General features: G+C 34.2%; 1 non-coding gene and 1 pseudogene across 1 annotated transcript; one reads left to right on the forward strand and one right to left on the reverse strand.

Moving 5' to 3' along the window:
- The first annotated feature begins 5049 nt into the window (after positions 1–5049).
- LOC125339935 lies at positions 5050–26617 on the forward strand (annotated as a pseudogene).
- A 41803-nt stretch (positions 26618–68420) lies between these two features.
- LOC125340218 lies at positions 68421–68568 on the reverse strand. Its single transcript, XR_007208702.1, has one exon. It is a non-coding gene; the product is annotated as a U4 spliceosomal RNA (small nuclear RNA).
- Between the last annotated feature and the right edge of the window lie 3521 nt (positions 68569–72089).

Raw genomic sequence — 72089 nt, forward strand, 5'->3', positions numbered from 1 at the left:
GCTGCATACTTTTGATTTTGCTCTACATTATCTTCACATCAGACTCAAATAAAAATTGATTCCGGGTCTTGACAGTTCCATCTGCATGGATTGGGTTGCTTACATAAAATTACAGTTATGCTCAATATCATAATCTTTTTCTGTTTATAAAATATTTACATATGAAAAAATAGCAATTTTATTCTGTAATAGTCCATCCCACTGGAAATGATAAAGTTTGCACAGACTTTATGATAGACTACTTATAGACTCATAGAGTAGAAAAGCAATCAAAAGCTGCTTTCCACACAGAAAACATAGAGATGTACTTACTAACAGGAAGATTTAATGTTTCCTTTAACCTAATTTACTATTAGAACAATCTATTTGAATAAATGTTTTGGCATCAGTTTCCCATTCAAAATAAGGACTATTTCCACAAAGTGCTCTTACTCAAGTAACCCCTGCCCCCAGCACAGCTCCAGGACAAACATTGATTTATTTTGTTTCTATAAACAAAGAAGATTTTTTTTTCAGTCTGGGGCTTGAAATCAGGGATTGGGTGTTCCTGAGTTTCTTTTGTTCAAATCCAGCACCCTACCACTTGAGCCACAGTATAACTTCTGCCTCTATTTCTGGGAGTGGTATTAGTGAAGATAGTGTCTCACCTATTTTCCTCCCTGAGCTGGCTTTGAGCTGTGATCCTTAGATCTCAGCGTCCTCAGCAGGTAGGAATACAGGCATGACTAACTAGTATCCAGCTAGAACAGTTTTCTTATTCTAGAAATGTATGGATATTAAACCATAATTTATGTGTATTTATGGGCACAGTTTGGTCAATCTAGTGATTTTCCTAATCATTCATGTATTTGCATGAGCCATTGTTCATTATTTGTATTGTTATGTGGTATTTGGATTTATAACAAAACTACAAATTGACAGTTAATCTATTAATACTGAATATTTGGGCTGCTTCATGCCATGGCAATTGAAAAGCTCCAAGAACATTTCTATGAACACTTTTCATTTGTTATTGATAAATAATAGCAATAGAGTTGTTGGGTCATTATTGTCTTTATATTCCTTCGAAACAGAATTCTTTTAGAAAGTATTTCTTCACAGTAGTTTTCATTTCTATTTTCTTCATTAATAATATTGAGAATATGTCTTGGACATTCATTTATATATTTTTGACATACTTTTAGTTTTATGTTTGTGTTTATTGAGTTGTTGATTTTTTTGTTAATTGCTTGTGTTTTTATATACACTGGTATAATTTACACATTGTTCAATCTATACTACAATTTTTTTATGTAGTTAGGATTTTTATTTACCTAATACTGTCTTCTGATGAATAGCACTTTTGTTACCAAGTACAAAAATTATTTTGCCTTCTATATGCTGTGAGGTAGGAAAGAAATCTCATTCTTTTGATATATGCAGGTTTAAAATGTTAATAAAAATTTCTTAATCTTTTTTTCTTCTTATTTATTGTCAAAGTGAAGTACAGAGTGCTTACGCTTCCATATGTAAGGCAAGAATGTTTCTTATCCAACTTGTTACCTCCTACCTCATTTTCCCCATCTCCCCCAGCCCCATGAGTTGTAAAGTTGGTTTCCACCTATTGGTTCTGTAAGTATCACTATTGCAATGGTTTATGTTTTTGTCCTTTGTCTCTTCATTTTGGTATTCCCTTCCCCTTCCCGGGTTCCAATACACATATATACAGTCTCCGGGGTACTAAGATCAGTTACACTGATAGCAAGGGTAAAACCACATAGGAGAGAGAAAATAAAGGTACGGTTTCACATGGCATGTTGAAAACAACAACAACAATGATATAATACTGGTTTCCATAACTTGAAATTCATTTCCCTTAGCATCATCTTATGTGTTCATATGGGCATAACTATTGAGCTAATACGATCTTCTGTTAGGGTTATCCTAAACATGTACTAATTATTCCCTATGATGGAAATCATAGAGTCCATGTCTTTTGGTGTCTGGCTCACTTGACTTAGTATGATTGTTTCCAAGTCTGTCCATGTCATTACAAATGGGGCAGTATCATTCTTTCCAATAGAAGCATGGAATTCCATTGTGTATATGTACCACATTTTCTTGATCCACTCATCATCTGAGAGGCATCTAAGTTGGTTTCATATTTTAGCAATGGCATATTGTGCTGTCATGAACATAGTTGTGCTGGTGGCTTTAATCTTGTGCTTACAATCTTTTGGGCAGATGCCCAAAAGTAGGACTGCTGGGTTGTATGAGAGTTCTCCATTTAGCCATCTGAGGAACCTCCACACTGCTTTCCAGAGTGGTTGAACAAGTATACATTCCCACCAACAATGTACAAAGGCCTCATATCTAAAATACACATAGACCTCAAAAATTAAATTCCTTCAAAACAAATCCTCAAAGAACCAACGGTCCTCTCAAAAAATGGGCCAAAGACTTAAAAAGAGACGTTTCTGATGAGGAAACGAGAATGGCCAAGAGACACATGAAGTGCTCTACCTTACTGGCCATAAAAGAAATGCAAATCCAAAAAAATTGAGATTCTTAATCTTTAATTGACAATTTCATTGAAAATTTGTTTCTTGAGTCCATATATTTCTCTGCAATATAGTTTTTACTTGAATGCTATTGTCTATTCTTACAGTAAATTCAGTCTTTGCTTTTTTAGCTTTACAAAGTCTTAAAATCAGATACTGTGTCTTTCAAGTAATACATATACTTCCCTCAGTCACCTGGCTCTAATTCAATTGCCAAGATAGCACAGGTTATAACATCTCTCCTCATATCATTTAGACAATTATTCTTGAGAAATTAATGATATGAAATAAGCAAGATTCAACAGTGTAAAATATCGCCAGTGATACAGATTTATATTACACTGTATAGATAAATTTCTGCCTAAATTACAGACTAGTGTTGTAGTGTTCATAATCAACTCAGGATGAAGCTTTTTAAGAATGAACAGTGTAATAATAACAATAGTATTAGTTTAATAGTAAGATTTCCTATGTCTTACTTTTTTTCTAATCTCCTGTATAAGAGCATTTCCTTCTTCCATGTTCAAAATGACTTATTGTCCTACTGCAAATATCTTCAGAAACATACAAATTTCATTCTTTCAAAAGCTTGTACCACCAATTTTTATTTCTGGCAAGTTCACCTAGTTTCTCACACCAATATGTTTTTCTTATTTTTATATGGAAATATAATCAAGTCATGAATGCCTAAAAGCAAAATGAAATTGAAAAGCATTAACCTTTCTTAGCATTCATCAGAGACTTATGCTTGCTCCTAACTCACTATATTATTGTTTACTTTTCCATAATTATGTTTCTTCAGGTATAAATTCATATTTATTTGAATTTTCGCCATAATCCCCTATTCAATTCTATTCTGAAATATTTTGTCACATCCCTCTAGATGTCTTCCTTCTTTTGGGTGGAATATTCCTATTTCTCTCTTTGATCTTTCTGTTCTTGTTCTTTTTCTTTTCTCCTCTGTATTCTGTCCACATGATGCTTCATTCATCATCGAGTGTTTGGAAATAAACTAGATATGTATATTTGCCCTGAAACAAATTTGGAAAAATGCACATCTAGATTTAAATGAAAAATGGAAACTTTCAACAAATGCCAGAAGTCTTTAAAAGTTGACAAATAAAACAAAACTAATGTGAACTAAAAACCAATTGGGCAGGCGCAGGGGCTCTATAATCTTAGCTTCAGTCTATAATCTTACCTTCTCTGATGGCAAAATTTGGTCCAGCCTGACCAAAAGTTATATAATTCATTTCAAACAATATGATATATGTGTTTTTTGACTATCATCCAAGTTTTGTAGAAGCTATAATTAGGAGAATTGAGATCTGAAACCAACTTTGATACCTCCTCAAGAAACTGAGGTTCTATATTAACAAACAAACAAAATAAATGTTTCAGTGCCAGGGTCTTATGACTGTAATCCTACCTATGCTGGCGGCTAAAGTCTGATGATATGTTTGACAACAGCATAAGCAGGAAAGTCCACAAGACTCTTGTCTTTAATTACCTACTAATGAGCTGAAAGTGGACATGTGACTCAAGGTGTAGAGTACCACCTTCAAGCATAAAACTTGAGTTGAATTCAAGTCCCAGAACCTGCACAAAGAAAAAGAAAAAGAAAAAAAAGTACCGGACAGTGTGGTTCAAGTGATCATGAATCTGCCTAGAAAGCACAAGGCTCTTATTCAAATCCTAGTGCTGCCAAAATACAACAGTGGGAACACAGCAAACAAACACCCCAGTATAATAAAGTGAATAGACAATAAGTATTTAATATTTCTGTACATAGAAGTGCAATAGGGTTTTCATAAAGTTCAGTTACAAAATTAGAACTTTAAAATTACTATGAAGTGTGCATCATCATTTTTAGCTAACATATATATTCAAATAGAAAAATGGCATCCAAAAAGTTGGTTACCTCAAAGTTGGTTACTTCAAAAGTCATTCACTTATTTAGCAAAAATTGCATGCTTTTATAGCTGTAGAGGAATTGTGCTGATAATTGTAAATAAAAAAATAATGAAATAAACCTTACTTTCAAGAAGTTCATACTTTAATGATAAATGGAATTCTTTACATGTTTAATATTTCATATTACATATTTAATTTGTATAATTTAAAGTATAACATTGACATAATTTTACAACCTCTGCGAAGCACAGTGAATGTTAATTTTTAAATAGCTGAGGGTATAAGAGAAAGTCTAAGTAAAATAAAAAGGGAAAATATTTTGACCTGCTTCTTGGAGGATAATTGGTTTTCTCTAAGCTAATTAAAAGGTCATCTACTGTCAAATTAGAGCATGGAGATATAAGAATATAAGAATATATGTGCATATATTATTCATAACATATGCAGACAAATACAAAAAAGACATAGACATAGGGCATAGAAATATGACATATTTTCTCAGGCTACTATAATTTATGAATGAAGTGTGTGTGTGTGTCTATGTGTGTGTGTGTGTGTGTGTGTGTGTGTGTGTATCCACAAGAATCATTGGGTAATGCTAACGATAAAGGTAAAATTGCAAAGGCTTAGTGAATTCATAAGTTGAAATAGTGACCTTAGTGAATATAAGAAATGTCTGTAAGCTCTATAACTGATTTGTTTTCATGTTGTTGTTGTTATTTATATTGGTGTTTAGAGAAGGGTATAATAGTTCTGTTGGAATGTAAAAAATCATTAGCTCTAAGAAATAGAACACAGGTGATATTCTGCTTCAATACGATTTCCATTTTTGGGGAGATCTCTGATCACAAGATTCAGCCAATTCATTTGTTTACCCTGTGATTTCTTAGCATAGGGTCTTTACATGCATGCTTCATTGGTTGTCATATGGTCCCTAGAGTTTAAATTTTCCTCCTCATCATAAGTTTTGAAACATTGATGAACATGGTATTTTTATAGCTAAATGAGAAAATTAATGGATAAAAAAGCTAATGCAGACTTTCAGAAGTGGGGTTAAATGCTAATTTTGAGATACAATTTACAAGATTGACTAGATTGTAGGCAGTGAAAAAATTGACGGACTTTCTGAAAGTCCTCCTAAGCTTCTGACTCTCTGATCTTATATTTTTATTTCATGATGCACAGGTTACACTGATCTCTTTAGTGTAAAGGCTTCAGCACTTGCTGCCAAGAACTCTTTGTTTAGGTTATCTGTGTACTTCACTCCTGGTAGCTCCCAATGCTTACTCAAATGCAATTTCCTTTGAGACCAGCATGTAGATCCTACATAGAGTAGTACATTCATGCTTCTCTCCCTGTTCCCCACCTTGATCACTTAAACTTTTTTCTTGTTTTGTTTTTCAGTACCAGAATACACGCTTTGTGAGATCCAGAGATGTGGTGAAACTTGACATGGATAATTTAGTTACCTGTCAAAAGGAATCTAAGTAAAACATAAAAATGAAAGTAGTAGTATCATTAAGACACAAGAGAGTGCATCTCAGTGTAGTATTTCAGTCATCTTTGTGCATTGCAAAGTGGGTAATTTTTACTAGGAAGCATTTTCTGTTTTTGATAAAAACACTTCATTCTAAAAAACCAACCATGTAAAATTTCAGTCAAATAACTGTTATGCATTTTATTTCAGAAGAATAGGGCCTGTAAGTATTAAACTTCTTCCAAAAATTGCGAATGTTTATGAAAGCAAATTTCATTGTTTACTATTCATATAATTTCTAAGATAACACTGATATTTAAAATGGCTGTTCTTCATATTGAGAACAGCTTAAAGATTCATTTTCATTCTGATCTCTATCTTTGTTATTATTTAAAAGAAAGTTTTAAATTAAAATGACTCCTAGAAATTTTATGTGAGATATAGATAGATTGCTATCACTTTTAAGGAGCACTAAGATTTTATTCAGTAAATATGTATATGTGGATATATATATCTACATATATATTTAATATATGCAGATAAACACACACCTCCAGAATAGAAATGCCAAATGGTGTTTGAAATAAAAAAGACAATGTGATGATTTATTCTAAAGGACAATAAACTAGTTCTCTGCAATTTTACCTTAGAAAGCAGTCTACAACAATAAACTTCTTTTAAGAAGTGAAGTAAATAGAAGGGAATGAAAAAAATGAAAAGGGAATCACTACCAACAAATAGAGACACTACCTGGATAATTTGTGCTCTTTATTTAAATATAACATAATTTATCTGGTAGCTGTTTTCTAAAAGACAGCAGAGTAAGAATTAATTTGAAAGTGTAGGTACTCTACATAGATGCAACTTAACATACAGCATGGATAAATTTAACCTAATTTTCTATGTACATTGGAATAAACATACAAAGTTTAATTTCTAGAAACCCTCCAAATATGCAAATGATGTTTTATAGCACCAACACAAATGTCAGTTTATGATATAAAGTTTTCAGAGCAAAATATAGCTGTAAGAATATAAATTGAGAGATTCTGTTGGAAAATAGTGTGTGTAGAAAATCCCTAGTCATTAAGACAGTTCCAGAAGTGCATTTTTTTTTTTCTTTTTGGCCAGTCAGGGTCTGAACACTGAACTCAGGGTCTGAACACTGTCTCTGGCTTCATTTGCTCAAGGCTAGCACTCTACCACTTGAGCTACAGTGCCACTTCTAGCTGGTGCTGAGGAATTGAACCCAGACTTCCTGCATATGAAGCAAGCACTCTACATCTAGGCCATATTTCCAGCCCCCAGGAGTGCATTTTGATCAGCACAATATATTTGTTTTCTTTGCAGAGCCAAATCAGATGATGTTGATAAAAAAACAACTTCTAAACTTCTCACTGAAAAAGAGTTTGGAACAGAGTGTTGTATTTTTCTGTATACTTTTTATTTGTTTAAAGTGTTATAAAGGTAATCATATAATGTTATAAAGGTAAACATATAATGTTGAATTGAAATATCTGTACACAATAGTGACAGAGTCAAGGTTGAAGGGCTAGAATTTCAGTGAAAGAGGTAGCACATACTGAGGTTCCATATGACCCTAAGTTTCATGCCCAGAAATGGAAGAGAAAAAGAAAATGAAGGAACAAATAAAAACAACAGAGAGATTTCAAGATAGTGGGTATCCTGGATCCCATAGCAAAGAATTTGTCTCCTAGGAGCTGAAAAGGCAAGAAAATGAATTGGCTGCTGGAGGTTCCAAAGGGAACCAACTTTGTCCAAACATTACTTTGAAACTCTTAAGACTCACTTCAGAATTATGAATTCTATCAGTTAATGAACTTGGTTTTGTGATGCTCCTAAGTACAGTTATGTGTTACAGTTACAATCAGTAAACTACATGACAAAGTCATTGGAATTAGGATGTGTAAAACTTTAACATCTCACTCAAGTGTATAATAAGAACTGCTTATTTAATTGCATTTAAAATTTCAAGATTATTTCTAAATATACCAAAAGAATTCTACATGGGAAACATGTTCTCCATGGACAATATCCTCTTATTCTGTAATGTCTAAAGCTGCATGAAGTAGCCATATATGGCAATTGAGCACTTGAAACTTCTCAAAAAATATTTTGTTCTGTGTATACACACTGGATTTAAAGTATCTCCTAATTAATATTCATGATAATCTCCTGTTGACATTATAAATTATGGATATTGGATTATGTAACATTTATTATTAAATAAACATATACAGAGCCTCAAAATTCACATTTGATTTTCTTTTTCAGGATAGAAAGGAAGAAAATAATAGGATGTTCCAGGCAAGCAAGACCTCCTAAGTCAGAAATGAGAAGGCGAGAAAGCTTGCTGAGTGCTGCAAGAATAACACATGATGAAGATTAGTTATGCACACTGGGAGTGATGATAAGTAATCAAATGTCATCAAGTTGTTTAAAGCAGCAGGAATTCCCAGAACTTTAGAAAAACCCAAATTCAAATGTAAGCATAAGTACTTCACCATGCCAAATTTAAAGGGCAATGTCATTACTATGGCTTATATTTTATGTCATTTGAGACACTGTTCCATTTGTACTGATAGATTACAAAGCTAATGTCTTCCATTAGCACAGATAGGGTATCAATTGTCTATGGAATTGATTTTTTTTTGCAGTTTCCTGTCTAGTCCTTTCATTGGGGGTGTGAATATCCTACCAAATCCCTTTCTTTTGTAAATAAGCAAGATTGAATTCTTAGCTTTACAAAGGTTACTTTTGATTTCTAAAATTACACTTATTTTTATATATGTCTATAGCTACATATATAAAATTTATTTTAAAATATTAACTTTGAGATTGTCATTTACTGTTGTTAACCAATTAGCAATGTACAAACAATGCTTGAAATTCAAAAGATGCAGGTTGCTATTTGGTAAAAATGAAAACAAAAATCCCTTTTTCAACTTGTCTCTAGCTGAATCTCTCTCTCTCCTTAAAAGAAATGACTGCTGCGATTGGTCTAGTTGTGTGTCCAGAGTTATAGTAATATATGTGCAAGTATGTGCATGTTCTGTTTTTATACAAGTGGACTCAAATTTATTCATGGGATTCTAAATTTTATTTTATTTCACAGCAGGTTAACTACCAAGACTTGATGAACTACAGCCCAAGTATCAAATTGCAATCTCTTTTTGTTTTAATGGAATCAAGTCACTGTGGGGTTTTTTGTCATTTTGTAAATTAATAATTATTTATTTATTATCAAAGTGATGTACAGAGAGGTTACAGTCACATACGTTAGACCATGGGTACATTTCTTGTACTGTTTATTACCTCTTCCCTCATTCTCTCCTCCCTCCTCCCTGTTTCCCTCTCCCCGCCATGAGTTGTTCAGTTGGTTTAAACCAAATGGCTTTGCAAGTATTGCTTTTGGAGTCATTTGTCTTTTTTATCCTTTGCCTCTCAATTTTGATATTTCCTTTCACTTCCCTAGTTCTAATACCAGTATTTAAAGTATCCAGGTTACTCAGATGTGATGCAGTGAAAGCGCAGGTACAATCACAGGAAGGGGATACAAGAGGGTCATCAACAAAAGAAGCTACAGTTCCACATGGCATATTAAAAGTAATTACAGCAGTGATGTAACAGTCGTTTCCATAACATGGAGTGCATTTCACTTAGCATCATCTTATGCATTCATAAGGGCATAGCTATTAGGCTCTTGTGATCCTCTGCTGTGATTAGCCTAAATCTGTGCTAATTATTCCCTAGGAGGGAGACCATAGAGTCCATGTTTCTTTGGGTCTGGTTCACTTCACTTGTATAATTTTTTTCCAAGTCCCTCCATTTTCTTACAAACGGGGCAATGGCATCCTTTCTGATAGAGGCATAAAATTCCATTGTGTATATGTACCACATTTTCCTGATCCATTCATCTACTGAGGGGCATCTGGATTGGTTCCATATTTTAGCTATGACAAATTGTGCTGCAACGAACATTGTGGTGCTAGTGGCTTTAGTGTGTTCTTGTTTGTGGTCTTTTGGGTAGATGCCCCAAAGTGGGGCTGCTGGGTCATAGGGGAGCTTTATGTTTAGCCTTCTGAAGAATCTCCATTCTACTTTCCAGAGGAACCACTGTGTTTTTTATGTCTGTTTTCATGTTGTAGTAGCAAAGTTGCATAGTTATACAAACACCTTATGGCCCCAGAAGTCTAAAATATTTACTCTCTGGCCCTCTGAAAATAAACAATAATCAGGCTATTCCTTTACTTTGGAGGAACTTTTTACCTAAGTGTGTGCAGAAACTCACAAACACATACATGGAGAAAGAGACAGAAAGTGAGGAAAGGAAAAGGAGAAGGATAAGGAAGTGTGTGTGTGTGTGTGTGTGTGTGTGTGTGTGTGTGTGTGCCTGTACATGCACTCACACACATGTGTAGATTTTAAAGTTTCTCTCCATTTCTTACTTAAATACTTGAGATAATGTTTAGGTTTATGACACTCATTTATTTGTTTAATCTATTCATTGTAGTCACGATCTCACAATATATTTGTTCATAAGTTAATTATCATTCTTTCTCCATCTAGATCTTTTCAAAGAAATTACATAAGAACTACATTATCTGAAAAGCTGGATCTTTATTTCCAAAAGCCAAATGAATTCATATATCATTGGTATCACTGAAATAATTTTCTTTCCTTATATTCTGCTAATGCAATGTATTGCATTGAATAAGTCGTGTATATTCAGCTGCTGAAATTCATGAGTCAAATCTCACTTGTTTGTGGTATATTATCATCTCCATTTGATGAGGCCTTCAGATTGCTATTACCACTGACTATTTTTTTGCATTTTCACATAAACAGCAGATAGTTTGCTTCTCATATTTTTGATGGTTTTGTTATTTTCTTAATCACAAGAGGTGAAAAGTGCCTACTTCTCTTTTGGAAGAGTTTGAGAAGAATTGGTTTCATTTTGTGTTCACATTGTCTCACAATGACTATATATATGGCTAAACCTATAATCCCAATCCTGAGATTTGAATTCCGGGCATAGGTGCTGTTCCTGAGCTTTTGTACTCATGGCTAGCTCTCTACAACTTTAGCTACTTGAGTGAATTGAAAGTAAGAATCTCATGGACTTTTCTGCCCAGACTGGCTTTAACCCAAGATCTTCAGATCTCCTAAGTAGCTAAATTTATAGGCATGAGTCATCACACCTGGCACAAGTGCCAATTTTGTATTAGCATGTATTATTTATAGAAAGAGATTTCATTGTTATGTTTACCTACCTGAATATAATACAGTTTTATCAAAATTATCCACTCTGTAAGTCTTTAGTTGCTTTCATTTTAACCCTTGTTAATTCTATTGTTATTTTCATGTATATACACAATTTGCGTCTATATTTTTCACCTTTCCATCATGGCCCTCCCATTAGCTTATTTATTCTGTATCCATAATCATGCATTACTACTTCTACTACTACTACTACTTCTACTATCATTATTATTAATGTCTAGATTCCAAACTTCTCTGCGGAGTGCCATTTTCCCTACAAATTCCATTATCTTATCTAATTTGACTTTCCTCCTATTCCATTTTCTTGAGTTTACTATCTTTATACCTAGCAAAGTACGCACAAAGTAAAAAACTCTCAGTTAACAATGTGTGATTTGGAATAATGTATCATCTTTTAAGAAAATATATGTTTATAATGTGTAACACTTGGGAATGATGCTGTGTATTACACAGGTGAAAAAGGACTTGTTATTTTATGATCGTTTATTTCTTGTTCTCCCTAATGTTATAATATTTTAATAATTTCTGAATATCTATGAATATTTAAATATATCTTTAAGCAAATATACAATTCAAATCATGTAAATGTGATCTTTAAAACCAAAGTAAAACCTAAAATAGTTTTCAATAATTAGATGCAAATGTGATATAATAATTTATTTCCTAGAAATTTAGAAGAAACTATTTATATGTTTATGTTTTACTCTTGACTGCCAATGATAAATGAATGTAAACTCAATACTATTTATGTATGAGTAGACATTTGAAGAAAAAAAACACACTTGAATGTCTTTCCAATATATTCTGTTTTGCTCCATGTTTAGTAAAGTATTGATTCTAGGAAGTGACATTTACTACTTGACATTTTCCTAAGATACTAAATGATCTTCCAAAATAGTTTCAATTAAGTCTTTATGTATTTTATGAACTACACTATGCAAATAAAAAAATGCCAATTTACTGGATTAATTTATTTTCCAGTTCACCCTAATTTTCTGAAAATAGACCAAGCAACAGTACCAGCAGCAATGTAATTTTACATCCCGTTCTTGCTAGCTGGAATCATCTCTGAGTGATTCTATAATATATACTAAGAATATAGTCTTTATTACAAAAGATCCTCTCCTTACTTACCTGGAATTTTCTCAAAATATTCTGTAAGCAACAAATCGTGGCTGTTACTCACAGTGTGGTCAATATATACTTAGGATACAAACATTCAACTATTAATCACATAGTTCATGTTATGTTCATCAACAGCACAATACTTGCCACCTCTATGTTGTAGTTCCCTTTCCTGTGTAAGTCACTTCTTCCACATGAATATATAACATTTTAATTTATACAAAGCTGACTATTAGATTACTTTTTATTCTTAGAATCCTGTTTGGCAACAACAGTGAAGGATAGATAACCCCTTAACCCTTTCAGTGGCTAATGAGTTTGAACCAACCTAAACCAGTGATGCTTTGGTACTGGGCTCTGCCATATTATTCCCATATAGTTCACTAAATATGTTCATTGCATATTCAGATCATAGTCTGGAACTATTCACCAGCTTGATAAATGGCCTGGTTTAATTTTTTTGAAGAAAGTTTCATATTATTTGAGCAAGAATAAAAGGTTCCTTGGGTCCAAAGGCTTTTGGCAATTTTATGCTAAAATTAAAATATAGTTGGTATCAGAAAAGTGGCTTGAGTTAATGTTTAATTTGATTGGGTAGATACTTTTTTCTTTATATTGTTTAAAATAGGTATATTAGCAAGTTTAAAAATAGGGATGAGTATGAACAAAGTATATGCATGTATGTGGATGGAAATGTTATGGCACCCATAATTTGTGCAATTAATAAGTGCTAAGGAAAAGAGAAAAAGTACAGAAAATTATTTAATAATGTATAATATCAGTCTATCTAAATTACATGAATGCTAAATAAGATTCTTTTTCTAGCAAATTACTATCATATTTACTTATTTTTTATATTGTATATCTTCTTACAACTAGAATGTGTTACTGGGAAAGTAACAGCAGTTGTTAAGTAGAAAGGTATTCAGACAGCAGTATAATAATTCAGTTTTCCAATCTCTGGAAATAAATGCCTTGAATGTAAAATGAGAACTAAGATGTGTAATTAGAAATCACTGACACATTCCCAGAAGGTAATGCTACTCCCTAGGGAGAGAGGTCACTTTGGAATATAAACCTATTATTTTACAAATGTGGCTGAATAGACAATCCAGTCCAGCTCCACTATATGACCTCAAATAACACATTTAATAAAAAGCTTCAATTGTGGTGCTGTGAAGACTTGTAAAATGTGGCAATTTAAATTCTGAAAACCAATGCCTGTCCACACCATTGGATACTGTGTCCTGGCTCAGAGTGACTGATGTAAGTCAGCACTTTGACAGATAAATGACATTTGTTTAATGTAAATGGCAGTCATCATACTGATTTTTGCTCCAAATTGATGTAAAGTTTACTTAATGGCTTTAATTTAGAATTACTCTATTATTTTCTGGTAGACTGAGAAATGCACATTATTGAAGGAAGTAAATGCTTATAATGTTAACCCAATTTTACAATTTTATAGAACTAGGGATTTCAGCAAGTCAAATTTAACAAGTTTCTAATTCTAACCATCGAAAAAGGACTTTTATATCTCACCACTTTATGCCATTATATGGAAAGTGAAATAGAAGAGTAAGTCTTATCAACAACTTTTAATTTGTAAGTTTGCTATGACCTTCAAAACCATTTCACACTACATATCATCTCGGTTTTCCTGAATACATAGTGCCTTTCCTTTTTGTAGAGAGAGCAATGAATTATAGGCTTTGTATCTTATGGCACAGCAATTAAAGCCACATACATTGTGTGTGCACATAGTAAGTAACTGCTGAGGTGATTCGAACATTTATGCAGAGTATTAGGCTAGTTTATCCAGCAGTGACTGCTGTGGAGAAACTGAGTAGAGATATCTTTCGGCTAAGCAGTGTTCCCTCTACAAAAAGGTATAGATGTGGGGAATGTAATGATTTACTATTGTCCTGTGAATTACTGTTTGGTGGTTCAGTCCAACTCCTGAAGTGGGGACCACCAAGAAAGCCTAGGACTCAGATCACTGAATCCTACTGCATCTCTTCCCTACAAATCCTTTTCTCTATTCTAAAATCCAGGTTCTATATATCCTTAATGTATAGTTTGCATATGAATTGGATGTTAAATCTGGAGAACCTACAGTCAGAAGTGCACTTTGATGTAATCTTGACTGTTCAGACAGCAAAGTCTAGCATATGTCATGCACTAAATATGCTACTACTTATGTAAAGTAGTATCTTTTTCCAAATGTACTTAAATTATTTTTCACATATGCCTATATTTTGCTAATTAGTATTAAAGGTTTGCTAGAAGACAAGGATATTTGTAACCCTAACATTAATGTTCCCTACCCTTATCACTTTTATTAACTACCCGCTACAAACCAGAGCTCACTGCTAACTGTGGAAGTGCATTTGTGAACAAGACTAGTGAACACATATGTTACACCAACTCCGTAGTGCTGTAGGCTAAAAGACTTTAATCAAAGGCATAGAGGGAACCCTGAGTATATCAGGTGTTATTAGTCTTCTTGATAAAGGACATTGTTACTGGGGTGAGATGGAATCTCCATGTTGTTTTGATTTGCATTTCTTTTATGGCCAGTGATGTAGAGCAATTTTTCATATGTCTCTTGGCCATACTCATTTCCTCATCAGAGAAGTCTCTTTTTTAAGTCTTTAGCTCACTTGTTGAGGGGGCTGTTGGTTCTTTGTGGTTTTGTTTTGGAGGAATTTAATGTTTTTAGTTTTGCATATATTTTAGATATAAGGCCTTTGTCGGTTGGATGGCTGGTAAAGATCTTTTCCCAATCTCTGGGCTTTCTATTTATCTTGTGAGCTATGTTGGTTGCCCTGCAAAAGCTGTGCAGTTTAATGTAGTCCCATTTTCCATCCTTTCTTTGATTTGTAGCATTTCTGGGTCTTTGTTCAGGAAGTTCCGTCCTGTGCCAAGGAGCCAAGTGTTTCTCCTACTTCTTTTAGTGTTTTCAGGTTATCCGTTTTAATTTCGAGGTCATTCATCCATTTAGAATTGATTTTGGTACAGAGTGATATATAAGGATCTAGTTTTAGTTTGTTGCAGGTGTTGAACCAGTTTTGCCAGCACCATTTGTTAAAGAGGCTTTCTTTCATCCTATTTTTTTTTTTTTTTGCTCCTTTAGCAAAGATGAAGCAGGCATAGTTCTGTGGGTTCATTTCTGAGTCTTCAGTTCTGTTCCATTGGTCTTCAGGCCTGTTCTGGTTCCAATACCAAGCTGTTTTTTATTATTATAGCTTTATAATACAGCTTGAAGTTTGGTACTGTAATTCCTCCAGCACTGTTCTTTCTGCTTAGGATTGCTTTTGCTATTTGTCATCTTTTATTGTTCCATGTGAATTTCTGGATTGCTTCCTCTTATTTCATTAAAAAATGGTGTTGGGATATTAAAGGGTATTGCATTGAATTTGCAGATAGCCTTTGGCAATATTGCCTTTTTGACTATATTAATCCTCCGAATCCAGGACCATGGGAGGTTTTTCCATTTCCTAAGTTCCACCTTAATTTTGTTTTTCGTGTTTTTAAAGTTCTCATCATAGAAGTCTTTCACTTCTTTGGTTAAGGTTATTCCTAGGTATCTTATGTTTTTTGAGGCCATTGCAAAAGGAGTTACTTTCCTGATTTCAGCCTCGGTCTTCGGGTCAAAACAACACTGAGATTCCACCTCACCCCAGTATGAATGTCCTTTATCAAGAAAACTAACAGTAATAAATGTGGGAGGGGATGTGGCCAAAAGGGAACCCTACTTCATTGTTGGTGGGAATGTAAACTGGTTCAGCCACTCTAGTAAATGGTATTGAGATTCCTCAGAAGGCTAAACATAGAGCTCCCTATGACCCAGCAGCCTCACTTTGGGGCATCTACCCAAAAGACCACAAACAAGAACACACTAAAGACACTAGCACAACAATGTTCATCACAGCACAATTTGTCATTGCTAGAATATGGAACCAACCCAGAGGCCCCTCAGTAGATGAATGGATCAGGAAAATGTGGTACATATACACAATGGAATTTTATGCCTCTATCAGAAAGGATGCCATTGCCCCATTCATAAGAAAATGGAGGGACTTGGAAAAAATTATACAAGTGAAGTGAACCAGACCCAAAGAAACATGGACTCTATGGTCTCCCTCCTAGAGAATAATTAGCACAGTTTTAGGCTAGTCACAGCAGAGGATCACAAGAGCCTAATAGCTTTGCCCTTATGAATGCATAAGATGATGCTAAGTGAAATCAATTCCATGTTATGGAAATGACTGTTATATCACTGTTCTAATTACTTTCAACATGCCATGTGAAACTGTAGCTTCTATTGTTGATGATCCTCTTGTATCCCCTTCCTGTGGTTGTACCCGCACTATCACTGTATCTTAGCTGAGTACATGGGAAACTGTATATACTGGTATTAGAACTAGGAAAATGAAAGGGAATATCAAAATCAAGAGACAAAGGATAAAAAAAGACAAATGACTCCAAGAGCAATACTTGCAAAACCATTTGGTGTAAACCAACTGAACAACTCATGGGGGGAGAGGGAAACGGGGAGGAGGAAGGGGAGAATGAGGGAGGAGGTAACAACAGTAAAAAAAAAAAATTTACCTAAGGCCTAACATATAAAACTGTAACCTCTCTGTACATCAATTTGACAATAAAATAAAAAAAATTAAAAACCAAATTACATGAAAAAAGAATTAGTCATAGATCATATTTTCATAAGTGCAAGTAGAGTTATTTAAAGCTACTTGTATGAATTCAGGTACAATTTCTAAGTGAATATAGACAAAAGAGAATTAGGCAAAGATAAAGACTAATTTAATAATGTGTTGTCTGTAGATATTAATTCTAACAGAATTTCTACATGTATTGAAAGGCAAAGTAAACAAATACATACTTATATTTTTCCCTCTTCAGGGGTTTAGATTGATTATGTTAATTGTGCTTAGCCTTAGAAAGTAAATACAAATTCAATTTTTTACTCATTCTATTAACTATTACAATTAATCTTTCTTTAATGTCTTTACAGTTAGATGTTTCCTGATTCCTAGCCAATAATTAAAGGTTGAAAAAAACAGTTTTGATTTTGGGATATAGCAATGTTTTCTAGTTGGTATACATTTCAAAATTATGGAGTATTTCATCTCCCTTGAACACATTTTTGGCTTTTTAAGAAACTGATTTTAGGGCTGGGGATATGGCCTAGTGGCAAGAGTGCCTGCCTCGGATACACGAGGCCCTGGGTTCGATTCCCCAGCACCACATATACAGAAAACTGCCAGAGGCGGTGCTGTGGCTCAAGTGGCAGAGTGCTAGCCTTGAGCGGGAAGAAGCCAGGGACAGTGCTCAGGCCCTGAGTCCAGGGCCCAGGACTGGCCAAAAAATAAATAAATAAATAAAAAGAAAGTGAATTTAAGCTGATAATCCGGTTATATTTACAATGACTAAACACTATTAAAACTTTAGTCAGATATTTGTTCAATCTCTTACTCAATTTTGAAATCTCTTACTTTCAGAAATATTAATTTATATTTTATTGAGATTAAATCATTTTTCTTAGTTTCTGTGTGAATACTTCTGTTCAATGAATTTATATATCAGAGTTATCACAAGAACCCCTCAAAACAATAAATTCAGGAACCAGATCACAACACTTTACTCAAGGAGAAAAGAATCAGAGGAAGATAACTTTTGTGATCCACATCTACTAAGGCATTGGTTCATGCCTATAGTGCTGGCTACTATGGAGGAGATCAGATAATTCCCATTCAAAGCGAGTCTTGGTGGGAAAATTCATGAGGTTCTCAATCCTAATTAATCTCTGAAATGCTGAAAGTAGAGCTGTAGCTCATGTGGTGTATATATAGTACTATCTTTGAGTAAAAGAAGCACACAGCTTCTGACTGAGTTCAAGTCACAGGACCTGCACACATACACACTCTGAGACACACACACACACACACACACACAAAGACATCTCACCACATGGTAGCAAGTTCATCCCAGCAGAAGACAGGGTAATTGCCTCTTTTTTTGCTGAGGAAAGGACCCTATTCACGTCCCACAGGTGGCAAAAGCTGTAGCAAAATTGGCCAGGTGCTATATGATGAACATGCTTAACAGAACATGGCAAAATGGATTGAGTGTGAAACACAGGAGAATATTCCTACAGAAGGGGAAAAGTCTAACTCAACATCTTATGAATGAGGTATTTCAAACACAGTGCCCATTCTTATGTGGCCAAGAAGAAATGTAAAGATCATGCACTAGGGCTAAATTTTCCACTATATGTTCATATACCTATATTAATATAGGACATTTATCATTTGGATGTTTAAAAATATACCAAATGAAGACAAATAAATTTGATCATATGGTTGTACCTACATAAATTTACTTATGACTTGATAGAAATTGTGACTTCTGTTACAGAAAACTTGGTTTCATAGAAATGCATATTTATATTTGCAGAATATAGTAATCAGTTAGATGAGACAATTATAAGAAGCTCATTTCTATACAACAAAAAACAAATTAACTAGGTTTAGAGACTTCAAAAATGACAGCAAGATATAAACAATAAACATTCAAATACAAAATTCCTGATAGGAGCAATCAAACATTCAGCTAAAGAAGAGGAGATATGTTCTTTGATGGTCAGTTTTTCCCAATGTCAGATGACTGTACTTCATATTACCCATAAATATGTCTCCAACACAGTGAATAGTAAAGTTTTGTTTGGCACACTGAAAAATTGGTCTTAAAATTTGTACAGAAAATTTATTATGCAAAAATATCCTGGGAGCTATCACACAAGTACAACAGAAGAGCTCTAGACAGGGTTACATATTAAAGTGAATTATGAGGCACAGAATCACCAAGGTGGTACAAGAGAAGGTCTTCTAATATTCTTCTGCAACAGTAGTACTTTTGTAGTCATCAGGGAATGATAGTATCTTTGTGGGATCTTTGGGACTCTAGCAAATATGATCCAGTATAATCCAGACTTATGAGGAAACTAGTAAATCTGTAACTCCATTTTGGGGAGCAGACTAACCAGCTGTGCCCCTGGTTCCAGATCTAGGCACCTCTGCCCTTCATAAGTCAGCTATAACTCATTCAGTCTCTATCCAACTACCTGAACCATCTGACAAAGGCCAGAAGAGTCATGCCCACTGGTGCCTTGCATAACAAGCTACTATTCTTTCATTGAGTGAAATCTAAACTTTCCCTGAATTTCACTTCTAGATCCTCTTACTTGCAATGTGAGAGTGAGTTGTGTATACAGGAATCCAGAGGGAGACAGGCTCAACTAATTACTGAACAGTTTTTGTCCTTAGTCCTGAAGCAAGTCTTCATAACCAACTATATATTCTCTCAATGTCAGCCTGAAAGAACCTTGTCAAGCAGGACTTACTAGGACACAACCATTTGTATTAATGTAGAGACAGACCTACAGATAGTGGTCTTTGCTGTGGAACATGAGCCACGTTTATGATTTGATTCCAGCACTTCTTAACAATAGTTCCTTCCCAGGAGTCCACCAAGAGATTCATTGGGAAAACTATCAGGGCTGAAAGGCAGCAATAGTGTTCTATGCGAATACCAAATTACCTACTGCCTCTGAATCCTGAAGCTGAAAATCATCCTAGTAGCTACATAGTAACAAGGGTCCTAGAATTCTTTCATTCCACTGAGGGACCTGACCCCAGAAGGTATTTATGTACCTAAACCATTCTGTAAAGAAGTAATCTTTTATCAAATGTACAGACAACCCAGAAGTTCAAAAGAATTTCCAAAAAGTAAGAGTTTGACTAAATCAGTAAGCAAATCAGTAAATCAGTAAGTTTTACTAAATCAGTAAGCAAGGAAGCCCTTATTCAATGATCTTACCGTTTTTAATGCTATTATTTGATGAACCAAATAAAAAAATGTATTTCTTTGTTACCAATAATATTAATAAGTAAAATTTAATTAAGTAAAGCTAAAACAGTAAAAATTACAGAAAATGATACATGCTATTCATGCAGTACCACACTGGATTGACAACATAATTTGGGAATCTCTAGATCTAAGGCAAAAATCCTCCTTATATTACAAAATAAGAAGTGTTTATTTTATCACTGTGATGTCTTTTTGCTGTGGATTTTACCATCATTAAATCTATTGACCTTCTAATAGGATAATATAGCATTTGTGCATTCTACAGGATGAGTGATGGAGTCATGAGCAAAGAATCCAGTGAAAATAACGGGATTCAGAAACATTAAAGATAACAAGAAGCTAACTCAGGGACTTGGTAACCAAAAGCAACAAAAATCCAACGTGCATTGTGATTGGACCAAGTCAACAGTAGAAGTAGCTTACCAATTAATAAGCATTAAATAATGACCCCAAATTTACTTGCGTTGTGAGGAGTTGAACTATCCCTATCTTCAGATATTCTTTGTTGTTAAATATTTGTGGAGAATGATATAAGATGTTGCTTTAGGATTCTGAAGCAGAAAAGTTTGGAAGCAGACAAAAATTATAAAACATCAGCATTTGTCTAATCTGTGATCAGTATTGTAATTGGCTCATTTTTCTTACCTTTTCCTTCCTCATATTTGAACAGTTCCATGAGAAAACAAAAATGTTCAGATACATGTACCATCAACTGTGCTGCCAAGTCATGTGCCAATCATTTGAGGCCAGAGTTGGGGATGAGTTGACTAATTGGAAACAATGGATCCCACACATCAACAGAATATGCTTCTGTTCTGAAAAGTACAAATAAATCAGTGACAAAGCACTGTTATAGCTCTCTCTTCCACAGAGCAGGAGCGAAACATGCAAAAGAAAGATTATTCTACAATGACAGCCATGGAGACGGAGGAGGGTAGGATCACTGATCAAATAAAATGAACAAAATATTTTATTTTTATTGTAATATAGCACAATAATAAGCAACTTCAGAAGCGATTTTTTGCTGTTTTAAAGAATTTGTTACCAAAAAGTCACTTTCAACTGATATGCTATATTTGCAACATAAATTCCACTACATGATCCATTTAAGAATAGACTTAAGAGATCAGTGTTTGAATGTGACTTGAAGGTTTTCTGTAGAAAGGAGAGGTATAATTATAGTAGGTTTAAGAGATGTTATTGTATGGACATTAGAAAAGTTATTGGGAGGAAATTTGATGTGAGGGGTGTGTGTGTGTGTGTGTGTGTGTGTGTGTGTGTGTGTGTGTGTAGTGTAGTGTAACCAGGCACTGGAAAGTAAAAGAGAAAGAGAGAGAGAGAGATAAAGAGAGAGAGAGAGAAGGATGGAAAGGAGGGAAGGAAGAGAGAGAGAAGGAAAGAAAGAAAGAGTAAGAAAGAGAAGGAGGGAGGAAGGAAGGAAGGAAGGAAGGAAGGAAGGAAGGAAGGAAGGAAGGAAGGAAGGAAGGAAGGAAGGAAGGGGAAGGAAATGGAAGGAAAGAGGGAAATGAAAGAAAAGAAGAAACTGAAGTAGTATAAATAGACAAGGTTCTGTATGGTAGCTCACTTCTGCTTATGAAAATCAGAGTTTATAAATAAAAATTTACATTCTTACTAATTGGGTATCTTTTTTTGTTTATAAAGCTCTTTGATTTCCTCATATAGAAATTAAGAAATTGTGGAAGAAAGAATAGATTGCAACTCTAGAAGATAACTTCTCTGGGAAAGAAGTGGTTAAATAGTTTCTCCTACCTCAAGTATTTATTCTGTATTGGCCTTATATGTAGCTTTTCTTGCTGACTAGGTAAGTTTTTATTTCCTTTCCCCTGTTTTCATTTTTCCGCTTGTATATTAATTGCACCAAAGGATTTTAAAATGACAATCCAGATTCATTTGTTTTATTTAGCTCATAACCCAATTTATTGCTTTCTCTTCCCATGTCCCCACAACCAGCTATTGAATAACTTTCATTTTCAAGCATAGTTACAATGTGTCTTAAGGTTATTTACTTCCAGTATATCTTTATCTATTCCCCCATTTGTTCAACATTCTACATAATATCAATTATAATCATGTCATCACAAAATGATTTTATTTTATCTATAATTGTTGACATTTTTTGTTATGGATAGATTTATCTTGTATGTCAATTGAAACTCTAAATAAAGCAGGATTTCTTTCCTTTATGTTTGATAATAAGCTTCCAGGTATTTGTAGTTAAGAATGAGAAATAAAGAAAAGGAAAGAAGGAATGATAAAAAAGAAGAAAAATTTTAAAAGAGAGAAATGAAAGAAGAAAGATTTACTTTTGTAATAATGTTTCCATAGTTGTATAATAGTATTTTTTTTATTTAATCAGAGATAATCTTCCTTGTACACCGGTGTAGCATGGTGCATAGTTGAAGTATGGAAAGGTGCTGTGCTTAACTTTCTCTGCATTTCTAGCTTTATAAGGAAGAAGGAAAGAGTTCTAAGGGAATGGAATAGGTTTTGCATGGCATTCTTATATTTTCCTTTGTAGAATGTTCTGTTAATTGGATATGCACTGGATGCTATCCTCATCAGGATGTTGATAAGTAGAAACAACAAACAACCACATACACAAAAAAATTCCACCCTTCTTCATGATGAGAAAGGTTGAATTCTCTCTGTTGCCTGTTCATCCTGATATCTCCAGGCATTTGAGTCTAAGACACTTCCTTTATGATAGTAGGCATTTAGTATGGGAAGTATTGTCACCTATTTCCATGAAGCAAGTGGTCTCACAGAACCACATGTAATTTGAAATGCCATTTAGTGAAAGTCTTTCTACTTTATTATCCTTGCTATTCAAAGATAATTCTTGAAATATACAACTTTATTTTGACCTCTAAGTGCCATCAATTATAGTTATCTCAGTTTACATATGTGTTACTATTTTCTCTCATTTACTTTTTTATATTCATGATTCTAACAGTAAAATGACTAAATTTTTCTCCCTTCTCTGAAAATACTTGAAGTAAGCTTCTCAAAGAGAATTCTGCTTAGGAAATCTGTACTGTTGGAATAAGAATGACTTTTAAGACCTCACTTCATTCACAGGGTTTGCAAAACCATCTATGTCAGGTTGATCATTACCAAGGGGAACATCCCACTAACATATGAAGTAAAATTTTCTTCTAACAGATCTACCTTTCCTGAAAAAAGTTGCCACTAGCATTTGTATTTCTTCTGTGGTGTTTGAGAGAGAGAAAAAGGAGAGAACAAGATTTAAGAAAGAGAAGTGCTCAACATTACTGGCCATAAATGAAATGCAAATCAAAGTAACATTTAGATTCCACCTCACCCAGTAAAAATGTCCATCATCAAGAAAACTAATAACAACAGATGCTGGAGGGGTTGTGACCAAAAGGGAATCCCACTACACTGTTGGTGGGAGTGTAAATTTGTTCAACCTATCCGGAAAATAGAATGGAGGTTCTTCAAAAGAATATACCTACAACTGTCCTGTGACCCAGCAGCCCATTTTGGGCACCTACACAAAAGATTACAAGCAAGACTACACTAAAGCCACCAGCACAACTATGTTCATCACAGTACAATTTTCCAACACTAAATATAGAACCAACCAGATGGCCCTCAGTAGATAAGTGGATCAGGAAAACGTGGTACATATACAAATGGAATTTTATGCCTCTATCAGAAAGAATGGCACTGCCCCATTTGGAAGGAAATGGAAGGACTTGGAAAAAAATCATACTAAGTGAAGTGAGCCAGACTCCAAAACCATAGACTCCATGGTTTCCCTCATTGGTAATAATTAGTACATATCTCAGATATTTCCAACTGAAGACAAAGGATAAAAAGTCAAACCAGGGAAACAGCAATACTTACAAAACTTTATGTTGTAAACCAATTGTACAACTCATGGTGATGGAAGGAGGTGGAGAGAGGGGAAAGAGGGAGAAAAATGAGGGAGGAGGTAACAAATTGGATAAGAAATATACTTACTGCCTTATGTATAAAACTGTAACCCCTCTGTACATCACTTTGACAATTTAAAGCAAAAGTATGGATCAAAAAAAGGGAAATTAAAAATACAAATACAACAGAATTTTATCTTAATTTTGTAAATAGTGAAATCTATGAAAGCAACAGAAATCTAAGCATTCAAACAGAAGTAAAAGGGCTACTTATTTCAATGTTATCAGAAAAGACTGTAAAATAAATGTTAATATAATCAAGGAAATCAAATGTAAGTTGATTATATAATCAAAGTATTCTAAATCCAAACAGAAAAGTAATCTAATACAAATAAAAATATAAAGAAAAACTCACACAAAATTGATGAATATAAGAGAAGATATGGATGAAATGGAAATTAATAAGTGATCATATAAATTGTTAGAATACACCAAATAAGAAAAGAATAATTAATAGTACCTGTGATGACACTGGCAGACAATACAGGGATCCTTCAGGAAATGTAAACCCGTGCATGATCTGACAGTGAAAAACAAAAGATATATGCTTAGGAATCAAATATATGGTTAAAGAAAACTATAGCCTATGAACAAAAAATATCACAGACTCAGTGACTCCTATAATAGAACTTTTCTTACTTAAAGTTCTGGACAAGGTGGCAATGGGTTGAATTCTTCCAAGGGCTGTTACTGACTTGAATGCTTTCACCTTCTTGCAGTTCCCTCACATGAATGTTCTCTGGGTATGATCATCCCTTGTGTCTCTTTTCCCCCTCTAAGGGCTGTTTTTCCATTGCATTAGGGCTTTAGGGGACCACACATATGACGTCATTTAATCTTTTGACTCTAAAAGTTCTGCATTCAGATATATTTCCAGTACTCGTTATAGTTTCCATAAATGAATTTTAGGGGACACAATTCAATCCGTAGCAAAACTGTCCAAACTTGTAAGAATGCAACAAATGGCAATTTACATTCAAATAATTGTCATATTTAATATAAACAAAAGATAGTTTTCAGTGAAAAGAAAAAAAAAGAAGGCTAGCTCTGTGCAATATAAAAATCAAATAATAGAGTTCTTATAAAGTAGTTTAAAGAAAAGGACCTAAGGATGAGAAATGATTACAAGCATTGTGGTTGAGCATCACATACTGCCTCACGTTGACTGCGTGAAACTGAAGGTTCTTCACTGAGAACCAATCAAGAAGGAGGTCGCTGCGATCGCTCAAGTGGAGCCTCCTGCTGCTGTGGCTGCTCAGCTTCCTGGTGATGTGGTACCTCCGCCCGCCCCACTACAACGTGATCGAGCGCGCGAACGGGCTGCACTTCTACGAGCCCAGGCCGCTCTACCGGCAGGACTTCCGCTTCACGCTTCGAGAACACTCCAACTGCTCTCCTCAGAGCCCATTTCTGGTCATTCTGGTGACTTCGCATCCCGCCGATGTGAAGGCCAGAGGAGCCATCAGGGTCACGTGGGGCGAGAAGAAGTCCTGGTGGGGCCACGAGGTGCTTACGTTCTTCCTGTTAGGGCAGCAGGCCGAAAAGGAAGACAAAATGTTCTCGCTGTCCCTGGAGGACGAACACCTTCTCTACGGCGACATAATCCGGCAGGACTTTGTCGACACCTATAATAACCTGACTTTGAAAACCATCATGGCGTTCAGGTGGGTCACTGAGTTCTGCCCCACCGCCAAGTACGTCATGAAGACAGACACCGATGTGTTCATCCACACCGGCAACTTAGTGAATTACCTGTTAAACTTGAACCACTCGGAGAAGTTCTTCACCGGCTATCCTCTCATTGACAGTCATTCCTACAGAGGGTTTCACCAAAAATCCCACATTTCATACCAGGTGAATCTGTTCAAGGTGTTCCCTCCCTACTGCAGCTGCCTGGGCTACATCATGTCCAGAGATCTGGTGCCCAGGATCTAAGAAATGATGAGCCACGTCAAGCCCATCAAGTTTGAACACGTGTACGTCGGCATCTGCTTGAATCTGTTGAAGGTGGACATTCACATTCCAGAAGACACAAATCTGTTCTTTTTGTACAGAATCCACTTGGATGTCTGTCAGCTCAGGCGAGTGATCGCAGCCCATGGCTTTTTTTTTTTCCCAAAGAAATCATCACGTTTTGGCAGGTGATGCTAAGAAACACCACGTGCCATTATTAACTTCACTCGACCACAAGCCTAGATGGCAAGATACTTTGTCCTAGAAAGAGGTCATGGGCGGACCCAAGGCTGGCTTGTGCTGAAAGTCCTGGCGAGGTGAGAACTGGCTCCTAGGGAGCTACCCTCACCTGTGATGTATTTGGACACAAATCTGAGTCCTTCCCACACATGGCAGTCGGAGGAATTGGACACCTTCTAATGCTATCAAAGGTTTTTGATGACAGAAGTAACGGGGGCTAAGCAATCTGACCATATTATTCCAGAGATTATAATTTCTTTAAACTTTTCCTGAGTGGCATGTTTACTAGTCCATAACAACAAAGCTGTGTGGAGCTGTGTTTATTAAACTGTGTGTATCTTACAAGGCATATATGAATTATTATATAACGTGGATATTATATATAGTTCTGTGTGGAAAAACTTCACTGGAGTTATCCTGACTGGAGTTATCATGTCTGTCTATTTTTGGTCATTTAGAAAAAGTACTTCAATATGTTGCAGTAAACATTCGGGATGTTAAAGTGATTTCAGTGCTGTACAAACACAATAGTACATCCCCTTTTTCCATCTGAACTTTTTGTTCCAGTTGCTTCACTGATCTGTTTATTACCGATCGTCCTGTTGATGTACAGTCCGGTCCCATTAGCTTTGTTTCATGTTGAACTGTGGTAGTAATAGAGAAGGATTAAAGTAAGAAAATCTGAAAAAAAAATCACATCACAAGAAATAAGCCTTATCTAGATAACTAAGTCCTGGAGTAATTGTGTATACATCTCAAAATATTTTATCAAATAATATGGTATGAAAGGAAAATAAGAACACATCAGAATTTAGTGATTGCTGCAACAATTAGATATATATTTGGAAATGATATGCAAATCTTAGAAACAGTATCCATAAGTTAATTTATATACACATAATTCTTCATATATCAAGTTCAGGAATTTGTAAATTTTATAATTTTAATAACACATGTGGGCTATTTAGAGAAATGACCTAACACTAGCATATTTTAGGAACATTTGAAAACTGAACAAGTAGAGATTATGTTTTATAAGTATATTATCATTAAAACAGAAATAGGGCTGGGAATATGGCCTAGTGGCAAGAATGCTTACCGTGTATACATGAAGCCCTGGGTTCAATTCCCCAGCACCACATATATAGAAAACAGCCAGAAGTGACGCTGTGGCTCAAGTGGCAGAATGCTAGCTTTGAGCAAAAAGAAGCTAGGGACAGTGCTCAGGCCCTGAGTCCAAGATTAGGAATGGCAAAAAACAAAACAAACAACAAAAAACCCAGAAATAAGCTCTTCGACTATTTAGAAATAAAGGTACTTCAAAATTGCAAATGGGATAAAATAAAGAAAGTCACAGTGGAAAGTAGAAAATGTTTTTAACTAAATGTTATAAATGTTGAAACACTGCTGATCATCAACTAAAGCCAAATTTAAAGGAAAAAGTTTATGTATCTAACTTAATGTGTTGAGACAGAATAAATGATATGATAAAGGAATAATTTTAGGAAAACTTAAAATAGTAACATAAAGGAATGACAAAATTGTATATTAAGGAAGTGGAAAATAAATAAGCAACAGAAAACACTGGTGGGAGGGAGAAGGATACAAACAAATGAAAGAAAGAGATAAAGAGGAGGAGGGAGAAAGGATGGACAGAGAAAGAATAATAAAATGATTGTAGAATGCAACAAAGAGAAAACTATACAATATTTTATCTTAACTACTAAGATATTTTAAAACAAATTCTTAAATCCAAATATATTTTAAAGTGATATTTTCTTCTTGCATAAAATAATTCAATTATTAATTCAATTAATTTAATGATATTTCAAATAATTAACCACTTTTAGAATAACGATAATGTAAATTAATTTGAAAAGATGATCAGTTAAAAAAAACATAGTGCTGAAGTATTCTGAATTAATTAATGGAAGATATTATTCAGTACATGAATTCCAGTGCATCCTTAGTAGTTCATAACAAAAGACTGGTATAAGACATCACAACATGAAACCTGAGATTACTAAAGACAAAAGAATCTTAAATTCCTAAAATACAAATAATCTTCTTACAAATATAGAAAGATAGTCCTACACACCAAAACAATTAAACTGAAAACTTTAATTTCTGGATAGAGGAAATTTTCTCATAGTTTAAATTCAAATATGTATGCTAACATTATAAAAATATGCATAAAATTTAACACTGAGTGCTGTCAAAATATATCTGAAAAGTAAAGGTTATCTTGTAATCTGAGTGGACCTGCTAGCATGCACTTTAATGTACTTTCTTTACCCTCAAATGTGTTTTTAGAATTATTTCCTCATACGTATTGAACAAATAATTAAAAATAGGTATCTTCTAGTGTCTTTATTTTACATTCATAGAGCTGTGAAATAAACTTTAATGGTTGGATTATAATTCTCTCAAATAAGTGCTCTTAGCTATTCTGACTCCAGATCAGCAGCACTAACACTCTCTGGTGCCTCTTCAAATGTAAAAAAAGGTGAGACATCATGGTAATTTAAAGATCTTAGGGGAGCTTGTCTTTTCTCAAATTATCAAAGTTAAACATCAAAGAAGGGACAAAAGTGACACCAGTTGTAATTAGAAGCTTTTCTTGAGTGAATGTGGTGAAAAATCAATTAGAGCCTTTCTAACATTAAAAGCGAAGTGAGGTAGTCACAGTGAATGTCATTGCTGCTGCAAAGAAAGCAAATTACATATGACTGGATATGAGATAAGATCAAGGATGACCCAAAAAACTTCATTGGTGAGATGATTTGATAAAGCCGAAAGAGATGAGAATATCTAATATTCCCTCCTTCCTTGGCATCTCTTTCGCATGGTATGATGTCTACATATATCAGTGATATCATTTTTTCTACATACATTTGTTACATCAATGTGATAAAAACAGTGAAGTGATTTGCCCGATATTCCTGTTTGATGAGTATTACACTATGTATGAAAATACTTTTCTAATAGCTAAATAACCTGGGTTTTAAGAGATTTGTAAATGACAGGACAGGAAAAAACGTTCAATGGAGAAGAAAAAGGCAAATATAGAAAATTATGTTCACTGTGGACATAGAGGACAAGGTGTCAATTACTCTTTTCAGTATTTATGTATTGATTTTGTATTGAAATGTTAGGAGATATCCATTAGAGAAAGTGAAAGTCATTGAACTAGCTTTTAAGGGAAATTGATGATACTAGAACTAAGGTTGAGATCTGGAACGTCATAAAAATGCAGAACTGGATAAGATACATTTATTTGATAGAATTCTTGTTCCCTTGGCAAATGGTTGAGGTCAAAATACTGTACATACAGTAGGGCATGAATAAGATGAGAATCTGTTTACCTTTAATGTAGTCTAGGCCACATTGTCTTTAAGTGACAGAATCTACTTCTATTTCATTGCTCTGCAATCAACTTAAGTGTTCCCTTAACCTCTATAACAAAAGCAGACTCCTTGCCACATCCATAGCTTAACCTATTCAAAAAGAAAATAAACATTAAGAAAGGTTTTGGGCAGCTCTCATCTAGCTCTTCAGGAGCCTGAGATCGGAGGTTTACTATTGGAAGCACCCTGAGGAAGAAAAAAATCTAGTAGACTACTATCTCCAGTACATAACTCAAAAATCCAGAAATCAACTATGGATTAAGTGAGAACACTTTTGCTATGAGTAAAAATTCTCAGGAACGCACTCAGGCCCTGAGTTAAAGCTACAGGACCAGTACTTATGCGCGCGCACACACGCTTGCGTGCACACACACACACATCTAGAAATTATACGTTTAGTGTTTTACTGTATATTATTTTTTAGGCAACATTCATGTGGGTGTACTATCCTTAGGCAAAGCAAGGAAGGTTTATGTGAAACTTAGCTAGTAGCAATTATCTCACAAAGACACCGGGAAAGAAAAATGACCTTTTGCTCATTGTGACATGAGTAGAACCTTTTATTTCTCACCTTGGTAGTTAGGAAAATTCATTCCACCTGCTATAACAACCACAAAATCTCTGATTATCACAGCAAAGTTCTGCTTTGCCTCTTTCTTCGCAGGATGTGTTGTGGGAGGTGGTTTTGTTCCTGGCACACATGCCTGATTAAGGAGCTCTCACCTCCACCAGGATTCGATGTCTATTTTTGCAATCAAAATTAAACAGATTTGGAGTGCTAAATGACCATTTGGGAGTTCTTTTTACATGTATTCATAGTGTCATTAACATTCTAAAGCCTAAAACTTAGTCTCATGGTTCTCTCTGCAAAGAAGGCTCAAAACTATAGTCTATGAGCCTGAGTGAAATGGATTTGCTGCCTACCTGGCTGGTTGTTTACACAGGAACATTTCTATGCTTATATTCTCTCAAGTAAATGTATTACGTTTCAATGTTATGATCTGAACAAGGTTATAAATATGTTAAAATTAATTCCGTTTCATAATAAAGTGCACATTAAGCATGAGTAATTTGGTATGTCTTTCACAGGCACTAGAAATTATCTCTGAAATATTTCTATCATAACATTTGTAAAGAAGAACTTGACCACTTTTTTTTGGACCTATAATGCTTTTATTGCCAGGATGTAGCAAACATTTTATAATTCTACAATACTACCTCTTATTTCAAGTTTCACAACATCCAAGAATAAGTGTGATTCTGTTGCAGTTTTTCAGAATAGAATAAAATCTTAAGCTTTCATGGTTCATATCTAATGAGAAGAAACATGTCTACTTTGATATAAGATACACATAGTCACATAAATGCAAAAAAGTATGAATTCGCCCCAAGTACACTGAGCAGTCCAAGGACCCCATTAGACTCCAAAACAAGTAAGCTTCCAATCCGAAAATATTAAACATTTTAACTTGTGTTGATTTAACCAAAAAAATCAAAGCAAATAGTCATTTCCCAGGATTCATTCTGAGACTCAGGCCAAGAAACATGACCACTTTTTAAGTACAAGTAAGGTTCGCAAAAGTATTATCATTCAATGTTGCCCAAATGAAAATCAGTTTCAATACCTAACACTACAATTTTAGTGAGAAATGGCTTATTTCATGATCCTCAAGCTTTCTCTTTTCTTTTCATCAAGGACTGTGATAAAAATCTATTTTAAATAGAGTTCTTCTACATAAAATATATCACATAACCTTAACATGATAAAGTACAAACCTTTATGGTTTCACATGCTTCAACTATTTTCTTGCTATTCCACAGTTACCACAAGAGTTCATTTAAAAATTTACCATTAGCATTTATTTCCCTTTACTTAGTATAACTTTTTGAATAGTTCATTTATAATCTGTAAGTTTATATGTACTGAGAAAGTTGAGGTCCCTAAAATGAAAAAAAAAAAAGACAATCAACAATGTAACTGATTACTGAACAGTATTCTGTAAGCTAGTTATTTTACTTTATAGCTATCAATTATAAAAGTCTAAAGAAAGATAATGGAATTAAATACTTACAAAATAATACTACTGAATTACTTCTTTTAAGAAATTTGTTGGATTTCTCTTGAACTGATACACACTATTTGCTTTTGTTGCTGATTCCAGCAGTTTGTTCTATCTCATTAATTCAAGGAGTAAGAAACATCAAGGGGCATCAGGAACATCATTAATCCAAAAACCATTTCTGCCCTGTGCCTAAGTGAAGCTATTAGAGGTATTTCAAGATCTGACTGAAATAGTTATTAAAAAGCCTAACCACTATGTCTCAATTTATTTTCCTAGATAATTGTAGCATCTTGGTCTTGGGTCATGGGTTGATACATGTCTCTAGGTTTTATTTGCTAGATTATCTTAAGAACAAGATGGAGAAAGAAATCTTTGTCAGATAAAGAATTTTCAAAAGTTGTAGATGAGTTTAACCATCATTTAATGTATCATAGCAGATGTCATGCTTTACCTTGCACCATTAGGTATTCTTTTTTTGTTTGTTTGTTTGTTTGTTTGTTTTTGGCCAGTCTTGGACTTTGGACTCAGGGCCTGAGCACTGTCCCTGGCTTCTTTTTGCTCAAGGCTAGCACTCTGCCACTTGAGCCACAGCACCACTTCTGGCCGTTTTCTATATATGTGGTGCTAGGGAATTAAACCTAGGGCTTCATGTATAAGAGGCAAGGACTCTTGCCACTAGGCCATATTCCCAGCCCCTCATTCGGTATTCTGATCTGACCTCTCTGTTGCACTAGCCTATACTTAGGTGGTAAATGGCCATTTTTCTCTTTGTAAAGAGCTATATCTCACTACTTGATTATGAAATTTTGTGATATGTTAGAGTTACATATGTGATCAACATCATAAAAGTATTAAAATATGTATTGGCCAATTGATCAACATAATTGTGTTTCCTCATGGTGAACAAAATGGAATATGTAAAAATTCCATTTTTTGCATCATAGAATGGAAACATCAAACTACTTAACATATTCATTAACTCACACATCAGCCATGCTGGTGAGAATACTAAAATCAATCTTTCAGCAAGTTTTAATTACTTAGTGTATTATTACTAACTATAATCACTATATTGAAGAATTGATAGTGTGATAATACTAACAGAAATGTGAGCCTTTCTATAAATGTCAAGAACACATCCCCAAACCTCCCTAAATCAGATAATAATTATTATACTCAATATCTTGGTGACTTAGATGTCACAGAAAATGAGATCGTGTGGAATTTGTATTTTTGTGCTTAGCTTATTTACTCAATTCAGTGTCCTCTATGAGGCTGAATTGTTTCTCTTGCTTTCACTTTCTCCATTCTATCTATATATACTATATAAATACATTTATACATGTATATTCATATATAAACATTCTATAACCATTATAAAGTGATATTATAAACGTTGTATGTAAACATATAAGAAAACATACCATATTTGTTTTAAAATTCACATATATAAATAAATTTCTTCTTGATAGACAAATCAGTTAAATTTATATTTTAAGTTTTATTAATTATTTTATAATTAGTAACAGTTATCTGTTTAATAAAATGGTTTGCTATATTAACATATTACTTAGTTATCAGATTTCTGGATTACATGGTAATTATGCTGGACAGCCCCACATCATCTTCTATAATGTATGTCATAGTTGAAATCCCCAGTTACCATGGGCAAAGATTTTTCTTTCTCCATATCTTTGCCAATGCTTCTGATCTTGTCTTTTTGAGAGATAATAGCAAGTCTACTTGGTATGAGGTTTCACTGTGGTTTTAATTTATGTTTCTCATATGATTGATGACATTGAGTCTGTGCTTATACCCATTGTTAACTGGAAACATGAACAATGATTTTTTATAACATTGCTTCAAAAATAAGTGTAGCAGTAGCAAAAGTACATAATCAAATCATATCAACCTTAAAGGGAATCATTAACAAATAGAAGTACATCTTAAGTGGGAGAAAGAATTAGCACCAAATATCTAGTAAGAGGTTGATATACAAAATGTATATGGTACTCAAAGCCCAACAGCAAAAAACAGACGATTTTTTGAGGGGGAGGGGCCAGTCTTGGTGCCTTGTTGTTCCTGAACTGTTTTGCTCAAAGCAAGTTCTCTATCACTTTGAGCCAGGGCTCCATTTCCAGTTTCCAGGTAGCTAACTGGAAGATTTTCACACCTAGGCTGGCTTTGGACCCAATACTCAGCTCTCACCCTCCTCTTGAGTAGCTGTGATTATAGACGTGAGCCACAGGCACCTGTGGCTTAAACTGATATAAATGTTTAAGTGGTCAAACACTACAATACATATCTGTGAACAGAAGACGTACAAGTTGACATCACAGACTTCTGAAATGCTTTCCTATTTGCTCTACTTAGTTTTGAAATCGAGTGTCATTTTTTTTCCTTTTTTTATTGTCAAACTGATATACAGAGCGGTTACAGTTTCATACTTTAGGCATTGGATACATTTCTTGTACTGTTTGCTACCTCCTCCCTCATTCCCCCCTCCTCCCTCCCCCTTTCCCTCTTCCCCCATGAGTTGTTCAGTAGATTTACTCTAAACAGTTTTGCAAGTATTGCTTTCGTAATAGTTTGTCTTTTTTACCCCGTGTCTCTCGGTTTTGGTATTCCCTTTCAGTTTCCTAGTTCTAATACCTGTATACACGGTTTCCAATGTATTCGGATAAGATACAGAGATAGTGAAGGTACGACCACAGGAAGGGCATACAAGAGGCTCATCAATAATAGAAGATACAGTTTCACATCGCATGTTGAAAGTAATTACAACAGTGATATAGCAGTCATTTCCATAACATGGAGTTCATTTCACTTAGCGTCATCTTTGTTTGTTCATAAGGGTATTGGGCTCTTGTGATCCTCTGCTGTGACTAGCCTAAACCTATGTTAATTATGCCCTATGAGGGAGACCATAGAGTCCATGTTTCTTTGGGTCTGGCTCAAATCACTTAGTATAATTTTTTCCAAACCTCCTACATCCATTAAAGCCCTTATGCTTACTAGCTAGGTGATCTACTACTTGCACCATTACTCTAGCCATTTTTGTTTTAGTTAATTTTTAGACAAGTTTTCATTAAAGTTATTGCAATCTTCCTATCTCTGTTTCACAAATAGGTAGGTTGATTTTCAATGTTTTTATCATCCATCACTGTTGAGCTCACATTACAGATATACTAGATCTGATTTAAATATCACAGAGCTTAAGCACAAATCAAATTATGTTGTTGTATGAATATGTACACTTTATGCATCATTGTAAAATTAATTTTTGAAATTCAATTTAGTAAAAACCAAATCTTATCAATTTATAAGATTCTAATGACTAAGTCTTTTCTAAAATATTCTTGCAAGAATATATTCTGTTTTTAATCTAGGCATTTTATTTTCTGATTAGGCACAATCTCTATATAACCCCAGTAGTTGAGAAGTAAAAAAAAAAAAAAAAAAAAGAGTGTTAGCAGTCAAAAATTGCTCCAGGTTATGTTTAGAGTAATATGGGAAGTTTGATATCCTCTAAAGAAATAGATCTGTGGTTGGGTATAGACTATACTATTCAGCAGCAGGTCTCACTAGTTTATTATTTATATATCCCAGTCTGCTTCAGTTTATGAGGCACAAGAGTGAATAATGTGAAACTCTGCTTAAGGCTAGATAGAACAAAAGAGCCTCAGCTGACTTAGAAGACTTATATACCAATTAAAGCTAATGTGGGAAGTATCATCCTTTAAAATGTCATTTTTTAAAAATGTCTTGGTTTGTGAAATAGATATAAAATTTTCTGCCATTTGTTTGGTTACATTCTCTACTTATTTAGGACTGAAAAGTACAAAATGATTGTCAAACTAGTTATAAAATCAAATGGCTATGACACTCACCTTTAGCTCCATGCCTGTAATCCTACCTACTCAGGAGGCTGAGATCTGAGGATCACAGTTCAAAGCCTCTGGGCAGGAATGTCAGTGAGACTTTTACATCTAAGTATAAAAATCCAGAAGCTGAAATGCAACTCAAGTGGTAAAGCACTATATTCTAACAAAAACAAACAAACAAAACACACAGGAACACTGACTTCAAGCTCCAATATGGGTACACACACACACACACACACACACACACACACACACACACACTACAAACACATACACACAAGTATACAATGACTTAGATATGAAAAGATAACTTCATTAGGAACTGAAATAATGTTGAGAAGATGACTCTTTGAAACACATATCACTTACAAAGAGTACTCTTTGAAAATATAAATGTTATTTTGCATATTCTCAGTAAAGGTTCTTACAAGTAGGGAATATCACCCCTGATTCCTCCTTATATAATAATGTTAAATCTGGAGTATAAAATAAGAGTAGTAAGAGTGATTATTTTATATCACATTAAAATTTGGTCATATAAACTTACAATTTAGATTATATCCAAAACAAGGTAAATATGATAGGCTTTTGAGTTTCTACATATTTTATTAAGTTTTACTATTTCTACAATTTTGCATTTAATTACACTTTATCCACCTGGTGAAAATATTTTGTAATGATATGCTTTTCCAAGTTCACTGAAGAATACCATGATGGTATGAAATTGAGATTGGCCATGACCACAGAAAAGTACTACAATTTAATGATTACTTTCTTATTTTCTTGATCATATTTGATTTCAGAAAATGTAAACTGAATAAAGGAAAAAAATTAGTGCAAAGAATAAAACGTAGGGTGATTTTGTGCCTAGAAATAATAGGTTGTGAATAATACACTGAAGAAACTGAGATGAGGTACCAAAGAAAGAATTCATTAGATAGCAAATGATCTCATGTTTTTACCATTTCATTTTTTCTTAATAATTAGTTTGAAAAATCGACCAGCAGCATGATATTTCCCAGTGAAAGGCTACTAAATTGTCTGAAACATATTGAAGATACTCAAATTAACAACAATGTTACTAAGTACTTGGAAGACAAAAAAACAATTCCTTGTTTTTTATAACTTATATTATTAACTTATAACGTATGAAATGTTCAATAAGGAACAATACACATTTTTATTATTTTAAATTGTGACATATATCTTTACAATGACTTTAACTATATACATATTCAGAGACATAGGTTTCCTGAAAGATTTAACTTTTATAGTTTAAGGGGTTATAATAGTCAATTTTAATATCAGGTAAAGTAGTTTCAACTAAATTTTGGCTTTATTCTGAGTCCACAGAGAACTAGTTGCCACAAAGTTTTGAATAGAAAAATGCAAGGTTTGAATAAAAATTTAATAGAACCATTTTCTGCTACAGTAAAATGAAATAGACAGATGGCTGAATTCTAGTTTTAGTTGTCTCTGATTTTAGGCACTTGTGAGTCCAAATTAGAACTACAATTTGCAAACCAGGTTTCCGATAATTTGAGACCTTACAGTTTTATGCTATCTGTGAATGCAAAGCCTAGACCAACTAGAGAGAGACTACAGAAAGAGAAATGTACATTTCTATTTTGCAGATAAGAAATCTGAAGGGGAAGTATAAGTAACTTGTCAAGCCTCATACAATTAGTAAATGCCAAACATATTTCAAATTTGGTGGCCTCTCCAAATATCTGTGCTTAATATCCTGTATTATGTTGCTGAAAGATGATACCAGTATGCACATAGTGGTTATTTCAAATTAGTTCAGAAAAAAGCCTGGCCCTCATGTCTAATGCCTATTATCTTAGCTATTCAGGAGGCTGAGAACTGAGGGAACATCACAGTGTGAAGTCAGCTTGAGCAGGAAAGTCTGAGCTTCTTACCTTCAGCTCACCAGTAACAGGTGAGGAGAACAGGAGTACAGGAGTAGCTCAAGTGGTAGAGCAATAATCTTGTTTGAAAAAGCTGAAAGACGGCACCCAAAAACTTTGGTCAGGCTTGGGGACAGGAACACACAAACACACCAACAAAATTAGTAGAGAACAGAAATTTCCAGTGTGTATTTTAATCAGTCAACCCATTCTGATTGAAAGCTGAAGTGGGTTGTGGAGATATATGACATAGGATGATATTTTATAGATCTGGTTCTACTTCAAGATAAAAAAGGTTTATTGCTGTGTATAGTAACTTATCATTCAGAGTATTTTATATAGTTTCAAATAAATACATATAACATATATCCTTTTGTCTTAGTGTTTTTGTATATCTATATTTAACTATATACATATATGTACATATATAGTACAAATATATTTCTATACTGATGACAAACTTGAAAATTTCAAAACTATGTAAAAGTAAGTTAATATTTTCAACATATCTCAGTCATGTAATTCTAATCAGCATTTTTGAAACTGCCCTTCCAAACCTCAAAAATGTTCTGACACAAGTTCACAAAAATAATTTATTTGGCTTTGCATATGAGAAAACCTAGAGTGAACTATCAGAATGCTTGATATTTACCCTTAAGACATAAAAAAGGAAACAAATTTCAACCTTGTCATACTGAATGAAAAGTATTTCAGATTTCTAAGTTCTTTACATTTCCTTTTTATGTTCTAAGCCAGATCAATGCCAACACTTCAAAAATGAGAGTAATTTCATGAGACTTTCTATTTGTAGGTAAAATATAGTCTGTCTGTCTTTATGTCTACCTGTCTGTCTATCTGTAGGATCTATCTATCTATCTATCTATCTATCTATCTGTCTGTCTGTCTGTCTGTCTGTCTGTCTTTCTATCTCTATGTATACGTGTGCATTATGAAAAAAGTTGTATAGTCATCATATTTTCATATTGTTTGATTGGACCTTTCTGTTCTCACAAATGGTTTGAGTGGGTAGACGCAGTTTCTGGGCCATGTTTTAGCCCCAGAGCAGCAATTTAGTATAGGACCCATCACAAGGAACATTACTGATGTCCCCTCTTCTGTAAAAGTTCACATTGGATGGAGGGATTTGACAGAACCTGATTTCAGTATTTCTCTAAATAACTAAGAATAATATTTTTGTTTTGTGTTGTTTATGTATTTATTTATTAATATTTTCTGTCTTAAGGCTTGAACTCAGGGCCTGGGTGCTATCCCTGAGCTCTTTTGCTTAAGGCTAGTGCTCTACCACTTTGAATTACAGCACTGCATTACTTCCAGTTTTCCGGTGCTTAGAGACAAGGATCTTGCAGGCTTTCTTTCCTGGGCTGGCTTTGAATCTTGATCTTCAGATCTCAGCCTCCTGAGTGATTAGGATGATATCCATGAGCCACCAGCACCCTGTGTTAAGACTTTATAGAATCACTGGAAAAGTAAAGCACAGATTTTGTAATGTCATTAAAAAACAAACAAATTGATAAAATATAAATTCCCATGAAAGGTAGGAATACATTTTTAAATTGCATCTTTTAAAGTATAGAGTTGAAGAAAGCTGCCTGTGAACTCAGACTCCAATAAAATGCTCCATTTGTCTTCTAATTGTATTGAGAAAATGAAGTAAATTGTTCAAAATAATGACCTAGTTGTTTCCTTGGTTAACACAAGCTGTAGATAATGCACTTACCTGGAGTTTCCAGCCCAAGAGAAGAACTTTTTCATTGTCATGGTGGAATTAGGATCAGGAACATTTCTTGTGGCATTTTGAAATGTTCTTTTCAAATATATCAAGTGATAAAAAATTCTTTAAGAAATAGTAATAGATTAGGGTCTTTACACACCTAATAGCAAAAGGCACCTTTTATTTCAGTAAGCCATTTAAGTTCAAATCCATAACTTCCTCCACATTCAGAGGACAATTGCCTTAGTTATCTATGCAGCTGAATCACAGAGTGTTCTTTATAGGCATTTCTTATTAAATGGCCTGAATAAGTGCAAAGGACTAAAAGACTGAATTACTTTTCCTTTCTAGTATGGATAAAATACAAATAAATGCATTTATTAGGTTTATGTTGCATTTAATTTATATTTCTAAATAACATGTGTTCAGAACTCAGAATTAGATATATAAGTTATGCTTATTACCAACAATTTTGATTACATAATTAGTAGCAATTATCACCATGGGATAACATTTTAGATTCATTAGAGATTTAAGACATTGTAGGCAGTAGTTCAGTACCATGGATGTGAACTTGAAAAAAACTATGAAAATGTGTTTTCCTCACAGGTGACTTGAATTTAAATAAATGTGTACAGTTTGCAAGTAGCACCTCCATGTGTATTTCTACTTAGAATGTTTCTGATAAATTGTAAATATGTTTATGTGAAAATGTACATGTGTCCAGTAGCTATGCCTGTGCATATGACATGGGATTTGAAGAATGAAAAAGAATGGAAGAAATGAAAACCAACATTAGGATTTTATTGCAAAATAAACAAAAGAAAAAAGTGAAAAATCAACTTATATAAATAAAATGGACTTGTCTCTCACAGGAGAAACACAGATGTAGAAAATACAGCAGAAGTACAGTGGAATAAATTCTAAGAAGTCAAGTCATTTATTTTTATGTCTCTGCTACCTTTTAAATATGTTTACATTTTGTATTTTCCTCACAAAGTTTATTACATTTAAGTAGCTTTAAAGTACAAAGAGGTTTCAACTCAAAATCAGTTTGCAAGTAAATTCATTTTGACTTATGTTACCATTTTTACCATTTTCTCCCATGTCTCCCAACCTCATCCATTCCTGCTATTACCTTCCTTCCTTTGCACATGCATACATTGAATATTGACTACATTTTCCTGTCCTTTCTCTGTCTCTCTGTTTTCCCAACTTTCCTTAGTCTTATCCCCTCTCACATTAATTCTTAATGTTTCATGCTTACCACATTATTACAAGAAGCTAAATCTCCTTTGAAGATTGGAAAAAATGGGGAGACTAAATGCAAAACAACAAAGCAAAATGTGTGAGACTTCCATCTACCCTAAGAATCTCACCAGGCAATTTCTCCTTATCCTTGATTTTTTTTTTAGAACACGGTAGTTGGCTATCTTGACTAAAAAAAAAGGATGGGAATGGGAATATTTTGGTATTCTGTAGTTCTGTAAAAACAAACAACAACAACAACAACAACAAAAAAAACCAGAAGCTATGGGAGGTAGATGAATTTGGAGAGTTTTAAGTAAAATCATAAATGCATAATTCAGGTTCAAATTTCTGTATGTGTTTCATTATTTCTTTCTTGATATGTGAAACATAAATACACTCTTTTGGTTAGCTACCATGATTATATTTGAGATAATGAATAATCTGAAATCCAATAGAACTGAGAAAATAAAATATTTTTCTTTCATTTAGAGATATTCTCTTATTCCCAAGAACATTTGTAAAAAATAGTCATAATTTTGCAAGTGAGGTGATTCTAACATGGCTTTTGAAAATAGAAAAGCACTGTAATTTATTCTCTCTATTTCATAAATTATGTAAACTGGAAGGCTTTCATTGGAAAGCTTTAAGAGTACCCCAATTTCTCTGTTGTAAGATCACTAAATGTTTACCAGTGTAGAATTATTAAGTGATTCCATTCAAGCTCCTACTGAATTTCCTACCCATACATGTCTATGATTACAACATATTTCAAGTGTTCTCTCAGAAACTTAGCAGAGGGTTTATTCCTTTCTGAAACATGTGAATTATCATGATGAACAGCCAAGTGACACTGACTACTTTGAAAAGTATCACTATATTTAGAAGAATTAGGCAGTGAGTATTTTATAGTTTGTCCATATTCTCTTCTAATTGCTAAATAAATATAGTATATTACCTAAAATTTGGTAGCAAACTTATTTAGTATGCTTAGCTTAAATTTTTGATAACCTGGGAATACTTGATTTTCTTAAAAACTGATTGGCTTTGCAGAATGTCAGAGGAAAGCTTTGTATTACTTCAGAAACTTGGGGGGGGCGGAATATATAGTGGAAATGTTTCCCTTCTCATTTAAAATTCAAACTTAAATATTGGAAATGAGTGAAATCTCTGAACTTGTACTGAGGGATTGGATTGGTGTTATTTATTTATTTATTTTATTTATTTATATATTTATTTAAATAGGTGAGAGGAAAGTCGAATTAAAGGGGCTATCCATGCAGGAGAGTTTCATGTCAAATTTAGATAACCTATTTATTTTAAAAAATCTGAACTTGAGGGGCTGGGAACATGGCTTAGTGGTATAGTGCTCGCCTAGTATGCATGAAGCCTTCATACCACATACACAGAAAAAGCCAAAAGTGGTGCTGTGGCTCAAGTGTTGGAGTGCTTGCTTTGAGCAAAAAAAGAAGCCAGGGAGAGTGCTCAGGCCCTGAGCCCTAGGACTGGCAAAAAAAAACCAAAAAAAACACCTGAATTTAAAAGTTGAAATTAGTTTTTCTTCATAGTGAGCCAAATGCATAGTCTTGATGTGAAAATAGCACTGTTTTGTTTTGGGGTATTTGTGAGTGTGTGTGTGTGTGTGTGTGTGTGTGTGAACATGAACAATTCCTTCCTTAATACTAGTAAAATCTGTTTGATGATTGTGAATTATAATTCCAGATCCAATGTTAGGTTTTGAAAAATTGTAGAAATATTGTTATAAAATATATGGCACTAAATTACAAAAAATATTCCTTTAGTTAAATTGAAATGATAATATTTTTTGTGTTAGTACTAGGGTTTTGAACTCAAGACCACCCACTCTTGATCAGTTTTTTAGCTCACAACTAGAGTCCTTCCACTTGAACCATAACTCTAGTTCCAGCTTGTTTATGGCTCATTGGACACAATAGTCTGATGGATTTGTCCATTCAGGTTGCCTTTGAATTATATTCCTCATATCTCAGCATCTTGAGAAACTAAGATTTTAGGCATGAGCCATAGGCACCCAGGCTAAAAAGTTTTATACTGTATAAATTATGCTAAATCATCAAAACCAGTGTAACACAATGAAAAGTATTCTTATAAGAGGGTTTAGAGACTGAGAGACAAAAGAGAATAAGAAATGGAATCAGACGGCATAGAATTGACAAGGAGCTATACTATTAGCTTTGAAGAAGGAGAAAGGGGCCAGGGCCAAACAGGGTATAAGAGGAACAAGCCAAGAGCTCAGATTCCTCTCCAGAGTCTTCAGGAGGTGGAATAGTTAAGTGTTCAGTTGTAAATAGAAATTCAGTAGACAAAAGAATAAAGTCCTGTATATATTGTACATTAAAAAATATGCAGGGATTTCTGCCCAGGCTTCCTATGAGGAAGGAATCAGCTTTTCAAAGGTCAAGATTTCATTTTCTTCCATGTCTTAAATAAGTTGGAACATACTGTACTCATTTTAAAGTTTATAGAATAGCTGTTATATGTTGATTATTTAGTAAACAAGCATTAGTATACAATACAATTAGCATTAGTTAACAATTCTTGGAGATTTTGTAATCAAATGAAAACAGAATCCATTTTCTAATAACTGAATGAATTAACTCTGGATGCATGTGGAGGATATGTTTGATACATGTTGTCTTTTACATTATTATCAAAATTATTTCTAAATCATCTAATTCCATTTTGTTATTGTCAATATCCTATATATGTAAATAAATTGAAGATAAAGGTGATTCATAGGTTTGGGTTAAGAACACAACATGTGGGCTGGGGATATAGCCTAGTGGCAAGAGTGCCTGCCTCATATACACGAGGCCCTAGGTTCGATTCCCCAGCACCACATATACAGAAAACGGCCAGAAGCGGCGCTGTGGCTCAAGTGGCAGAGTGCTAGCCTTGAGCGGGAAGAAGCCAGGGACAGTTCTCAGGCCCTGAGTCCAAGGCCCAGGACTGGCCAAAAAAAAAAAAAAAAAAAAAAGAACACAACATGTAAGTAAATTGAAATTCTGTTCTCAGTGCCTACAGGATGTAAGAACTTTTGGTTGCTAATTGTATAGCCAATTCTCCCTGTAACCTGAAACCACAAAATTCGTTCAAGATTCATATAGCTAAAAAAAAAAAAAAAAGAAAAAAAAGGAAAGAAAGCAAGCGTATTAGAGCAGTTAGATCTGATTACAATCCCTTTATGTAGTTAATTTACATGAATAAATATCTAAGTGTCATTGAAATTATACCTCAGTTAATAAAGGTGCACTGTACTCATAATCTTCTTTGTAGAATCAGAATCTCCAACTCCTTAAAAATGGCTCTACATCTGTTTAGATATAAAATATCTTAACAACAGCTAAAATCAATCAATTACATTGGCTATATGAAATATTTACCAAATCATTGACATTTTCACTCTCTTTGACTCATCTTTCACTCCACTTTGACTTTCAGATGTACAAGTGAAAATACCCATTAAAAGGAATTGTTTAAAAAAAAAAAAAAAAAAAGGATTCATGTAGCTTCCCAAGAGGTCTCTGGCTGTCTTGTCAGATTACTTCAAGCCAGTACTTTTCATTCACCTTCCTTGTGAAAGTCAAAGTACCCAAAATACAAATACTCTGAATTTTTTCAAGGCAGTCAATATTTTCTTTAGGTTATTTTTCTTATTTACTTCCTGGGTAATCTGTAAAAACTGTACACCTATAGGTTAGACCCAAATTGAGGCTCTTTGGGCCTTTATAAAGTTCTTTTAATTTGTGTTTGTACTTTAAATTGTTTTGGTAATTTTTGTATTTCCTTTTTGTTGTTTAATTTTTTTACATCATTTTCTACAAAAGACTGTATATGTAGCCTAGAAGTGGTCCTATATCTTTTTAGAATATGTACTTAATTTTTAATATCTAATTATTCTGACAATGTATTTAATGAGAAAATGTAGTTCTGATTAAACAATCATTTGTAGAATTATTGTGTTTCAGTATTAAGACTGGCCATAGCTAAACCAATTGGCAAATGGTAGTCATTTGTTTCACTATTTGTAAATTGTTTGTGTAAATGTAGAAATATATAATGCTTAAACCATGGAGATTGAACATAAAGCTAATTGAGACAGGGCTAAATAAAAATCACAAGAATGACCCATACAATGGCCATCTATCTCCTGACATTTATGTAGAATAGTTCAGTGTGCTGATGGTGCTATTTCAGTGTTTTCTCTCGAAGACACATGAATTTTAGAAACTAAATTCATAGCACTTATAAGGTAATTTTAATGTATACTTAAAATTTGTTTTAGATGGCTACATCTTCTCATGACAAGTAGTAATTATTTCATCTTATTTAGTATCATATATAAACAAAAGTTATATATCTCAAAGCATCACCAATGTGAACTAAAGCCAGCACCACTGAAATGACAGATCACCCAGTTTTGTTCATGAAAGATAATGATGAGATAATTTATTTGATGGTTTGCATTTGGCCAAGTGCCAAGGTGAGACACCTACAAATTAGATATTTGGCAAAATTCTTTGGATAAATGGAAAAGAACACATTGAAATTTTGTTTTGGTAGACTTTAACACCTGCACTATAAACTATAATTGCAATTTAAACAACCCACAATCCCATTCTAGAAAGATCTTAACCTGCTGAACCTGCCACCCCTCAGTGATTACAAATAAGACACAGATATAATTTTATGAGCTTTGGGAGAAATTTCCTCAATTATTGTTTAACTACTGTCACTGTTCAATATAGCTCATGCAAAATATATGTATGATCCATCAACAGTTCATGAAGGAAAAGAAACTTTTGAGGCTAAATTTGTGAGATTATATTTTTAAAGTGCGGAGGGAAAAGATGCTAATAAATTTATTTGAACTTCCAAAAGTTTTTTTTAGTTGCTTTTATGAGGAAATTGAAAGTAGCAGTTTGTCCAAAAGTAGTTTTTATATTTGGATAGTTTTATATTGGATATATGACTTTTAGAAAAAATAATAACATTGAAATATTATATGTACTGTTTTCATATATGTGTATACACACAGATATACCCTCTGATTATTTTATTTTAATTTGCATCAGTTCAATGTACATGAGGTTTCATTTTGAAACATCCATATATCAACAGGCTTCATTTGCCCATCTTCATATATGCACATAAATCATTTGGCCATATCCACTCTGTCAATTTACCTTATTCCCTCCCATTACTACCCACATCCAGGCATGATATGTTTCACCCTTGTAATATTTATATTTTGATTGTTCATGATAATATATGTTTATTGGATAATTAAATTACTCTTTTTCAGAGAGGTAAACCATGTTCAATAATTTAAAGTCCAAAGAGTATTTCAAAATGTATGCTTATTTTTAAAGTGAATACTGATAATATTTTAATTGTGTTGAAAGAAAAAGTTACAGGAATTTTAGCATAGCAATTGGATTTTATGTAGGATAAGGAAACATAGAGGCAGTGGCTTGTCTGTCCATATTTTACAACTTTGTAAATTGAGGAAAAGACCAGCCACAGGGGAAAAAAAATCATAAGACCCTGATTAAAAAGCCTAAAAGGAAAGGGGAGGCTAGAGACCCCAGTAGACTCTTTGCCAGGCACATGTTTTATCTTGAGTTCAAATTTCAGTACCACCAACAAAAAACCTATCCTATTCTTTAATAGATTATAATGGTATATAAATATCAACATGAATTTTGAATAACATAAAAGACATTCAACCTAAAATAACATTCTTGGTGCTTTCTTTTTTTTTTTTTTTGCCAGTCCTGGGGCTTGGACTCAGGGCCTGAGCACTGTTCCTGGCTTCCTTTTGCTCAAGGCTAGCACTCTGCCACTTGAGCCACAGCGCCACTTCTGGCCATTTTCTGTATATGTGGTGCTGGGGAATTGAACCCAGGGCCTCATGTATACGAGGCAGGCACTCTTGCCATTAGGCCATATCCCCAGCCCCGGTGCTTTCTTTTTCAAAATAAGTTTTGGGGGCCATTTCAAACTTTAGGTTCTGCTATAGCAGTTATTAGTGTGAATACTCCACTAAAACAGAAAATAGCAACATGATCAATACCAAGAAAATCATTAAAATTTACTTATTGTAAAATTCATAAAAAATCAAGTCACTAGAGAATGCAGGATTTTGATGCAGTTTAAAATGCTAAAAACTGATGATATAATTCTCAATGAAACAACTTATTCTTTCAAACTGAAATTTTATATAATTAGGAATTATCATGTATATTATCAATTCCTTAGATGTTCATTAATTTCAAAACCCTTCCTTGGGTTATTGTAGATGAGTAAATATAAACTTAAGAAAAGCTTTAGATACATTCAATAATAATTTACTAAAAACATTTTGAACATTAACATTCTTTGTTATTAAAAGATGAAATTCAGATATACTTCTTAATATGTATGATTGCATATTACCATGACAGGCCCCACAATTTTATAAACACAACATAATTTTCTAAAAAACCTATCCCCATGATAAACATTAGAGATAAAGATACAATCTCAAACCATGACATTTCAGCCTCATTTTGGATCTTTTTCTTCTATTTTTCTTTATTAATATTTTGTTGCCTTCCTTCCTTCCTTCCTTCCTTCCTTCCTTCCTTTCTTTCTTCCTTCCTTCCTTCCTTCCTTCCTTCCTCCCTCCCTCCCTGCCTCCTTCCCTTTCTTCCTTCCTTCCTCCCCTCCCTTCCTCTCCCCCTCTCTTCTTTCTTTCTTTTTCTTCCTTCCTTCCTTCCTTCCTTTCTCCTTCCTTCCTTCATTGTCTTTCCTCCTTTTTGCCATTATTTTTATTTTTATTCTATGTTGTTTTCAACTTTAGGTCCTCCTGTCTCAGCCTCCCAAGTTCTGGATTACATGTATGTGATTCTTCTATTATGCCACCTAGGATAACGTGTGTGTGTGTGTCTGTGTGTGTGTGTGTGTCTCCCTGGTTACTCTACTATCACTTGAGCCACTTCTCTGTGTTTGGATTTTTTTTTTTTTTGTAGTTTATTGGAGATAAGAATCTCACAGGTTTTCCTGCTTGGGATGTCATTAAGTCATGACCCTTAGACCTCAGCCCCCTGAGTAAACAGTGTTAGAGATATGAGTCATCAAGGGCCAGGTTAGGACACTTGTTTTAAATGTATGTTTGTACATGTTTAATAAATATTAATATAACCAAATAAAATATTATATACACATTATATAATATTTGCTACATGTACATACATTAAAATGTAATGTGTATGTAATATGTATATATAACATACGCATATTATATGTAATGCAATTGTTATTGTAAAGTTGATGTAGAGAGGGTTTAGAGTTACATTACCTTTTGAAAATTATCACTTTTTCTCTCTTTTCCAAAGTTTATCTTTTATCCACACTCATAAGACCTATAGTTCATTTTAATCCTACTTTTGTTCATCCTTTGTCCCAACCCTTTCTGTGTCACACTTACCTAAACTAACAAAAGACAAAAGGAAATGGAAAGAAAACCAGCAACAATCAAACCACAAGAACAACAAGGGAAGAAAATCCTCTTCTTTCCATTACTTGTAGTTCATTTTGATAAGTATTGTTTTATATAATCATATGCACATAGCTATTGAGCTTTAGTGATTTCCTAAAAATATTGTCCTTTTTGTCTCACTGTGGGAATTTCTACAGGCTAAGTCTATTTTATTCCTTGATTTTCCATTGTCTTTACTTGTAGAAGAAATTCTAATCAAAACAACATTGAGATTCCATCTCATCCCAGTTAATAATAACATAAGGCCATTATTAAGAAAACTTAATAATAATAAATGTTGGTGGGGATGTGGCTGAAACATAACTTTTATACACTGTTGGAAATGTAGACTTGTTCAACTATCCTAGAAAGCAGTGCGTCAATTGCTCAGAAAACTAAACATAGAGCTGCCCTATGATCCAGAAATTTCACTCCTGGGAAGTTATCCAATACATCACACACCAGGCCACACTAAAGCTAGCACCACCATGTCCATTGCATCATTGTTTACCATAGCCAAGATACAGCATCAACTGGAATATTCCCCAATGTATTGATAGATAAAGAAAATGTGGTGTTCACAATGGAATTCTACTTATTCATCAGAAAGAATGCTATTGTACCATTTGTAAGGAAATGGAAAGAATTGGGAAAAAAATTATACTAAATGAAGTAAGCCAGACCCAAAGAAACATAGGTTGCATGGCTTTCCTTATTTGTGGTAACTAGAACGTGCCTATAATTCTACAAGGACACCCTTTTAAAACATATTTATTCAGCTGACTGTTATCTATGATTGGATCTCCTGAGATGACTAATAAACAATAAATGGAAATTTTCACACTCAATGAGTTTATCCATTGAACTCATTTTTAGTTCACTGAGCATACAACTCTATTGTGTTTTTAGATGCTTACAAATGAGTGTGTGAAATAGGGTCTGTTAGAGACTTCTTGAGCTGCTGAAAATTATTAATGACCCCAACAATCTGAAATAATGAATAAAGCTTCCAACCCCAGATCTAAGGAAGTAAATACACAAAGCTCATAAATTTGAAGCTTTCACAAGTGTGAGACGCTATTCCAAAAGTAGTATGAAATTAAAGGACTGGATATATAACTAAAGTAGTAGAGTTTTCTTGGGTTCAATCCACAGTACTGTGGAATTAAGAAAAATAAATAACGTTAAAGTAGACTTACAAAGTTTACATTCAAAAATTTAATAATGAAAAACAGATTATTCAATTATTTTAATGTGTTTCTTTTCTTTTCTTTTTTCTTTCTTTTTTTTTTTTTTTTTGCCAGTCCTGGGCGTGGACTCAGGGCCTGAGCACTGTCCCTGGCTTCTTCCCGCTCAAGGCTAGCACTCTGCCACTTGAGCCACAGCGCCACTTCTGGCCATTTTCTATATACGTGGTGCTGGGGAATCAAACCCAGGGCTTCATATATACAAGGCAAGCACTTGTGCCACTAGCCATATTCCCAGCCATCAATTATTTTAATGTGATTGAATCGTATTTGGGATATTCTTGACTGTCAAGAAAAAAAAGGATACTTTTGATTTTTCTGTTACTGAACCTCATTAAACAAACAAACAAACAACAACAACAAAACACTCCTAGGGCTGGGAATGTCGCTTAGTGGTAGAGCGCTTGCCTAGCATACATGAAGCCTTGGATTCAATTCCTTAGTAACACATAAACAGAAAAAGCCGGAAGTGGCACTGTAGCTCAAGAGCCACAGTGCTAGCCTTGAGCAAAAAGAAGCCAGGGACAGTACCCAGGCCCTGAGTTCAAGCCCCAGTACTGGCAAAAAAGAGAAAGAAACACACACACACACACACACACACACACACACAAGCTCCTACCCAATGCTATTTAAAGATGTAAACTACAATTTTCTCAATATAAACTTTAATATTGGATGCCATGTAGCCGAGTAGTAGAGCACTTGCCTATAATGCAGGAGGTCTATATATAAGCTGCCATGTAGGCCAGTAGTAGACCACTTGCTTAAAATGCAGGGTGCCTGTTATTTGACTTTAGTGCTAAAAAGCCAGCCAATCAACCTAACAAAAAGACAAGCAATTCTTTTTTGTTTTTGTTTGTGTTTTTTTTTGTTTGTTTGTTTTTGCTTTGGTTTTTGCCAGTCCTGGGGCTTGAACTCAGGGCCTGAGCACTGTCCCCAGCTGCTTTTTGCTTAAGTCTAGCACTCTGCCACATGAGTCACAGCATCACTCTGGCTTTTTCTACATATGTGGTGCCAAGGAATCGAACCCATGGCTTCATGTATATGAGGCGAGCGCTTTACCAGTAGGCCATATTCACTGTTGTAAGTACTTTCAACATGCCATGTGAAACCATAGCTTCTATTGTTGATGATCTTCTTGTATCCCCTTCCTGTGGTTGTACCTGCACTATCTCTGTATCTTATCTGAGTACATTGGAAACTGTGTATACTGTGTTCACTAGGAAAGTGAAAGGGAATACTAAAATCGAGAGACACAGGATAAAAAGAGAAATGACTACAAAAGCAATACTTGCAAAACTGTTTGGTGTGAACCAACTGAACAACTCATGGTGGGGGAGAAGGAAAGGGGGAGGGGGAGGGGGAAATGAGGGAAGAGGTAACAAACAGTACAAGAAATGTATCCAATGCGTAATGTATGAAACTGTAACCTCTGTGTACATCACTTTGACAATAAATAAGAAAAAAATAAAAAAATTAAAAGACAAGCAAAATTTAAGGATAATACTTATGTTTAAATAGTATAAACACCAGATAGAAAAGAACAATCACTAATAAAGGAAAACCAATCAGAATAACTCAGGAAACATTGAATAGTGTAAGCAGAATTCTGGAGCAGGAACTTATAGTCAGTGTTTTGGGGTCAGTCTTGTCTCTCCTTCTTACTAGCAAAGTGAACTTGTGCTCCTGTTGCCTTGATGATGAAACAATATGGTTTGTTATTGTTTGTTTTTGGTTTTCAGTTTTTTTGTCAGTCATGGGACATGAATTCTGGAACTAGGCACCATCCTTGAGCTCCTCAGCTCATTTTCTGGTAGTTAATCGGCAGTAAGAGTCTCATGGACTTTTCTGCCCAGGCTGGCTTTGAACGTCAATCCTCAGATCTCAGCCTCCTGAGTAGCTAGCTGGGATTAAAGGCATAAGCCACCAGTGCTTAGCTTAATTAAGTGTTTAATATTCATAAAATAATGAGGATAATTTATTGGACCATACTAGATATGACTTTATTAAATACATAAAACAAAATGGGGGTTGGGAATATGGCCTAGTGGTAAAGTGCTCACCTCGTATACATGAAGCCCTGGGTTTGATTCCCCAGTACCACATATATAGACAAAGCTGGAAGTGGCGCTGTGGCTCAAGTGGTACAGTGCTAGTGTTGACCAAAAAGAAGCTAGGGGCAGTGCTCAGGCCCTGAGTTCAAGCCCTAGGACTGGCAAAAATAAAATAAAATAAAATGGCATTGAAGGGTATTTTGCTAGCCTCTTAAACAAAGACTCCAGATTGTTAGTGACACAAATGAATGAAATGTTATACTCCCTTGCCCCATGAACAAAAATACTAGTTTTAGAGCTAGAAAAAAAAAGGGGGGGGGGGGAGGCCTATATTCGCAAGAACATGAAACATTGGATCACTGAGCCCAGAAGTGAAAGACCAGCTTAGGCAACATAGAAAGTCCTAGTGCTAAAATAACAATAATAAAAAACAGCAAACAAGTCTCTGTTTGTGTGTGGTTCAAGTGGTAGAGCACCAGCTTGACAAGTGTGAAGTCCTGAGTTTAATTTCTAGTACCACTAAAATAAACAGATAAGTAAATAACTGAGTTTTACAGACATTTTCACAGTGATTTCCAATAGTGGTTGCAATACTTTATCATGTCACTGACAGTGTAGGAAGTTCCTTTGTCCTTGAATTATCTCTAGTACTTGTTGTAGTTTGCTTTATTGAGGATGGCCACTCAAATTGGTGTCAGATGAAATCTTAGTGTCATTTTAATTTGCATTTTCTTAATGGCTAGCTATGTTAAATTCATTTGCTCAATTAGTAATTGGGTTATTTGTTCTTTAGCTTTATGACCTCATCATATGTTTGGGGGCTATATCCAAAGAAGTGTAATTGATACACAAACTAGACATCCACAAAACCATGCTTATTGCAACTCTGTCCACAATATTCAATCTGTGGAATCGGCTAACGTGTCCAACAATCAATTAATGTGTAAAGAATTATATGCCACCATGTGTATTAAACAGCCATATCAAAAAATGAAATGACATAATTTACAGGAAAATTGATGGATTTTGAGATCATCATGTTGAGTGGTTTATACAACAAATTATAAAAATGTGTTTAAAATAAAAAACTCAGAAAGGCTAATTTCACTTTTATGCAAGGTTTTAATTTGGCCACAAAAAGTTGCAAAGGAAAATATGATGAGAAGTCCCCAGGATTTTGTGTGTACTCAGAACATTTAATCTATATTGTCAGGAAATAAGCTACAGAATTTATCTATCACTTTGAGTATAAAATAATTCCCTATGGGAAGATTCTCATAATTTAATAAATTGGAAATCTGGAAAATACAGGAAGGAATCATTTCAATTTCAGTCATTACTCTGTCTCCTCATGATTCATAACTTCCTGAAAAAATCACAATATCTCAGAATATGCAAAGCAAGATGGTTGTGAGAATTACAAATACAGCTAATGATTTTAACATGAATATAAAATGATTCTTTATAGGAAGATTCTCCTAATTGAATAAACTGGAAGTCAGGAAAATACAGGAAGGAATTTTATAAATTTACATTATTACTCTGTCTCCTCCTCATTCTCCACTCCCTGAAAAATTAGAATGATATTAGAATATGCAATGCAAGATGGTTGTGAGAATTACAAATATAATTAGTGTTATGTTTTTGACAAGATACTTTGATACGGGCTTAATAGTGAATATTTTAATTTGCCCTCCTTGGAATTTTAAAATACAAAGTATATCTAATGCTCAGTATTTTTGGTAAGACTGAGAATGTAGCTCAGTGTTAGTGTGTACTCCATTCCATTAAGCACCATAAGCTAAAATAATTGCATTGACAAAGATAACTCAGAGAGCATTATCTGTGAGATGTTTTTTTTTGTTTTGTTTTGTTTTGTTTGGCCTGTCCTGGGCCTTTGACTCAGGGCCTGAGCACCATCCCTGGCTTCTTTTTGCTCAAGGCCAGCACTCTACCACCTGAGCCACAGCGCCCCTTCTGGCCGTTTTCCATATATGTGGTGCTGGGGAATTGAACTGAGAGCTTCATGTGTAGGAGGCAAGCACACTTGCCAATAGGCCATATTCCCAGCCCTGAGATGTGTTTTTATCTTTCATTTTTCTTCTATGTTTTTCTGACAACTAATTTAAAACTCTTGCTTACACAGTTTCATATATTGCCCATAATATGGAAATACCTTAGGAACCTTGACATTATTGACCCATTATCATCTGTTGTGCTAAACATATCTTAAATGACACAATAAATTTAGAAATCAAGTGAACTACATATAAAAGTATTTGTGATGTATCCTTAAGAAATTAATATTATAGAGATATTCTGTCATTATATAGTATTGGCCCTCTCAAAAAATAATACTGTTACTGGAAAATGTAACTAAATTTGAGCATTTTCATAAAATTAAGGAAGTGATACTAGCATGTGGTTTTCTTACAGTCTACTCAAGCAATTAGACTGAGGGTCAACAAAGGTTGGAGAGTTGTATTTTATTGCAAAGTTTGAAAGTTCTAGTCCTTTATTCACATAAATTACCTTAAAATTGTTGAATACAAATATATCCCAACTCCCCAGTATTTCTGACTTCTGACTATCTTCCTAGCTCAAGAGGCTGAGATCTAAGGATTGTGGGTAAAAGCCAGCTTGGGTAGGAAAGTCAAGAGACTTTTTCTTAAATTAACCACCAGAAAACTGGAAGTGGCCCCATGGCTCAATGAGTTAGAACACTAGCCTTAAGATGAGGAGCTCAGGGACAATATGCAAGCATGGAGGAGCTCAGTCTCAAGACAATGGACAAGAAAAAGGAAAAGAAACACATTTGTAGGAAAATCAAGTGAAGTGATCTTACAATATCTTCAATGTCAGGATCACAAAAACTGATTGCAGTAAATTTTAGTCCTCTATGAAGTTTACTCTCAAAGTACTCCAGGAAAAATACATGTTAAAAACAGTAACATTGATAAAGAATCATTGTATTCATAAACTGCTTTGTTACGATTGTACAATTACTTAAAATAATAATTTTGAAAACCTAAAAAATACAATTTAATTTTTTTTTACTTTCTAATTCATACAAAGAAGCTAATTATTGCATGTTAAATGTAGACTATTACAGAAAAAAATCATTCTGTTTAAAATATACTTGGATAAGTGGCCTCCTCTTTTCTGCTAATTATGGACAAGTGAGAAAATTGTACACTTGTATTACACCTCTAGAATATGATGTATTGGCAGAAAAGCAGCAGCCCATTTCACAAACACTGCCTCCAGATTCATTTCATTTACAGCTGAATGTCTAAGATGAGTTAAGAACTTGTGGGATACTTAAATTTTTGAGCAGCCTCTTCAATTTCTTTTCTGTTTGGAAAATTACAGTTTTCAGAAATGTCTTGCTTTAATTGTTGTTTTCTACTTTGAAGGTTTTTACATAATAATTCTCTACCATATTCATTTTTCTTTACATTTCAAAGGAATTCTATCTTTTTTTCCTTCTTACACAGGCCTTTTTCTTTCTCTCTCTCTTTGTCCATTATTCATCTTCAAATCTTAAACTCTCAAATTTTATATATTAAGCAAGATACACAAACTTTATTTTGCTGTTCGCTTTCACCTAGGAATGATGATAGTTTGTTATGTCTGAATTCACATATTATTTGTTTATTTCTATGTTGTCTACATACTGATTTTTATGTTCTAGTCATGGACATTATGTGAGAGACAGAATAGGGCATATTATTTATTGTGCTGGCCACAGAGGTATCATATTACAAGTTGCTTTAAAAAATAAAGAGGAAGTCTAGAATGGTGTACCATTTGTTGGGAAAAGGAACAACATGCAATTTGAAAGCTGCACATTTTGAGACTGGAGAAGTGACCTACCAGTCAATGGGAAAAAGAACAAATCAGCATAGGCAATTCCTTTGTACAACTACTTAAAGTTAATAAACATATTTCTTAAAGTAATTAAAAATACCTTTGGTTGTTTGGGGGAGAGGAACAACTATGCTAAAACCTGTAGAGTCCTTTTTCATTGAACCCTGTAGAAAACAAGGTAATTTGAAAATAGTTCCATTATAGAACCATGAGAATCTATTTAAAATATTTTTTAAGCCATGATATGCTTCAAGTATAAAAAAGGAATCCATAGTGGGTTTATATATTTATTTTTTAATTAGAATATTTATGCATGTGCTGAAAATTTGTTTGTAGTGGCCAGGGAACTGGCATTTGGTGCTGGAGGAAGCCAATTGTCTTCTTAAACAAAAAGATTTTCAATTTCATATTTAGACATAAATCCATCATCAAAGAATTATTGCAAGAAGAGTACAGAAATTTCTCACATAAGCCTTGCTCTGAATCCTGCACTGTTACCATTCACTGTGTATACTTTATTATTTTCTTAATGGATGTCTCCCTCTCTAGCTGCTTCAGTATATTTGTAAACACATGTTATTGTCCAAATAAATGGCTTTCATTATGTCATTTCTATTCATGCAGGGACAATCCTTGGAGCATGCCTTCTCGAACACACTGCCAACTTCCAAAGCTTTGTGAATTTCTTATTTTTTCAGGTTATTTATTTTTAGATTTCTACTTATGAAAGAAACATGCAATCTTACTTTTCTCTTTCTGTGTCTGGCTCATTATCCTGAGCATGATGTCATGATATCCTCCAGTTTCTTCCTGAAAACAATGGGATTTCATTATTCTTTTGGGTGAATCATGTCCTACAATGAAAATATGGCCCAAGTCCTCATCTAATCATCTATAGATGAGCACCTACTCTGATCTTAGTTGTTGCAATTATTGAACATTAAACATGGATGTGCAAATATATCATGTGTATACTAATTCATTTCTTTTCACTGCATATCCAGGAATGGGATAACTTGTTTATGCAGTATTTCTACTTTTAGGTCTATGAGTATCTTCCATGGTCTCTTCCAAAATAATTTCCATTCCCACAAAGAGTTTACATGATTTCCTTTTTTTTTTTTCTCAAATTTTTATTATCAAACTGATGTACAGAGAGGTTACAGTATCATACGTTGGGCATTGGATACATTTCTTGTACTGTTTGTTGCCTTGTCCCTCATGCCCCCCTCCCTCCCCCCCTTTCCCTCCCCCCGCCAGGTGTTCAGTTCACTTACACCAAACAGTTTTGCAAGTATTGCTTTTGTAGTTATTTCTCTTTTTTTACCCTGTGTCTCTCAAATTTGGTATTCCCTTTGAATTTCCTACTTCCAATACCAGTAAACACAGTTTCCAATATACTCAGATAAGATTACAGAGATAGTGTAGGTACAACCATAGGAAGGTGATACAAGAACATCATCAATAATAGAAACTACACATACACATAGGACGTTGAAAGTAGTTACAACTGTGATATATCACTTTTTTCCATAACGTGGAGTTCATTTCACTTAGCATCATCTTATGTGTTCCTAAGGGTATAGCTATTGGGCCTTGTGATGCTCTGCTATGGCTTGCCTAAACCTGTACTAATTATTCCCAAGGGAGGCCATAGAGTCCATGTTTCTTTGGGTCTGGCTCACTTCACTTAGTATAACTTTTTCCAAGTCCTTCCATTTCCTTACAAATGGAACAATGTCATTCTTTCTGATAGAGGCATAAAATTCCATTGTGTAAATGTACCACATTTTCCTGATCCATTCATCTATGGAGGGGCATCTGGGTTGGTTCCAGCTTCTCGCTATGACAAATTGTGCTGCGATGAACATTGTTGTGCTGGTGGCATTACTGTGATTTTGTTTGTGGGCTTTGCCTACTTAATCTTTGATAAAGGAGCTAAAACAATAGTATGGAAGAAAGATAGCCTCTTTAACAAGTGGTGCTGGCAAAACTGGCTCAACACATGCAATAAACTAAAACTAGATCCTTATATATCACCCTGCACCAAAATCAATTCCAAATGGATTAAAGACCTTGAAATCAAAACAGGCACCCTGAAAACACTAAAGGAAGGAGTAGGAGAAACACTTGGGCTCCTTGGCACAGGACAGAACTTCCTTAACAAAGACCCTGAAAGGCTACTAATCAAAGAAAGGTTGGACAAATGGGACTGCATCAAACTCCAGAGCTTCTGCACGGCAAAGGACATAGCTCTCAAGATAAACAGAAAGCCCACAGACTGGGAGAAGATCTTTACCGGACATTCAACAGACAAAGGCCTCATCTCTAAAATATATGCAGAACTAAAAAAATTACCTTCTTCCAAAACAAAACCGCGAAGAATCAATAGCCCCCTCATCAAGTGGGCTAAAGAATTACAAAGAAACTTCTCTGATGAGGAAATGAGAATGGCCAATAGACATATGAAAAAATGCTCTACATCACTGGCCATAAAGGAAATGCAAATCAAAACAACATTGAGATTCCATCTCACCCCAGCAAGAATGTCATATATCAAGAAAACTAATAATAACAATTGTTGGAGGGGATGTGGCCAAAAGGGAACCCTACTCCATTGTTGGTGGGAATGTAAACTGGTTCAGCCACTCTGGCAAGCAGTATGGAGATTCCTCAGAAGGCTCAACATAGAACTCCCCTATGACCCAGCAGCCCCACTGTTGGGTATCTATCCAAAAGCCCACAAACAAAATGATTTCCTTTTTTTTTTGCCACAATCTTTCCAGCATGTTTGTCTTTTTTGTTATTGTTGCTTAAGTTCTTTATATAATCGTATACATTCTTTTATCATCTTTATATTTAGATATGAATGTAGGATCAAAGTAAAATTACAAGAGTAGAGAGTTTTCTCTGGTAAGCAATTTTTTTTTTTTTTTTGGCCAGTCCTGGGCCTTGGACTCAGGGCCTGAGCACTGTCCCTGGCTTCTTCCCGCTCAAGGCTAGCACTCTGCCACTTGAGCCACAGCGCCGCTTCTGGCCGTTTTCTGTATATGTGGTGCTGGGGAATCGAACCTAGGGCCTCGTGTATCCGAGGCAGGCACTCTTGCCAGTAGGCTATATCCCCAGCCCCTGGTGAGTAATTTTTGACCAGTATGTAGTTTGACCTTTTTTTCTGCTGAATGTTTCCTTTCACAGTTCTCTCCATCCGTTTAGTAGGCATTATTTGAGGGTTAATTTAAAGAGATCAAAGGGAAAATAATAAGCTGAATGTTAAGCTACAAAAAAGCCTCAATATATCAGTGTAAATCTGATGATATGTATCTCGCAAGAAAAGACTGAACATGAGTAGTTACACACAAGCTTAGTAATAACACTTTAAACACCTGATGTTGATTTTGGCTTTATGTGAAAATGAGAAGCATTCTATGTACATGAATATTTATATGTATGTAAATCTCTGCATTTATGAAAACATCTTATAAACATTATATAAAATATAATGTGTGCAGATATGTGCTCCATACAAAATACATGTCTATTAAGTTTATATAAGTACATATATGTATTATATATAATTGGTATCTACATATATAAGTACATACAATTAAAATATATAAAATTATATATCTAAAATGCCAGCATGACTTATGTAATATGCATATATTATATTGTATAACTATAGCATATATGTAGTTTATAAAATCTATGATGTATTATACAACAGCATTACTAGTTTTTGCTTGTATGTATGGACAGAAACACTTCTAACATCATTGGGTTAAAAGTGTAACTACAATGACTAATACATTGTTATGATATAAATAGGCCTTTCCTTTTAAGTCAGAAAAACAATTGTATGCACAAGGTAGAAAATCCCTGGTCAAATTCTGTACTTAATTTCATTAACATCAATGAGTTTCCTAGTTTAAGATCCTTCATCAATTTGTAACCATCTCGTTGGACCTAACTTTTGGAACAGTATATTATCTGCTATTGCTATATGATTAGTTGTTTGTTACACAGAATTCCAACTGTGAAACACTCTTAAATAGTGTCCCTTTGTTCGTTGCCAGGAAATGTATTAGAGTGACAAGAGCAGTTATTTGTCAACGTTATTCATTTCTGCACATGATGGATTTATTTATTTACTTTATACATTACATGAACTTTTTTCTTATATCTTAATGATTAATTTGTTGGCCACTGATAAGATTCAGTGGAATTTCTTAAGCTCTATTTTTATTATATTCTATATTTTCAATTTTATTTGACATCTGCTAAGCAGATGATGCATGTAAAACAAATTTAAAATATGTATACAACATTGTTATTATCCAAAACAGTAAATATTTTGAAATTATTGGCATAAGAGGTCTACTTTTGTATTTGGTGATTTGAGACTGGGACTGTGATACCAATAAAAGACTGAAGTTTATTAATTAAATAGTTTCCCAAAGTGAGGTAAGGTTAAATTATGTCAATTTATTATTAAATGAATTCATTCACTTTACTGAAACAAAAATATTCCATGAAAGAATGCTGCATATTGCAGGTAGGCCTTTCCATTCTGCAAATATATATCTGCAATTTTCTGGATTTATGTATGATAAATCGGTATCAGTTGTTAGCTTCTGGATTTGTAGGGCATGAAAAATGCAGAGTGCTCTCGGTGAACACAATAATAGAACTTAAAGGAGGCATTTTTAATACTATGTCAAAAGATAATCATGACATAGATATTTATGTTTAATAGAAAAGCAACTTGAAGAATATTTGTCTTCACCTCCTGGGGCTGCTGTAAGAAAGCACTATGACAAACTTGATAGACTGAAACAAGGAAAACTTTTCAGTCAGGTCTGATTTCAGTCTGAAATTAGTGTTTCCTGGCTGAAATCAATTATTGGCTGGACTGCACTTCCTTAGGCGGGGTTAGGGAGCTCTTCCGGTGAGAGCCATCATCTAGGATTCTGGTTTCTCTCCTTGCCAGGCTCATGGCAGGATCTATCAAGCTCCAGTTGTGACCTTTCCTTCTCTTTCCAGCTTTACTGCCTCCCTATTCTGCAGATTCCTGAGATTATATTTAAGATAATCTAGTAGATCCAAAATCATCTACAGAATAATCTAGTAGAATCTCATCTTGAACTATTAATCACATTTCAAATCTTGTTTACAATTTAAGCCAACATTCCTAGAATTCACAGACCAGAGGGTGGATATTTGGGAAGGGGTGGGCACTAATCACTTTATTGCATTTCTTTACATAAACCTAAAGATTCTCAAACCTTTACCTCTTTATACATAAGTGATAACTACGTTGTTAAGCCAAAACTTTTTATTAGTTTTTTTTTTTAGTCACAATCTAATTTGTGAAAATCTAGGACTGTGTGAAACAATAATACCAGAGGTGTTAAATAATCTGAAGGACTAATGCTTTTCTTTGTGAACTTCTGTATCTATGATACAGTACAAACTTTGAACCGAACACAAGACATATGTCTCTCACTATTTTCTTCTTTCTCATAGAATTATCTGTCTTTGGTGACTTTGATATCAAATGACTTGAAAATATATTTCAATTTTCTCCATTTTTGCTATTAGCACCCAGGGCCACACCATCTCTAACCCTTTTGTGAAGTATAGCCATAACTTCTAATTGATCTCAATAATTTGTTTGTCAGATTCATTTTTAAACCTAGGTCAAATTTCTTTTTCAAAGGAAGAATATGACAATTATGCCATGAGTAACTTCTTTCTCTAAATATCAAGGTCAAAATTCTTAAAATGGTAAAAAAAAATTGTTGGGTCAAAAATTGTCTCAAATTTGTCTAGAAACAGTCTTTTCTATGTTTCTTCTTTTCTTTATGGAATCTTATTGAACTTGAAACAAATCATCACCCCAGTGTCACAGTCTTTTGTTGTTGTTGTTGTTGTTTATTCTGAAGTTAGAACTGGTCATTTTATTGAAAACAAAAAATAACTAGACCAAACCAAAAAGTCAGAAAATCTGGGGTTAGCAGAATTATTTCAGGGGGTACAACTTTGCATTGATTGTTAAATAGAGCTCAACTTCCCAAATGTCCAAATAATGCTAAAATAAGGAAAATTAAGAGAAAGCAGTTAGAAATCATATTACAGTCAATGTTATCAGAAGAGTGACTTTTAAATGTATTAACTGATTTTAGAGGAGGAACATTAGAAACTTATTCAGTAGATATAACTATTTTTGTTACTGTGATTATGTTATACCTAAATGCATGTTTCTTAAATTTACTTAATTGATCAGAGCAGGATAGTAATGAGAACAAAGACATGGTTATTGCAGGTAGCTCTCTTCCACTTAAGTGATCACTGAATGATTTCTTACTGCAAGAATTTCTTACTTCTGAGTATTATGAACTTGTATAGGGACTGAATTAAAATGTGAAATCTTTAAAATAATGACTACTTGGGAAAATTAATATCAATGCTCTTATTCACCTATTCTGAGTCATTAGTTTCATCTTTCCAGATAAAACTTAAGATACACTGTATCTTGGCTATAAAACAGAGTACAACACAATCTATTTTTACTTTTCCTATGCCTATTCATATAAGATTTTTTTGGGAAATATATGTAATAACATTAATCAAACATTTCCTAAAATCTGACGTCTGATTTCCAACTTGTAACAATTAAATTAACCTTTGAAATTTTTATTATCTGATGTATGGTTCTCTATAACTGCCCTAAGAAGAGACACTAACAATTAAAATTGCTGATAAAATTAGAATAATTAATTTAATGTTATAAATTTCATCAAACCAATTGAAATTAGTTACAGTATACAAATAATTTATACATTAAATAACATTTTAAAATTTCACTTATTCTACTTGCATTAAATTTTTGTATTAAAGTGAAGGAAAGTAATAGAAAAAGATCAAATTTTAAAAAGATTACAAAGGTGAAATTATCAAGATTGCCAGGAAATTTTCTGGTTACATGAAGAAATATGGAGATCTTCAAAAAATAAAAATAGCAACTATCTAGACAGTATGTGAGACCTCATAAAGTAGCTATACATGATTGATTAGAGCATTACTGAAAACTAAACTCAGGCGATTTAAGATCTTAATTTTGGATCTCTCATGTGTACAAGAAATTCCCAAGCATTCTTCTGTGGATAATTAATTTAATTAGTTCCTGGTATCTCAGTTCAAAAACAAACTCAAATTTGACATAATATTAGCTTATTCCTTTTAAAGGTATAATAAGAGGGAATTCAATGACTTTTTACATTAAATAACTATGTCTATGAAATCATGCTCTTGTATATAGGGAGAAAAAAACCATTGCATTCATGAGATTCAGAATTCATTAAATACCGAATTATAACACTTAATGAACTCTAAGAAATATCATTTTTTTAAATCCCTCTCCTCTAATTTTTGTAAATTAATTCAAGTTCAGAACTGAACATGAATATAGAGTATATTTTGCAACTATAGCATAAGCCCTTTTAGCCCACTAGCACTTGAAAAATTAATAAGCACATATAAGCACATATGCATATAATGTAGTTACAAGTTTGTTTGACAACACAGTGACACAATCAAACATTTTATCATACTCTATATTTTTTCCTGTATACATAAGGAATTCTTACATTTAAATATCTAATGATCTTAAGAATCAATTCCACATGAGTAATAAATGTGTAATAAATATGGGTAATAAATGTGAAATTATTTCTTTTCTCTTTCATTTTTTTGTAGTGGTTTAGTCCCTGTATTTCATTTTGGTACCCTGGGTATTGTGCATATGTTTATCTGAATTAGAGAAGGGAAGGAGAACATCAAAATGGTGAAACAAAGGATAAAGGGTAAATCAATGCAACAAAAATATTTACAAGACACTATGTTGGAAATTAACTGTACAACTCGGGGAGGGAGGGCTTGGTTCGGGGAGAAGGGAAGGTGAAAGAAAAATGAATGAGGAGGTAACAAGTTTGAGAAGAAATGTATTCACTACTTTACTTATGTAACACCTCCTGCACATCATCTTGACAATAAAATTAATTTTTTTCACCTTTTTTTTAAATTGTCAAAGTGATGTACAGAGAGGTTACAGTTTCATATGTTAAGCATTGGATACATTTCTTGTACTGTTTGTTACCGCCTCCCTCATTCCCCCCTTCCTCCTTCCCCTTTCCCTCTCCCCCCACGAGTTGTTTAGTTGATTTACACCAAACAGTTTTGCAAGCAAAGATTTTGTAGTCATTTGTCTTTTTATCCTGTGTCTCTCGATTTTGATATTCCCTTTTACTTTCCTAGTTCTAATACCAATATACACAGTTTCCAATGTACTCAGATAAGATACAATGATAGTGCAGGTACAACCACAGGAATTTAAAAAAAGGCAGATGTCCCAAAAACATGAAAAGGAGTAGGAGAAACACTAAAGCTTCTTGACAGTTTGAAACTTTCTTAAAGACCCAGAAACACAACAAATCAAAGAAAGGTTGGGCAGTGGGATTTGTTTAAACTACAGAGTTTCTGCATGGCAAAGTCCATAACTAGGAAGCCTGCGGATTCGGAGAAGATCTTAACTAGCCATACAACAGGAAAGGGACTTGTATCTAAGATATACTCAGAAATAAAACATTAAGCACCCCCCCCCCAAAAAAAACAACCTCAAAGAAAGAACTGTGCCATTAATAAGTGAGCTAAAAACTTCAAAAGAGACTTCTCTGAAGAGCAAATAAGAATGGCCAATAGACACATCAATAAATGTTCAACATGTCTGGCCATAAAAGAAATGCAAATTAATACAACACTGAAATTCCATCTCACCCCAGTTAGAGTGGCCATTATCAAGAAATCTAAAAACAACATATACTGGTGGGTATGTGGCCAAATGAAAAAGCAAATGCACGGTTGGTGGGAATGTTAACTTGCTCAGCCACATTGGAAAGAAGTATTGAGGTTCCTTAAATAACTAAACATAGAGTTGCTCTGTTCCCTAGCAAACCCACTTCTGGGAATTAACAAAAAAAAAAATCACAAGCAAGGCCATACTAAAGCTATTGGTACGACCATGTTCATTGCGTCATTGTTTACCATAGCCAACATACAGCATCTACCCAGATATTCCCCAATGGATGAATGGAACAAGAAAATATGGTATATATACACAATGGAATTCTATGCTTCCATCAGAAAGAACAACATTGCCCCATACATAAGGAAATGGAAAGCCTTGGAAAAAATATTAAGTGGTGAGCCAGACTCAAAGAAACAAAGATTCCATGGTTTCCATCATAGGTAATAATTAGCAAATATCTAGGATAATCCTAACATAGCTCAATAACTATGTACATAGGATTATCTAAGATGAACTAAGGGAAATGAACTCCAGGATATGGAAACAAGAGGATTTTTATTGTTATTTTTAATGTACTATGATGTACTATGTGAACTTATTAATTTTTTTCTTTCATTTTTCTTTCCTATGCTTTATCACCTGTTGTCACTGTATTTGATTTTGTTACCATGGGTATTGTGTACATGTTTATCTGAATTAGAGAAGGGAAGGAGAACAATAAAATAGTGAGACAAAGAATAAAGAGAGAATTAATGCAACAGTGATACTCTCAAGATAATATGCTGGAAAGTAACTGTACAACTCATGGTGGGAGGACTATGGTGAGGGAATGTGGGAGGAAAATGAGATAAGGGGTAACAAATTTGAAAAGAAATGCATTCATAACCTTAATTATGTAACTCTAACCCCTCTATTCATCACCATGATAGTCAAATTAAATTAAAAATAAAGTCTGTATACAAAATCTGCAAATAATTCATTTTGTGGTAAACTGAAGTCTAAGATTATTGCATTTTAAATATAGCATATTAACTTGACATTATAATAATAAAGTACTATTAATGCTATCTTTAGCATAAATTGTCACTTTCAAATCCCATTTGCTCAAAGCTTTATATTTCTATCATGACCTCATAATATTTCCTCTCTGTAACATTTTCAGCCTTCATAGGCATGGACATTACATATATACTTGTGTATATGTCACCAACACATAGCTATTCAGGATTAGAGATGCCTGGTACCTTTTTTACCTCACATAGAAACTCATTCTCAAGATGCATTCAATTTAGTATGCCAATGTAAGCACTCCGAAGAACTCATGACTTAACACCTCAAGTCATTCTGAAAAATGCTGTGACTGATTCTGAGTGTCTACAGCTGCCACCCTTCAAACTCAGGAAGCCCATCTTGAAAGCAGAGAAACATCTTACAGTTCTTCTTTGATATCTGAACTAAAATAGTTCTGTTTCCAAAACACTTGGGGTGTTGGATAATAAGTTTATTAATATTTACATAGAAAAAAAGATGTTCCTACTAAAATCTGAGGAATGCAAATGAACAACTTTATCCCCGAGTCTGTTGCATTTGATATCTGAGTTTTCTTTGCTGCTACTCTTCAGCACTGTGCTGCTTTAATATTTAGAAGACAAATGTATATGCAGCAAACTCTTGCAGTGAGAATGCTCAGTACCAATGCTATGCATCAATAGATTCATCTGATTAAGTAGCTATACCCTTATGAATACATAAGATAATGCTAAGTGAAATGAACTCCATGTTATGGAAACGATTGTTATATCACAGTTGTAACTACTTTCAACGTGCCATATGTAACTGTAGCCTCTATTATTGATGATATTCCTGTATCACCTTCTGTGGTTGTACCTACACTATCTCTGTATCTTATCTGAGTATATTGGAAACTGGGTATACTGTTATTAGAACCAGGAAATTGGAAGCGAATACCAAAATTGAAAGACACGGGGTTAAAAAAAAGACAAACAACTACAAAAGCAATACAAACTGGTGAAAATGAACTGAACAACTGAACAACTCATGTGGGGGGGGAAGGGAAAGGGAAAGGGGAGAGGGAGGAATGAGGGACAAGGTAACAAACAGTACAAGAAATGTATCCAATGCCTAATGTATAAAACTGTAACCTCTCTGTAATTCAGTTTGATAATATATATGTATGTATATATAATATATATATATATATATAACTACACTGTTTGACCAAAGGCAGTAAGATCACTTTAGTTATTGTATTAAATTCTATATATTGTTGTAAATATTGTGATTGTCTTATGACTATTCTGTTACACATCTCCAAATCTTAATGACCACAGCGGGATTATCCACATAACTCCACTTATATACATTGACAGAGATACTTCAGCTAATATCAGACAATAAAAATAACTGAGAATGGGTGTAGATAGTTCACACTTATTGCCCAGCTACTAAAGAGGTTGAGATCTGAGCATCATGGTTCACTGAAGCCTAGGAAAACAAATATTTGAAACTCTTTATCTCCACTAAAAGGTAGAAGTTCAGGTGTGACTGGAGTGGTAGAGCACTCACCTTCAGTGACAGCAAGAGGCCCTGAGTACAAGCCCCAGTACAGCCAAAAATATTATCACTTTTCTAAGTGATTCCAATTAGTTAAGACTGTTGATGAGTAATAGATTTATTATTTTATAGTTTATTGACCATACAACCATAAATCCTGTTTGCTAATTATAACTATTAAGAGAGAATGTCTAGTGAGATTAAATAAGATGTTAAGCATTTTTCAACTGTGCATATTGTTTAGACCTCACAGATCTGGCTGTAGGGCCTGGACTCTTCAAATGTGTTTGATACAGATCCTGATGATGGGGGTATTTATAATAGATTCAAGTAATAATAGTTTCTATTAAAATAATATCACAAGAGTGGGCTGGGGATATAGCCTAGTGGCAAGAGTGCCTGCCTGGGATACACGAGGCCCTAGGTTCGATTCCCCAGCACCACATATACAGAAAACGGCCAGAAGCGGTGCTGTGGCTCAAGTGGCAGAGTGCTAGCCTTGAGCGGGAAGAAGCCAGGGACAGTGCTCAGGCCCTGAGTCCAAGGCCCACGACTGGCCAAAAAAAAATAAATAAATAAAATAATAATAATAATATCACAAGGGCCATATCTTATTCGTAAAATAATATAAATTTTATATACTTAACATCGCTATATACTTACATAATATTTAATATTTTTTATATATTTAATACAAATGTTTCATAGTACTATTATGAAATCCTAGTATTTTAAAAATGAAATTAGCTTATTGAAATCAAGAAACCAGAGATTCCCTGGTCTTTTCGTGAGTGTCATAACTCAATTCCACATCTACTTGCCTGCTTTTTTTAAAAACATAACACTAATTAAATTAAACAACACTGGCTTATGTTTAACATAATTTGAGAGGTTTGATTTTTTTGCACACTTTTAAGATAAATGGTATTTTGTCTTATATATTCTCTACTTTATTTTTGCCACCTCTGGTTATTCCTACCAGTAGCAGAATGACTGTAGCAGTACCTGGTTGTATATGTCTTCACCACAGTCCTCATGGCAAGTTTGATCTTCACCTTTTAGTATTCCTGGCTAATGTGCAGCATTTTTTGTTTGTTTGTTTGTTTGTTTTGTAGTATTCCTAGCTAATATACAGAATTCTAGCTTTTTCTGATTCAAAAAGCAGATACTGAGTTCCTCAAAAGCAGCTGGATCATGAGATGTCAAATACTGGCTGACGGGTCCACATCAGGGAGCATCACAGTGGCCACTGCAAGAGAATGAACACTGGAACTGACCCTGAGCAAGAGGGCCTCCTGTGTGTGAATGTTCAGGGGGAACACTTCATGTACTAAAATGTTTTTTAACTCTTTGGTTATTACAGCTTTTTTCTCACAGTAAGAGGATCTCCTTCTTATGGAGACCAACACAGACATTGTGGAAGTGTTATTTATCCAGAAAATGTTCTTCCCATGTACATAAAATATGTCTAAATTTCCACTTAAAAATGTATAGCCAAAAATGTAACCTTATAAACTCTGCATAGTTCTTTTTCTCTCTCTCTTTCTTAATTGCCAATGCTGACTGTATTTCTAGTTGTTATGGGGAGTATTGGGAAAAGTTTTCAATTAGCAATAATCATTCCTTGAATAAACCTACAATGGCTATGATACTGCCACTGCACAAAGCTTCTGTGTAGTTCTTGTAAAAAAAAAAAAAAGAAAGAAAGTACAGCCTCTTATTTAGGCATTTCATTCTATATACATTTCAAATGTTCTTTGACATAATAAAATTAATTGAACATTTTATGAACAACTCTTCTCCTTCCCCAAATCATTAGACTAATGAGTACAATTTTTATTTTTTCTTTACTATTTACTGTAAAGATGATGTAGACAGGGGTTACTTTTCGGTCAGTCAGGTGTCACATACATTTCTTTTAAGTTTGAAAAGGAAAGAAAGACCTCAAGTAAAATTTTGGAAGATTTACAAATGAGAATTTCAACACACATACCATCAAGCATTCTAGTTAAGCACTAATTTATGAGACAGATGTTTCTCAGATGAATAAAGAGAAGACAAAAACTTGACTAATGCAACCCATAAAACTCAGTGTGTTGTCTATTAGGGCTCAGAGCCTCTTAGTAGTTTGGGAAATGAAGCAGATGTTTCTCTGAACAGGAGACAATAAGTAGAACATGAAGACATGTAGCCACAAGGCTACATCTGTGGCACTTTCACAGACTTGATTTTTTTTTAGAAAATTAACTTATTTTTTCATTTGTTTTCTCTAATGTTGTCAGTGAGTTCACATTTTTACATCATCATTCTAGCACATTCCAAAGATCAGTGGGATAATTTAGATTTTTTTCTGAATAATTACTTATTTACTGTCGAAGTGATGTACAGAGGGGTTACAGTTTTATACGTGAGACACTATATTGATCAATTCAACATATGAAGCAGGCAAAAACAAGAAGATAATTTCCAGCTATGAAACATAATATTATCGATCAAGGAAGATATTTCTGGAAAGCAATTAAATCTCCTGAAATTTAAAGGAAGGAGTAGGAGAAACACTTGTGCTCCTTGGCACAGGATGGAACTTCCTTAACAAAGACCCAGAAAGGCTACAAATCAAAGAAAGAATGGACAAATGGGACTGCATCAAACTGCAGAGCTTCTGCATGGCAAAGGACATAGCTCGCAAGATAAACAGAAAGCCCACAGATTGGGAGAAGATCTTTACTGTCCATTCAACAGACAAAGGCCTCATATCTAAAATATATGCAGAACTAAAAAAATTACCTTCATCCAAAACAAAACCGCAAAGAACCAATAGCCCCCTCATCAAGTGGGCTAGAGACTTAAAAAGAGACTTCTCTGATGAGGAAATGAGAATGGCCAAGAGACATATGAAAAACTGCTCGACATCACTGGCCATAAAAGAAATGCAAATCAAAACAACATTGAGATTCCATCTCACCCCAGTAAGAATGTCATATCTCAAGAAAACTAACAATAACAACTGTTGGAGGGGATGTGGCCAAAAGGGAACCCTACTTCATTGTTGGTGGGAATGTAAACTGGTTCAGCCACTGTGGCAAGTGGTATGGAGATTCCTCAGAAGGCTAAACATAGAACTCCCCTATAACCCAGCAGCCCCACTTTTGGGTATCTATCCAAAAGACCACAAACAAGAACACACTAAAGCCACCAGCACAACAATGTTCATCGTAGCACAATTTGTCATAGCTAGAATATAGAACCAACCCAGATGCCCCTCAGTAGATGATTGGATCAGGAAAATGTGATACATATACACAATGGAATTTTATGCCTCTATCAGAAAGAATGACATTGTCCCATTTGTAAGGAAATGGAAGGACTTGGAAAAAGTTATACTAATTGAAGTGAGCCAGACCCAAAGAAACATGGAATATATGGTCTCCCTTGTAGGGAATAATTAGCACAGGTTTAGGTTAGTCACAGCAGAGAATCACAGGAGCCCAATAGCTATACCCTTATGAACACATAAGATAATGCTAAGTGAAATGAACTCTATGTTATGGAAATGATTGTTAAATCACAGTTGTAATTACTTTCAACATGCCATATGTAACTGTAGCCTCTATTATTGATGATATTCCTGTATCACCTTCCTGTGGTTGTACCTACACTATCTCTGTATCTTATCTGAGTATATTGGAAACCGGGTATACTGTTACTAGAACCAGGAAATTGGAAGGGAATACCAAAATCGAAAGACACGGGGTTAAAAAAAGGCAAACAACTACAAAAGCAATACTTACAAACTGGTGAAAATGAACTGAACAACTGAACAACTCATGGGTGGGAGGGGAAAAGAAAGGGTGAGGGGGAGGAGGGAATGAGGGACGAGGTAACAAACAGTACAAGAAATGTATCCAATGCCTAATGTATGAAACTGTAACCTCTCTGTAATTCAGTTTGATAATAATATATATATATATATATATATATATATATATATATATATATATATAAGGCTTTTGAATTATTTACCATATTGAAATTTCTATGCAGTTTTCTGGATATAATGCCTAACAAAATTTGTCCCAAGAAACTAGGGTCCTCTTTGTTTTCATATGTGTAAATGCTTAATACATCCTTTTGATGTCCTATTCGATATCCCATTATATTCAAAACAAAAATTTCTGATAAGATTATGGTAAATAGTCACTATACTTAAACATTCTTCTAGGTCTGGGATAGGAGATCATAACTAGAGATGTTAATATCTCTAAAACGTAAATAATAGTAACATCTACACAAGAAAAGCAATTCTAGCATTTAAACATGAAACAAATAATTTCATACCAAGATATGTTGAACCTGTACTGTATAGAAAAAACAAGCATGACATTTTATATACCGGAATTGCAAAACAGATATTGAAAAGAAAAACCATGAAACTCTTATCTCCAAAAATTGCCACAATAGCTAAAAGTGGTTCTGTGCAGAGTGGTAGAGTACTAGCCTTGAACAGAGATCAAGGTCAGCTCCCAGGCCCTGAGTTCAAACCCCAGAATCAGCAAAATCAGAGTAGCCAATGACACTTCAAAAAAAACAAATAACTGGAAAGGAATAAAAATCATTGAGGAGGGCTGGGGATATGGCCTAGTGGCAAGAGCACTTGCCTCATATACATGAAGCTCTGGGTTCAATTCCCCAGCACCACATATACAGAAAATGGTCAGAAGTGGCTCAGTGGCTCAAGTGGCAGAGTGCTAGCCTTGAGCAAAAAGAAGCCAGGGATAGTACTCAGGCCCTGAGTCTAAGCCCCAGGACTGGAAAAAAAAAATCATTGAGGAAATTTGGATTTCAGAAGTAGCAGCAGGTCTCATACATATGCATGTACAAACATGTATACATGCATGCATATATTCACAGAGCTCTATGCTCTATGACAGTTCAGTGCAGAGAACACATGTGAACAAATATGCATAAGCCTAATATCCTTGAGTCATGCCTGTTTGCATTACATTCTATTTTGAAAATCTTTATGAAGGAGTACAGGTAATGACAGTCTTCCTTTCTTGGCTCATGTCAACTAGAGAAGTAACATCAGCAGATGAGAAAGGCAAAGAAGTTATTAACTTGAAGATTACAAATACCTTTAACTAATAGTGTAAAAACAGACAACCAATCTGTTAATGAAAAGTGTTCAAC

Source organism: Perognathus longimembris, chromosome 22 (genome assembly GCF_023159225.1).
Source record: "Perognathus longimembris pacificus isolate PPM17 chromosome 22, ASM2315922v1, whole genome shotgun sequence".
Taxonomy (NCBI): Eukaryota; Metazoa; Chordata; class Mammalia; order Rodentia; family Heteromyidae; genus Perognathus; species Perognathus longimembris.